Here is a 72,089-nt window from a genome sequence, read left to right as displayed (position 1 = left end):
GTGATTTATGCAGACTATTGAAAATTGGGCTTAGAATTCATACAATATACTACTATGAGCTAAATTTTAAGATCCGCGCACATGTGCGCGTGTTTGCTGGCTCGCGCACATGGATGCAGTGATTTTAATACATACATTCATATATGCGTGTCTACAAGTCTGTTTTTTTAAATTGGTTATTTGTGTGTACATGTGCACATGATGTCATACTGATGCGCCCATGTGCGCGCAAATGCCAACTCACTCACGTAAGTGGGGGGAATTTTGCTAGACACGTGCATCAACGCAATTACCTCTTTTCCCAGTTTGTTCCCAGTTTGCCCCAGTAAAGGAGAGGACTGACTACCCTATTTTTTTTATTTCACAACATACACACCATCCATAGCAGAAGTAAAGTTACGCAGTAGGGGACCCCGGTGCACATTTGTGCGCGTAAAGTCTTGCGCGCAGATTTCATGGTACAGATTCGGCCTGCTCTTGCCCACCCTGACCTCACCTATGTGCGTGTACTCGCGTGGTTTTAAAATCTGTACAGCGCATGCCGAGCCGAGCCACACATGTATCTCCTGGTTTTGGCACATGTAGGGCTTTTAAAATCAACCAGTATGCATAAACGTTATACAGACTGACATTCACAGCACTTCCATATCATATAGGATGAATGGTAGCTCTGGACAAGTAATTGTAACTTGTTTTCCTGGGTTATGGGACAAAAAACATGAAAACATAACACACTTCAATACCAAAGTGGGCAAGTCCGTAAAACAAGCCTTCCTAAACCTTCCCTGGTGATCCCACGTCTATTTGAGTTTTGAGGATATCCACAAGGAATATGTATGAAATACATCTGAACATTTTGGAGATCCAGTATATGCAAATTTATCCCATGCATACTCATTCTGGATATCTTAAAAATCCAAGTGGCTGTGAGGTCACCAAGACAAATATTGGAAACTCTGCCATAAAAAGTGTTCTGCTAAATAGGCAGTGATGAGTAGTATTATTCAGTTGGAACTGCAATGCCAATGACTATCAGAGAGATCTTTAATTAAGGCAGAAAAAGTGTAATAGAACCTTGAAATTTAGATACCCTCCCAGATCTGATCCGAAGGGAGGACATTAAACTAACATTTAAAAAGAAGGTAGCTTTAAAACTGGATCATGGGAAGGCCGACAGTCGCTCAGAAACATATTATTCAGAGTGAGGTATCTTCAAAGAATACTGGCATAACAGGGAAGTTAGAATATTCTGCTAAAAGAACTTGTGATAGAGGCAGATGTGGCCCAAATGCATTTTAATAAAGACCAATAAATGATTCCAAAACTACTTATTTCAACTGCTTTGCAGGCTGTGAATGCAGTTTAAAACATACTTTGAATTATCTGTATGCAAATACCAGAAGTCTAAAAAATAAGCGGTCAATTTTAAAAGTGTTGCTCATGCAAAAATGTCCATGTACGTGACTATATGGGCTGCATGTGAGCAACATGGATTTTAAAAGTCTTAATTTATGTGTGTGTATATACGTGTACGAGCAAAAAATGAGGGTGCAGAAAAGGGGCAGGTCATGGGCATTCCAAGGCAGGGACAACAGTTTCACGTGTATCTCTGTATTTTAAAACCGGAGGCCACTGCACGTGGGGGCTTGTTAACCACATATATTTACTGCTGCTTCCGAAGAGGAGCAAATCTACAGAAATTGCATTTTAGGGCTTACATGACAGGGTGAAGGGTCTGGGTCAACTGGGGGCTGTGCAGATCGAAGAACCAGAGGGATCTGGTTGACCTCAAGATTGACTGACTGGGCAAACTAGTGGACTAATTGGAAAAACTGGGAATGTCCCTTGCTCAAGCATGTTTTAAAATCCATGTACATATGCGCGTTAAAGCCGGCAAAGTCCTATGGAAGATACATGAAGTAGGTTTGCTTAAGTATCCTCTTAAAATTAGGAGCATACTTAAGCACAGTAGGTGTATCTTAAATCATATGTGTGCAAGTGCACACATGATTTAAAATTTCAGTGTATAGCTGCTCTAGCGCCAGTTTGCACGTGTACGGGTATACGGGCGCTTGTTTTAAAATTAGCCTGTTTGATTGGAAAGTTAGAATGTATGGCACTGAATGAAGATGCAAACTTAATAGGCATCTCAGAGACCTGGTGGAAAGAGGATAGTAAATGGGACACTGAGATGCTAGGATAGAAAGTATATTGAAATGCTAGGCCAGATGAAATTAATGGACAGATGGCAATATATTTTAAGGATGGCATAAAGTCATACAGTATAAACGTTCTGCAGGAAGAAAATGCATTGTGGAATATCTATGGATAGAAATTTCCTATGACATGGAGAAAAGTATATCAGTGGGGGTATACGATCATCTGCCTAACCAGGATGAAGAGACAGACAATGAAATGCTAACAGAAATTAGGAAAGCTAACAAATTAGGCAACACAATAACAATGGAAGACTTCAATTATCCCAATATCGATTGGGTAAATGTCTCATCTGGACATGCTAGGAAGTAAAGTCTCTAGTCATAAAAGACTGCTTCATGGAGTAGCTGATCTGGGACCTAGTGAGAGGGAGGTCTACTCTAGATCTAATCCTCATTGTGGTGCAGGATCTGTCGCGAGAGGTAAAAATAGTGGGATCACTTTTCAATAGTGATCATAACATAATCAAATTTAATATTATCACTGAAGGGAGGACATTAAGGAAAGCTACTGCAGTAGCATTTAACTTTAAAAAGGAACACTATGAAAAAATGAGGAAATTTGGTTTAAAATACTAAAAGGATTGTTTGCAAAGGTTAAAAGTTTGCATGTGGCATGGACACGATTTAAGAGTATTGTAGAGTTTTGACTGACCCTTAAGGTTGGTCCATGGAAAAGAAGTTGTGTGAGAAAAAGGTACAGACGAGAAGGAATGTGCCTTATGTTCCTAAGTAAATTGAGATTTTAATGATTCTGATTATTTGGAATCCCATGAATTTCTAATGTATTCAGTTATCCAGTTGTAAGGAAGGCTTCACTCCTTACTAGATTTGTTTTTGCCCTTTTTCCATCTGCAGGGAGAGTTTTGCATTTTTAAAATCCTCCCTATTTGGTGGCCATTCCTCCCTGTTTTGGGATTGGCTGAGCTCCCCTTTATAGGCTTGGTTGAGCATGAGGAAGTTGTGGTTGGAGGTAGTTTTTTTGTTGGAAGTGGATCTCAGTAGGATCCTGGTCTGCACCAGTGGGATATCCCCGGAGAGCTCTGAGGATCAGATTTTGACTTTTGAGAAAGCTGGTTTGCTTTTGATCTGCTCCCAGTTCAGGAGGGAACCTCGATGCCTGAGGGAACAGGATTGGGTGCTGTTAAGAACATAAGAACATGCCATACTGGGTCAGACCAAGGGTCGATCAAGCCCAGCATCCTGTTTCCAACAGTGGCCAATCCAGGCCATAAGAACCTGGCAAGTACCCAAAATCTAAGTCTATTCCATGTTACCGTTGCTAGTAATAGCTGTGGCTATTTTCTAAGTCAACTTAATTAATAACAGGTAATGGACATCTCCTGCTGCTAGTCAAGGTGGGCTCTACAGTTACCCGAGGTACTACTTTGTCCTACGTCCAGAAAAAGTGGGGACTGTAGTAATCTATAAGGAGAAGACGATTTTGGTTTTCATCATTTTTTGAAGGCGAGAGTTTGTTTTTCCTCCACCAGCTCCCTGCCTTACTTTTGAAGAGAAGAGGTTTTTCTTTCCCATCACTGGAGAGTGATTTGGACAGTGATTCAGAGGCTGAGCCTGTAGGGAGAGACTACCATTGTGGTTTTTTGTTGGATGCTTTTTCCTTTTTGTCTGGAATCCATTTTTTTTTTAATTTTTTATTTTGGAGAATTTCACAAAATATACATGAAATATATTTCTAAATGGAATACGGTACACATACCTTCACATCAATATTTATTTTATTTAACAGTTTTATATACCGACCTTCATAGTAAATAACCATATCGGATCGGTTTACAATTAACAAGAATAAAAACTGGGGTAACTATTCAAGTAAACGAAAGATAAACAGTAGGTAGGAATGAGTCAAAGTTACAATCAACAGGGAAGAGAACTTGGAAGCTTGCAACAAGCTGGAAAGAAGATAAGGCAGGAAATAAATATGAAGTGATGCCATAGGGCGTACGGGTTAAAGCTTAATGGTGCTTTAACCTGGGAGAGTCAGAGTCCATTCGTGAGTATATCAATCCTTATATATAGAATATCAATCCTTATATATAGAATACATTCAAGAAGCAATATACATATTTGTCTAAGGCATGCACCTAAATATAGGATTCATGGGGGCAATAGAATAGAGAGCGAAAAGAAACAAGATTAATTCAAATAAGAATAAGATAGGAGAGCTTCCTTATTCTAATGAGTCGTTCTATCTCCGGGATCCTGAGAGTGTCCCATCAAAAAAACCTTCAATTGCTCAGGCTCAAAAAAACCATAATTACTATTTTGAATCCTAACACAGCATTTACTAGGATATTTTAATACAAATCAGGCCCCTAAACTCAGAACCCTTTCTCTCATTTCAAGAAATTCTTTTCTCTGTTGTTGGGTTATTTTTACCACATCAGAGTATATCCAAATTTGAGCTCCATAAAAAGGGATTGATCTGTTCCTTAGAAACAATTTTAATATGTAATTACGGTCCAAAATAAATGCAAATGTTATCAACACTGTCTTTCTCTCTTTTATTTCTGATTCTGTTGATAGTTCCAATAATTCCGAAATATTCATAGATAGAATGTTTCTCTCCCCTTCTGCCTCGGTTCCCGGACGGGGTAGATAGTAAGCCTTGGTACATACAGGTAATGCTGCTTCAGGAATTTTTAGAATCTCTTTCATATATATTTTAAAAAGTTCAATCGGTGAAATCATTCTAACCACAGGAAAGTTTATTATCCTCAAATTCAGTATTCTTAAGTTATTTTTGACCCTTTCCAACCTTTTTTCAATTACCAAATCAGTTCTTACTAAATTTTGTTGTAAAGACTCCATTTTGGAAATTCTTTCCTCATGGTTTTGCATTTTTTAATTGAAAGTTCCAATAAGATAATTATTTGTCATTGTTTGATTCTTAACCTCAGTTGTAGTCTGAGCTAATGATTTCAAAGTTTCTTCAATAGCCTTTAAAGCATGCCACACAGTCCCCAATGTTATTTCCTCGGGTTGCCCGAGACTGATACTCACAACTGAAGATTGTGACTGGGACTCTCTGTTCTCCCTTATAGTTGCCGCCTGCAGCGTGTTACCTGCAGCTGTTCTTGCAGTCAGGGCTTGATTTCCTTTCTCTAGAGCGCCCGAAACCAGTTCATCTCGGAATCCTCCATTTCGCCTCATGGATTCACCATCCACTTGCATCCCAGGACTCACTCGGCTTCCCTCCAGCAGCTCCTGATGTAATCCGCTCTGGGTTCCACAGACAGCCTGGGTAGATTCACTCTGAGCTGGATGCATCGGCCTCGACAGCTCGCCAGGACTCAGAGTAACATCGAGGGTCAGGGGGGTTAGCGTTTGCTCCACGGCATCCCCCCAGCGACCAGTCCTTCTGGCGTTCCGGTTGCTCCTGCGAAGAAGCCCTCGATTCGTCGCTGGAAAGGGTCAGCCACGGGTGAGCTAGTCATTGCTCCCCAGATTTTCCCCTTTCTTTTAGTATGGGGCATCTTGTTATAGGTATTTTTAAAAAAGGAAAATGCAACGTCTCGAGCTTGCTTCTAACGCTGCCTATCTGGTGGCCATCTTGCCCCCCCCCCCCCTCCATTTTTTTTTTAAGATATAGTAAACTATTTTTTGTTGAGTCCTAGAGGCTACCAAAAGGTCTGATTTTGAGGATAGCCAAAATATGCAAATGAACCTGCGTATGCATATTCATTGCAGATATCCTGAAAACGAAACCACTGGGTGGCCTCTAAGACTGAACTGAGAACCTTTGGTCTCTCAATTTAAGCACAAATAATGTAGCATTACAGTAGGATGATGGATAAGAGCTCAAGATGGGTAGAAAAACACATAACGTTAGCAATGACATGATGCAAAATAAACCCCAATATATTTCAGCAGATGTTACAACATTTAGGGGGGGTAATTTTCAATGCTATGGGTGGTTTGCTGATTCAGAGGTATTTTCATAACCATGGACCAGCAAGCTAATTTTCAAAAGGAAACTGCCCACAGCATTTCCCTTACAAATTTAGGTTCAGGAAAGAGGATGGGTAGAAAAATGTGCTATTTCATCATTAAATCCTAATGAATACCTTCCCTTTCCCCACCAACAGCCCCACCCCGTCACCGCTCTTTCATCCCATGGCTGAAAGCTTGCGTGCTTTGTAACCACCGAGGGGGGAAGGCAAAATTCAAGAGGTTTCCCTTGAGTAACTGCTTAGTTAACTGGGAAGTTCTTTTGAAAACAGGTCTCTAATTTTTGGTATCCTATAATATACAGTGTGCGCATGCCATAAAGCTGTCCAAGAATGTCAACAGACCAGCTCCTAAGAGTATGTCGGCCTATCCTCCACCCCAAGGAGATCAGCTAAGATAACTGAGGAAAATACATGTAAAACAATGCACACTGGCTACTGCCCTTAGCGGTTCATCATCTTTGAGCTAGGTTGAAATGATATCCCCAGGGGTTAAAAACGACACCCCAGGGAGGATGGAGGAGTCAAACTGGGCAACCATCCCGGGCCCTGTGCTTAGGTGGGTCCCACAGCTGTAGAAAGAGGTGGGCGAGGTGGCGTGAATGGCCACACAGAAAAGGTGGAATTACCAGCCACGCATCTTCCGGCACAAGGAAGGGGGCAGCGGCAGCAGCCACACCTTGGTTCATGCAGAGAAAGAGCTGGAGGGAGGAGTTATCAGCTGCAGAGACTGCGCTTGCTAGCGTGTGGAGGAGGGAGTGGTATGACTGTCCCAGAATCAGAAAGCACTGAGTAGTCATGGGGAGGGGGAGAAAGAGCCCTCGCCGGGGTCTGTGGCTGGTGAAGAGGGAGAAAGATGGCAGAGGTCGTGGAGAAAAAGTGTTGGAGACAGATGAGTAGAGGGTCCCCACCTCTGTTCTTCAGTTTCTCAGGGAGGTGCTGCTCTGGCTGATTTGCCCTGGGCCCCACACCCCTCTAGGATATACTGTAGAAAGCCAAAAAGAGGGGTATAATAAGTGACAGCTGTCTCTTATTAACTTCAAGTCTGGATCAAACTTTACCTGTGCTGCAAATCTCCTGCAATGAAAGTACTCACATGCCAGGAAAGACTGTTAACCAATATGATTTACTGATTTGACCTTGTCCATATCGAACACATAGATCTGTGGTATATGGGATCTATGCATTTCATGAATTAAGCAGTCCATGTACTAAAGTGCATCCAAGTTGCTACTGATTTTAATTCACACATTAGCAGTACAGTTAATGCACACTGTAGTAAAAGAAGCAAAGCCTTTAGAACATCATACATTAAATGGAAAAGATGAATTACACCTTTGGGAGGAGAAGTTAATTCTTTGTGTTAACAGCGGTGTTAACACAGGTGTGCCAGTTCATGCAAACTGCGCTACCCTGCAGTGCTTATTTATTCATTCATTTTTAAATATTTATATGCTGCATTATCCGCGGTCCTAAGTGGCTCTCAATCGAACAATCATAAAACGTGCAAATAAAACATATAATCTCTAAAGCAAACTTAAAACCATCTGACACAATACAATGAACGGAGACTGCACTGCTGTATAAATCACAGGGGATGGAAACTCATGATATCTGCTAATATTAAAGGTCACCTAAGGGGCAAGCTGAGGGCCCTCTTAAACAGCACATTTCAGTGAGCTGATTAGCATACTTTTGCATAGAGCTCATTTCCATATTTTTCCTCTCACGCTGCATTAACAGTACCACATTCCAACACAGACCAATCCTAAAGGGTATTAACTATCGCAAGCATTAAAATGCATTATTGTGCGTCTGACACATATTAACTCTTGTATCAGTGCTAACCTGCTAACACACTTTAGTACACAAATGCCTAAGTTTGACTTGGACCTGCCATTCCTGTATCTTCAATGGATCTACAGAAAAACAAAACAACTACAACCACTTTTAGTGGAAACACTATGGATTACTGACAGTGCCATAAAATATAAGAAACATCTGCAAAATGCCATAGTAAACCACCGTATTGTGAGCTACCAGCACTGCAGTAATTCAGACTTCCAGCAGAGAGTGCCTGTCCTCATATTGCGCTCCATAATGACATCTAATTACGTTTTTCTATTTTGCTTTTTATTTTCCATCAAATTGTGCTAGTGAATGGTGACAGGTTGGCGCTACACTACTTCTGTTGCATGGGCATCAGACGTAGTGTAGCACTAGCTCCCTGTATTGCCTTAGCAAGGCAACATCATTCTGTTCTGGAGGATTAAAGGCGCCGCCCCCCCCCCCCCAGCAAAAGAAAAATTCAGTTTCCAATGCCAGTTCAGCTCTACTCCAGATTCCAAATAGGTGCGCTAGCTGATAGCAATTGCAGGATTTCTTTTAGTGTGTGGATATTTATCATTGCAAGCTCAGCTCAGGCCCCAGACGTATTTCAAATAAGTCAACGACTGGAACATAGATGATAATGATTGATTTTTCCTTTAATACTGACTTCAGCCACTTTTAAATCACTGGAACCTTTTCCATAAACTTATGAATACCAACACACTATGAATGCTAGGCTTTTACTTATCACTCCCAGCTACCTCAGGGTACAGATATTTGTTTATCAGAATTCAGAGAGAAATAGATAGGGGCTTGATTTAAAAAATAAATCCAACTCCCCTCTTATTTTGTTATTTTAGATTTTATCTAGTCTGTCTGGTTAGATATGTTATATTTATTACCTCTTCTGCTTGATAATGCATAATGACTGTGTCACTTTGATAATGGATCTCACTGCGCATGTTTATTTTGTGAGCTGCCGCGGGCCTCGGTAGCGGCAGCATATAAATGCAAATAAATCAGTTCAATCCTCGGATCACGCATCTTTCCTTTCCTAGCTTGCAATCTCCAGGGAATGGACGTCTTCTGTTTATTTCCACGGCCTTCCTGTCTTGCTGCAGCTCTCAGCCTCCTCGGCCCAGTCTAGGAAGGGAAGGCCGAGCGGCTGTCTGTGCGCAGGCAGGGAGTGGGGGACAGCAAAAGCTGTCAGGAAGGAAAAATGAGGAGAGGACAAAAAGGGACAGTGAGAAAAGTTCAAGAAGCATTTTGAAAAAAATAATCAAGATGGGTGAAGAGGGGAGCTCTGGAAATCAGCCTTACACCATGTACACCAATAGTACAATGAGACAATGCCTGAGTTCTAGTCCAGATTCAGGCTGACTGACTATAGAAATGCTAAGCAGTAGTAGTAGAAGTTGTAGGAATGACTATTAGTGATTTGTTTTCTTATTTTTGGATTCTGTCATTGAACTTTGGCTCAATGTGATGGAGCTATGCCAATCACACACATAATCCCTTTGGGATTTTTGCTATCTAGGGGCAGTAAGAGAGGTTTTGATATTTTTTATTCCTCCCATTGCTAAAACCCCACCTTTTAGGGGAAATGGGCTTTCTGGAGAAGACCTTTGGAGCGTTCCCTGTACTTTGGTGGGTGAGTGGGAAGCAGATAGAGTAAGAGTGAGGTGTTCAAAACCATGCCTGCGTTTCGTGAGAGAGTAGATTGAAAAGCTAGAGATTTCCCTAGGATCTCAAAGCAAGGTGGTTGGAGAATTGGAGATTCCCCAAGTTTCTCACAGAAGGCAATTCAAGCATTTGGCCAAGAGGTTTTGTTGAAGAGATTTCAGAGAAGACTTTTTGGGTTTTGATTGACCATTGCCTGAGGGAAGGGCATAGTCCTGGCATCCCAAAGGACTGGATCGGGGATCCTTTTGCCCATATGACCAGTTAACAGATGCGGTAAAGAGAAGGATGTAGCCTTTTGAGCCAGTAACTCATGAGACTTGTATTTTGGAGAGTTTGGATTACGGTTGACTTTTTGGAACCTAGTTTAGTATTTTTGCTTGGGGATATTATTCTTCTTTCAGTCTAGTTCATGCCAGAACTGGAACTACACTTTAGTTAGCCCACTCTTTCTGGTGAGGATATTTTCAATCAGGATGAAGGTGGAAGAGCAAGAAGGAAAGTGAACAAAGAAGGATGGAGCGAGAAAACATTTGCTTTTTATTGATCATTGGAATTATGTTGATTCTTATTTTCATGCTTTTGACCTGGATCCTCTTAAGTTACAGTAAACAACTATTTTATTTGAACACCAACTACAGATTCCAATGTTTTGAATGTACCCCAATGTGGACTTTCTAGGGGATGGATGGACCCTTTTGTGATTCCTGATTTCTCCTTGTTGTACTAATTTTGGCTTCCCTACTCTTATTTTTCACTATCTGGCACATTCTGGAAATATTTGATCTAGAGTGTGAAGTGGTAATTGAGATTGTGATCGACAGTGCCAAGGACCCCGGAAGAGAAATATTCCAGTCCATCCAGACTTGAATCCAGACCAGTAGCACCCCTAGTCAAGGATGAAACACCAAAACAGGGGACCGCCTACATCAATATCACTAAATTAATTTACCCCGTACTTTTGTACTTTTCACTAGTATTTAGCATTTGTTTTTAGGAAAAATAGTTCCAGAGGTATTATTACTTGAAATGCATTGGAATCTTGAACCTGAAGACTTGCAAGTAGTGGCTCAATACATAGGCAAGAGGAGAGCTTGCCCACCCTGCCCACCCATTTGAGACAAACCATTAAGCTAGTTCCCTGAAACCATTTTTTGTAACAATTTGTTTTTCCCTCAATATATTATAGCAGTCCTCCTATCTTTTTCCCATCCATGCAATTCCTTGGGGCAACACTGCCACAGATGTCTCCAGTTAGGGGAGCGCCAGCCCTATTGGAAAAGGAATATTATTGCTGCTGGTTTGTGGAAGTGGAGGTCCTGAGATTCAGGTGCCTGTATTCTTTTCCCCATTTTCTCCTTGCCTCCCTCCCTCCTCATGTTCCAAAGTGAAGCTCCAGTAGGACAACTTACAGTCAATGGGATAAGCCCGCCTCTCCATTATATAAGTCTATGTCATGCTCATCAATGGACTGATCCTCATGCCTGAGGAAATAGAACTGCCCTTCTCACCCCAATCCTACAATACTGTGGAACAGGACTTTTTAGCAGGAGTTTCCTGCCGGTACTGAGTACCACAATGCTGTGGAACAGGACTTTTTATCAGGAGTTTCCTGCCGGTACTGAGTACCAGTAGTACCTTTTTCTTCCACTTGCATGATTTGCCCTGTGGTCCCTAAAAAAAGACATGCATCCTGCATGTGGGTACCAGCACCTTTTTATCCAGAAGGATAGCACTATTGTGTACTAATGCAATATCATGCCCATTCAGATGTAATTTACGAATCTGTGGCCCGATCCTGAGGGACTAGTCCTATGCTCATCAGTGGCCCCCATTGTTGAGCGGTAAGTTTGGAGAGTGGAGCTGCCCTGCTCACCCCATTCCTACACTTGGATTGTGCCATATTGTGGTCTAGTGTAATTCTTGGACTGTGGAATATTGTGGTCTAGTGTAATACTGGGCTGCAAAGCACAAGGACTCTTTCTGTTATTCCCTGGTCCATGGTCTTATTCCAAGGGATCTGATCCTGTAGATGGGTCAGTGCAGTGGGTCATCCCAAAGGAGCATATCAAAGGGGTGCACCCCTTTTGGAACCTCTTTAGGAATCCTGAGGGGGTCTGGAGCCCAAGACACTGATGGAGTGGTTTCAGGATTATCGGGATAGTTGGTTTTCTCTGGGGATTTTGCTCCTGAGTTTTGATGATTTTTGTAGCTTTAATTGTATTGTAATTTATCATTATGGGCTGGAGTAAGTTGGGTATGCAAGGCAAACTAGCCCTGACTATGATACCAACTATTCAGAGCCAAGGTTATTAGGGTTCTAGGCTGAATAATTACAGGAAAGCAGGCTAAAGGTCTTATTTGTGATGGGCTCAGCAGGGTTAGGGAGGTATGTATGTATGGCCTATGGATGACTTGGTTATCTGTCATTTTCTTAGGTCCAATTCCTGTAGACTCTGAATCTGTGATTTCAGTGGTGTGGGGGCAGATATATCATAGAGGTTATAAGAATTTGGGCAGAAGGTGAGTCATAGGTGTCTCTGATTATTTCCCCAAGAGAGAGATGGAATTCCTTCTACTCCTATAAGTAGTGAGCAAGGAATAAGCCTGTAATTAAATATGACCTTATCACTGATAAAAATATAAGGTTTTTTTGGGAGCTATGAAATCTTGGCTACATGAACAGGGTGGCACAGTTTTTAATCAATTGTGTTCAACTTTTATTTTTCTCTGAGTACAATTCTAAGGTCATGAAACAGAAAGGGGATATGATTTTAAGTATGAAACACTTGTTTCAGATAAATTGGGTCCCTCATCTATTTATTTATTATGTGGATTCATTTCCCGTCTTTTTGAATACAAAATTCACCCAAAGCAGTTTACAGTGTATTAAAATAGCTGTAAATAAACAGAGGTAAGTTGCACATTCAAAATAGGACAGGTGCAAACAATTTAGAATAGCAGCAAAAAAAAATCAAATTACAACTTGGCAAATAAAAATGTATTGCCATAAGAGTAACTTTAGACAGATCAACAAACATTAACTATGTTCTGCCAAAAACCTCACAAATTTAATTTGGAGAATACGGTAAATAACACAACAGCAAAGACATTCGTTTCTAGCAGCACGATAAGGCAGTCAAGGTGTTGCCAGGCAGTTTCCATAGTCAGTTCAGTATCTTTGAGTTCTGGGTTAGGCGCTGAAAGCTTGACAGAAGAGCTAGGTTTGTTTCTTCTTCCTGAAAAGGGAGTAATCAAGCATTTGTCAGAGCTCTTCTAGGAGCGAGTTCCAGAGATGCTGTTCCCATGAGGGATCTGTAGCAGATGTCTGTTCTTTTGGTTTCTTTTGACAATGGAATTGACAATAAGGATAGAGTTAAGATCTTTGTGGTCCGGAGGTCATGTATAAGAACAGCCTTTCACTCTAGCAGATAGGCCCATCTCCGTTTATGTCAAAGTTTTGAATTTTGTTCTGTATGTGGTGTGATGTTTTGAATTTTGTTTTGTATGTGGTGTATGTCATAAGTTCAGTCAAAAAAAAGCAAACAGAATGTTGGGAATTATTAGAAAAGGAATGTTGAATAAAACGGAAAATATCATAATGCCTCTATATCGCTCCATGGTGAGACCACACCTTGAATACTGTGTACAATTCTGGTTGCCACATCTCAAAAAAGATATAATTGCGATGGAGAAGGTACAGAGAAGGGCTACCAAAATGATAATGGGAATGGAACAGCTCCCCTATGAGGAAAGACTAAAGAGGTTAGGACTTTTCAGCTTGGAGAAGAGACGGCTGAGGGGGGATATGATAGAGGTGTTTAAAATCATGAGAGGTCTAGAACGGGTAGATGTGAATCAGTTATTTACTCTTTCGGATAATAGAAAGACTAGGGGGCACTCCATGAACTTAGCATGTGGCACATTTAAAACTAATCGGAGGAAGTTCTTTTTTATTCAATGCACAATTAAACTCTGGAATTTGTTGCCAGAGGATGTGGTTACTGCAGTTAGTATAGCTGTGTTTAAAAAAGGATTGGATAAGTTCTTGGAGGAGAAGTCCATTACCTGCTATTAAGTTCACTTAGAGAATAGCCACTGCCATTAGCAACGGTAACATGGAATAGACTTAGTTTTTGGGTACTTGCCAGGTTCTTATGGCCTGGATTGGCCACTGTTGGAGACAGGATGCTGGGCTTGATGGACCCTTGGTCTGACCCAGTATGGCATGTTCTTATGTGATCTTTTGAATTTTGTTCTGTATGTGGTGTGATGTGGTCATACAGTTTACATCCTTCTGTTAGTCGTGCAGTGGAGTTGTATTAATTGGTGGAGGCTCTTATCTGTTAAGTACTTGTTTAGTGTGTTGCAGTAGTCCACCCATGTGGTTACTGTGGCATGAACCACTCTGAGTGAGTCTGTCTTCTAGATAAGCAGGCACAGTCATCATAGATAATTGGAAGTGGCAGCGCTTTACAGTTGCATGGACTTATTTATTTATTTTAAAGTATTTGTTTCCCGAACCCTCCAATGTGTGAAGCAGTGTACATGAAAAGTAAGTAAATTGATCTAGGTGCAGAAGCATGGTAAATTCTAAGTCCAGTAGGATGCCAAAGCTTTTGACCTACTGTATGTTTTTAATGGGTACTCTTTCATTTCTAATGGGATTTTCAGGTCAGGAACTTGTCTATGCATGCTTTATATCCAGTGAATCTCTGTTTTCATGGTGCACACAAGGAATTTGTTGTTTCTTGTTTATTCTTGGATGGCTATAAAAGCACTTGCTTAGCTTGTTTATTGCTGTTGATGGGTCTGAATCCATTGATAGCACAAGCTGGACATCATCTACATATATGAAGGCTTTTATGTCAAAGTTCAGATCAGCTGTACCAGTGGTTTGAAATATATATTTAAGAATGATGGTGACAGTACGGTGTCTTGGGAGACCCTAGAGTTTAAGATCCAGGGTGCAGATGTGATATCATTAAAATGTACAGATTGTTTCCTGTCTGGCAGGAAGGAATTGAACCAGGTAAGGATCTTTCCACTTAGGCTACCCTCTGAGATTCAAAATAACATGATATTACAATCTATGGTGTCAAAGGCTGCAGAGAAATTCAATAGTACCAGTAGTTCTGCCTGGATTCTATTGCAATACCTCAGGAGATCATCCAGCAGAGCGACGAGGACAGACTCTGTTCCATGGTCTTTTCTGTATCTGGATTGATCTGGGTCTAGCCTTTTGTTTCTGCTAGCCAATTATTCAGTTGAGCTTTTTAGATTGTTCTAAATAAATATTAATTTTCCTATTAAAGAACAGTAGTTTTCAGGGTTGTCTGGATCCAGGTTTGCCTTTTTTTATTACTGGCTATGCTACGACTTTTTTTTAGATCAGTAGAATACAGGCCATCTGTGAGGGAGGAATTAATAGTTTTCAATGCCCACGTACAAGGTCCTCATTTGCAAGTTTTATCAACTTGAAGAGGCATGGATCAAGTGTGCATGTTGCTGGGAGCAAGGTGACCAGAATCTTTGTCAGACCTTCTTCCATGATTCAAGCAAATGATTCCCATACCTCTGGTGTATTTGACGGGGTCAAGCTTGTTGTTGACTCCCGTGGGAGTTGCCTTAATTGGGTCTACAAAGTCCTTGATTTTGTTCTCAAAGAGGTGATTTGTTTTTTTTTCTTTTAGAGTTTTGATTTAATGATAAGACTATGTTGTGGTGGTGGTGGTGGTGGTTTTATCAGTCAATTTAAATGTTTCAAATTGTTTCTTGGTTGAGCTTGGGGCTTCTTATCCATAATTGGAAATTCAAATCATGTAGTAGGTTTTCCAAGGTCTGAGCTTTCTTAGACCAAATAACTTTCAAGGATCTAGAGAGTGACAGACTGGCATACAATGGATGCAGTGAATCCAGGCCACTTGAGGACTGGAGTTCACCACCACTGACCTAGTTCCATCTTCCTCTTTAATCCATGGATTCAGGAATTTGAGAGTATTTTGGTAGGGGTTAATTCTTTTTTAAGGTTGTGCATATTGCTGATTTATCAGGCCCCTAATAGGAATCAGGATAAGATTGAGGATTTACTTTCCTTGATTGCTGAAATTTATTTGGATTTTCCAGTTATGCTAGTTATAGGGGGAAGGGGGCTAATATTCAGGTGGACTATGAGGGTCAGGATATAGTGGCATTTTTTATGGATAGTATAGCACTGTTGGGTTAATTGCATTTGGTTAATTCTTTAATGCACTGTGCTAGACATGTTTATTTAACTTTTTAATCATTGTGCCATCAACAAGGTTTCTGTATTTTCTTTGCCTTGGATTGACCATTAATTGAATAAGTTTGATTTGTCATTTACAGTGGCTACCTTTGCAAATAATATGAATGGTTTTTACTATAATTTTATTAAGTTTCCAACCACAGCTAAGTTTACAGATTTGCTCAGTTTAGTTTCAAATGAATATCGTGGAAAGGGGGTGTTGATGCTGGCCTCCCACTGGGAAGAGCATATTTCTTCTACATTTGATGGGGTTGCTCCTAACAAAAGCAGATTATGAAAGGAGGATAAAAATATAGCCCCTTAGCTGACCAGCGAACTGATGAGAGGGAAAAAGCCTTGAATATTGCTGGCATAAGAACAGATTAGAGTCTGCCAAATTGGCCTTTGCAATAAAGTACTCTATTAAGGAAACAAAAAAGATGTTTATTTTTGGTAAAACTGAGCAATCCTTAAATAAAGAGCTGTATTTATTGTGAATTGCTTAGATGCCCCTTCTCAGAACCACATTTGGCCTGATCTTTCAACTAAGTTGTGTAAGGAGTTCATAGGTCATTTTATGTAGAATTTTTGGTAATGAAGGATGAGATGGTCCCTAGCGGGGTGTTGGTGAGATACTGTGATGGTACTGTGATGGTAGATTGGAAACAAACAGAAGGTGTTCATATCAGTGTAGACCAGGGTATGAAATGGGAAAATTTTATTCCACTAATGTCTCTTCTATGAAAGGTATCTTAGGTTCCTTAAGATCCACCTGATCGAAATTGGATATCTGTTCTGCTGAGTTGATGAAGAGTGCAGAAGGGGATTTCTTGGAAAGATTAATGATTTTAATTACCTCCTTGCTAGATGCTGGAATTTTCCTTGAGACTCTCCTTAAGAAGCAGTATCTGGAACCATTGAAGAGTAAAAATACATGCACATATATTAGACACATGGTAATAGACACAAAAAGGGGTTGAATTAGCCTTGACAATTGCTGCTACTGCTCACAAGTTTCAAACTTGTGTTAATTCAAGCTCTTTTTGTACCTGAATGTAATCCATTTTGAAGTGCTGAAAAAAGTGTGAAAAGTGGAATATAAATCTAAATAATAAATACATAATCTTCAACTAGCAAAGTGTTGAAGAAAGTTATAGTCCTATAGTTGGTCAACTTTCTGTCTGCAGAGGGGATTTATATAAATATCAATCAGGATTTTGTGAATTTTTTAGTACTGAAACACTGTTGATTTCACTTTGATCTGTATATGGATCTAGACGGAGGCAGAGGTGCAATTGTGGCTTTACTTGATCTCTCCGGTACATAAGAACATAAGAAGTTTCCATACTGGGTTAGACCAAGGGTCTATGAAGCCCAGCATCCTGTTTCCAACAGTGGCCAATCCAGGCTACAAGTACCCAAACATTAAACAGATCCCATGCTACTAATGCCAGTAATAAACAGTGGCTGTTCCTTAAGTCAACTTGACTAATAGCAGTTTATAGATTTATCCTCTCTAGGAACTTGTCCACAGCTATTTTTAAACTCAGCTAAGCTAACTGCCTTAATCACATCCTCTGGCAACCAATTCCAGAGCTTCATTTTGCATTGAGTGAAAAAATAAATGTCTCTGATTTGTTTTAAATGTGCTACTTGTTAACTTCATGGAGTGCCCCCTAGTCCTTTTGTTACCTGAAAGAGTAAGAAACCATTCAAATTTACCCATTCTAGACCTCTCATGATTTTATAGACCTCTATCATATCCCGCCTCAGCCATCTCTTCTCCAAGTTGTACAGCCCTAACCTCTTTAGCCTTTCCTCATAGAGTAGCTGTTCTATTCCCTATATCATTTTTATCACCCTTTTCTGTACCTTCACTAGTGCAACTATATCTTTTTTGAGATGCAGTCATCAGAAATGCACACAGTATTCAAAGTGCAGTCTCATCATGAAGTGATGCGGATGCATTATGACATTCTCCATTTTATTCACCATTCCCTTCCTAATAATTCCTAATATTCTATTTGATTTTTTGACTGCTGCAGCATACTGAGCCGACAATTTCAATGTATTTTCCACTATCACATCTAGATCTTTTTCCTGGGTGGTAACTCCTAATATGGAACCCAGCATCGTGTAACTACAGCATGGGTTATTTTTCCTTACATGTATCACCTTGCACTTGTCCACATTAAACCTCATCTGCCATTTGGACACCCAATCTTCCAGTCTTGCAAGATCCTCTTGCAATTTATCACTTTCCGCATGTGATTTAACTGTTCTAAATAATTTGTGTCATCTGCAAATTTGATCACCTCACTCATCACACCCCTTTCCAGATCATTTATAAATATATTAAAAAGCACCAGTCAAATTACAGATCCCTGAGGCACTCTACTATTTACCATTTTCCACTGAGAAAACTATCCATTTAATCCTATTTCCTGCTTTTAACCAGTTTTCAGTCCACAAAAGGACATTGCCTCCTATCCCATTACTTTTTAGTTTTCTTAGAAGCCTCTCATAAGGAACTTTGACTCTGTGTCAAATGTCTTCTAAAAATCCAAATACACGACATATACCAGTTTACCTTTCTCAAAATGTTTGTTAATCCAGTCAAAAAAATGTAGCAGACTTCTGAGGCAAGATATCCCTTGGGTAAATCCATGCTGGCTGTGTCCCATTAAACCCTGACTATCTAAATGTTCTGTGATTTTGTTCCTTAGAACAGTTTCCACAATTTTTCCCAGCACTGAAGTTAGGCTCACCAGCCTATATTTTCCCAGATGACATCTGGAGAGATTTTAAATATCAGGGTTACTTTGGCCATCCTCCAGTCTTTAGGTACAATGGACAGTTTAAATGATAGGTTACAAATTATTACTTATAGGTCTGACATTTCATTTATTGTAGAACCCTGGGATGTATGCCATCTGGTCCAGGTGATTTGCTACTCTTCAGTTTGTCAGTCTGGCACTACTACATCTTCCATTTTCACCATTGTTTGATTCAGTTCATCTGAATCATAACCTTTGAAAACCATTTCTGGAATGGGTATCTCCACAATATGCTTATTATGATATAAGTGAAATCACAGTTGTTCCAATGTTTTACTTAGGGTAATCTTGCTATGATTTTATTGTATTTTTATTGCATGTTATTATTGTAAACCGCCTTGGTCAGCTTGCTGTTAGTGTGGTATAAAAGTGTAAGATATAAATTAATTTTTTCCTTCAATGTTTAATTATTTATTTATTTAGTTTTTTCATGATGGTCTTATCTTCCCTAAGTGCCCCTTTAAACCCTCAGTCATCTAACAGTCCAACAGACTCCCTCACAGGCTTCCTGCTTTGGATATATTTTTAAAAGTTTTTATTAGGACTTTTTGCCTCTACAGTCAAATTCTTTTCAAATTCTCTTCTTAGCCTGTCTTATCAATGTTTACATTTAACTTGAAAATGTTTATGCTTTTTCCTATTTTCTTCAGATTGATCCTTCATCTAATTTTTGAAGGAGGTTCTTTTGGTTAATATAGCCTCTTTTGCATTGTCTTTTAACCATGCCGGCAATTATTTAGCCTTCCTTCCGTCTAGTGGTTAGAGCAGTGGGCTATGACCCAGGAGACCAGGGTTCAACCCCCACTGTTGCTCCTTGTGACCTTGGGCAAGTCACTTTACCCTCCATTGCCTCAGGTACAAACTTAGGGCCTCATTTTCCAATATCGCAGTGGTAACGCATGAGGGGGCGTGTCCCATGCAAATAAGGCATTTTTCATGCAGCGGGGAAACATCGTGCACCGCGATAAAACAACCAATGAATCTTCGCAGTACACAAAAGTGTCCAAACACCTGGGGGGGGGGGGGGGGGGGGAGGGAGGGAGAGAGAGAGAGAGAGAGAGAGAGAGAGAGAGAGAGAGAGAGAGCAAGCGAGAGAGCACCTTGCTATAGTGCCTATGCCCTAGACAGGTATTTGTATCCCTATGGGAGGGCCACCTAGTAACTCGAGGTGGGGATTAGTTATGGGGGTTGGGGGCCACTTTCACATTCAACATGAGACGTACGGAAAGAACAGTGGTCTCTAGTGAAGATTTGCTGGCCGTTGGAGTGAGGAAACTCACTCCAAGAAGAGATTTGGGCAACATTCTCTCCACCTAGCTTGTTGTTGCCCAGGTAGAGTGTCCATCAAGCTAGGTGGAGAGAACATTGCCCAAATCTCTTCTTGGAGTGAGTTTCCTCACTCCGACGGCCAGCAAATCTTCACTAGAGACCACTGTTCTTTCCGTACGTCTCATGTTGAATGTGAAAGTGGCCCCCAACCCCCTACGCTCATACCTAATCCCCACCTCGAGTTACTAGGTGGCCCTCCCATAGGGATACAAATACCTGTCTAGGGCATAAGCACTATAGCAAGGTGCTCTCTCTCTCGCTCTCTCTCCCACAATAACCCTTTACTGACCTGTAGCGCAAATGAAAGTGTTGTAGCTATTAGCCACGATAGGAGCCGTTTCGCGGCACACGATAACTGTTTCCTGTTTTACATATGCTCCGCCCCCTGAATATAAAATTGCGAATTTATTTCCCGCAATAACACCTTGGAAAATGACCCCCTTAGATTATAAGCCCTCTGGGGATAGGGAAATACCTATACACCTGAATGTAATCCACATTAAAACACTGAAAGAGTGCAAAAAGCAGAATATAAATCTAAAAAAAAAAAAACCATCTGGACTGCACTTCTGAGATGGTATTTTTAAACAATATCCATGTCTGTTGTAGATTCTTAACCATTGCAGCTACACCTTTCAGATTTTTTCTATGTTCCTTCTTTTATCAAAGTTTCCCTTTTGAAATTTTAGTGCTAGAGCTGTAGATTTACATATTGTATCCCTCACAGTCATTAGTTCAAATTTGCTCATGTTATGATCACTGTTGCCAAGTGGCCCCACAACCATTACCTCTCATCAAATCCTGCATTCCACTAAGAATTAGATCTAAAATAGCTCCCTCTCTTGTCAGTTCTTGAACCAATTGCTCCTTGAATCAGTCATTTATTCCATCCAGGAACTTTACGTCTCTAGCATGCCCTGATGTTACATTTACCCAGTCAATATTGTGGTAATTGAAGTCTCCATTATTCATGCATTGCTAAATTGGTTAGCTTCCCTGATTTTTCTTAGCATTTCATAGTCCATCTTATCATTTTAGCCAAATGGTCAGTAGTATTCTCCTATCGCTATACTCTTACTCAACACAAATGGGATTTGTAACCATAAAGATTCTACTGTGCAATTAGTTTCTTTTATGATCTTTATCCTGTTGGATGCTATGCTATCCCAGACATAGAGTGCCATGCCACCCCCCACCCCCACTCCACCAAGCTCATCCTCCTGATCATTGCAATATAATTCCTAACCTGGTATAGCACTGTCCCGTTGTTTATCCTCCTTCCACCCGCTCTGAAATGCCAATTATATGGATCTCGTCATTCAATGCTATAAACTCTAACTTTCTCATCTTAGACTTCTGGCATTGGCATACAGACATTTCAATGTGTGTTTTTTGTTTGTATTAACAACCTGCATTTAAGTTGACAGGGATAATTTGGAATCCTATAGCACAGATGATGTTTTACTTGTAGACACATGCACTACTTTTGCTTTTATTGGAACCTCTCTGTTAGAATGCTCTAGCTCTCCTATTTAATTAGTAGCCTTTAAAGTTACCTCCCTCTGAACCATACACGACTGATCAACTGTCAGCTTTCCCCTTTCCCGTTTGTTCTAGTTTAAAAGCTGCTCTATTTCCTTTTTAAAGGTTAGTACCAGCAAACTGGTTCCACCCTGGTTAAGGTGGAGCCCATCCTTTAGGAAAAGTCTCCCCCTTCCCCAAAAGGTTGCCCAATTCCTTAAAAAACGTAATCCCTCTTCCCTGCATCATCATCTCATCCATGCATTGAGACTCCAGAGTTCTGCCTACCTCTGGAGACTTGTGTGTGGAATAGGGAGCATTTCAGAGAATGCAAGCCTAGAGGTTCTGGATTTCAGCTTTCTACCTAAAAGCCTAAATTTGACTGTCAGAACCTGCCTCCCACATTTTTCTATGTCGTTGGTGCCCATATGTACCATGACAGTTGACTCCTTCCCAGCACTGTGTAGAATCCTATCTAGGTGACACATGAGGTTCACCACCTTTGCACAGGCAGGCAAGTTACTAGGCAATCCTCATGTGCACCAACCACCCAGCCATCTACATTTCTAATAATTGAATCACCAGCTATGATGGCCAACCTAACCCTTCCCTCTTAGGCAGTATCACTGGGAGATTCATCATTAGCGTGAGAGAACTATGCATCACTTGAAGAATAGGTAATTGTTACAGAATCCCTTCCCTGCTACACCAGGGTGATTCTGTCCCACCAGGAGTTACCTTTGAAATCCAAGGTTGCACCAGGGTTGCCAGACTGGAGTTGGGACTTGGCTACTATGTCCATGAAGTGACATAGTAGCCAAGTAGTAGTGACATAATAGTGACATGAAGCTGAGGCAGAGTCTTTGTCTGCCTCAGCTCCTCCAGTTTTGACATTGTAGCCTCCAGAAATTGGACGCATTCTCTGAGAGCCAATAGCTCTTTGCACTGGTGGATAAAAAATCTTACATATGACACTCTTTTATCTGAAGAGTGAGACAGCTCTAGAAGACATAATGTGTACACATGCAGCTGTGGTGCTCATGATCCATATCAGAAAAAGAAACATTGCCAGTGAGAAGATCTAACAACCAGACAAAAATGATGCATGACAAAAGAGACTCATAATGCCAAAGCCACTGGCACCTGGTAAGACTGAAACAGAAGGGAGATAACAGCTGTGGGAACAGAAAAGATACTAATGTAGAGCAATAGTGGGCTAAGATGAAAAGAAACAGATCCAACTGTCATGATGCTGAGATAAGAGGAAACTGGTGAACAAAGAGAGAACATTTCTATATAAGCAGTTAAAATGCAAGCAGAAAACTGAAGAAGCTCTGACAATGACTGGCAGGACATTTGTCTCTCCTTCCCAATTCTCTGTCTTATTTTGAATACCAATAAATGCTTCTAACCTCACTCACTACTGTTTGTTTATCTGTAAACAAAGGGATAAGTACTGTAAGAAGCCTTCATTCTGGTGACCCCGACATGATTCCCAGGTGTAGCCTGGAAGGCAGCAATTGTTTTCCTCTGCAGGACAAAGAGATAAAGAGTAACCTCAGGAGAGGAATACGTGAACAGAGTAGAGATGTGCATTCATTTATCACGAATTAGGCAATTTCAAAACGTATTTTCCCTGAACTTCGGGGAAAATTCATTTTTTGGGTTAGTGTAGGGGGGAAGGGCACATTTATTTAAAAAAAAAACACATGATAGGAGCAATGGACGGCTGGCGCCATCTTGTGCTCCTACCATGTCACAGGGGCCGACCAATGACACTGGTAGCCCCTGTGACATCATAAGGGCAAAGGGCCATCGGCGCCATTTTGATTGATAGCAGGCCTGACAGCCCAATGGCCCAGAGGGAGAGATCTCTCGCGGGACCCTGCTGGACCACCAGGGCTTTTAGTAAGTCTTGGGGAGGGATCAGGATGGTGGGGAGGTTGTAAGAAAATAAAATTGAAGGGTTGGGGTGGTTTTTTTCCCCGATTCATTTTTTTTTTCGATTTGTTTTCCGACTCGTTTTCCCGATCCGTGCCGACAAAAAACGATCCATCGAAAAACAAAATTTTCAACGAAGCACCCAAACCGAAATATGTCCCGATACGAAAAAATGAAGTTCATCTCTAGAACAGAGTAGCTTCAGCAGAGACTTCCAAGAAGAATTTATGACAGTAAGTGAAGCCGTACAATGACAAATTCCATAAGGAGGTTGTAAGTATATAATCTATTTCTATTGTACAGTTTAGTTTAATTTTTTTCTGTTGTAGGGACGCCCACTGAGTTTAACAAAAATTGTTTTTGCAATATAACTTGCCTTTTCCAGCGAAGGTTGGCAAGTGTCAGTAACTGTTTGAAATCGGGTTTATATTTATATCTGATTGCAGCTATGCTGTAACTAAGTTACTGCAGCTGTCTATCCAAATTCCAGAGTGGGGATGCACTCCAGGAATTACAGCCTGGTCTGAATTTACACTTGCCATGGACATGCATAATTGTGTAGAGATTCAGATTTGGATCATGGGGAGACACGGGGATTCCTCTAGTGAAATTATTGATGATTCTGATGCTATAGCTAATACTGAAATTTCAAGTTGAAAGAACACAGGGAGCTGAAGATGAATTTGTAGATAAGGATAACACAGTTAGTGAGAAGGAGGGAAGTGGGGAATATATGTAAAGATGAAAGTGTTTCTCATATGCAAATACAAATGAAGGAGAAAACTCAATTAAATGAGTTGATTTTTCAGTTTAAAAGTTATAATTAAAGATGTGAAGAAATGAGTTGATTTTTGAAGAAAATGAATTTAATTTAGTAAGATGGTTTAGTTTTCATTTGCACTGAATTGTGTTCTGTAATTTGTCAAAGCGACAGCATAGAATGCATACATCTCAATAGCTAGCATTGAATTTCTACAGAAACAGCTAATAACGTATGCTTTCTGTAAACACTAGGTAAATAAATACTTGTAGGTGAGATAGATAAGGAATGGCTTTGATCAGGAAATAGAGAGAGAGAGAGAGAGCAGCTGTCGTGTCTATTTTCCCTAAATATAATGTATGTTTACTTTACACTTTGCTTTTTATTTCTGTTTTAAGCAGAATTGCCTATTAGTTAGTATGTATGGTAATGAAATGCCTTTACTGTTGATATCTCACTACAACAGAAAAAAGTACATCCTTCTGGTCCTGAATCAACAGACCGGAGTGTCTGCCTGCCTGTTTGTCATCAGTAATGAATTCACAAGACCTGACGCAAGCAGAGAAACAAAATATTATCTATGCTGCATATTCTTGTTTCATCTCTATTTCATGGGCTACCTTTATGAACATTCTATACAAAAGACTGTTTGATGTAATTGTTTTAATTTTGGATTGCTTTAGCACTGGAATTATTCACAAATACCACATGAGTTATAGTAACAAATATACACGTAGTAAGCGCACCACCCTAGCAGAAGGAATTACATGGGATTATTTAACTCTGATAGAAAGGGATAGCCTTATTACAGCAACAGTATTTATATTTGGTGCTGGCTTTAGTACAGCCAGATTGGCAATGAGTATTTTGCGCTTACAAGCTATTGTTGAAATCTTTAAAAATATTACTACTGAAATACCCAAATTAGAGAAATTGCTGAAACCCTACGGGACCATTGCTTAACATTAGATTTGTTATTATTGGCACAAGGAGGCTTGTGTCATACTTTAAAAACAAAATTTGGCTGCCAATGTTATATTGAAGTTACTGATAGAACCCCATTAGTGTTTGCTGGCTAGGTGAAAATATATTTGCTATTTAATATTTTAAAATCCAAATCTGTGATTCATTGGGGTGCCCAGAAAACTAGTTTCAACTAGATAATTGGGGGAGAGTTGAGCTAGAGCTACCTGGCTGGGTGCAGTATTCCTAAACACATGTTCTCCTGGATGGAAAACTGACCAGAGGCATTTTACAAGAGGTCTGCATCAGATAAAATTAAGAATACAGAATCTAACAGTTTAGTAATCTCAACTGCTTTGTTCCCTCCCTCCCTGCCCACCACCCACCCACCCCTTCATTTACTTTTCTTATATAGTCTTCCACTCCTAGTTAATTAGCTTCAATTACTCCTTCTACCATTACATAGTAATTCTTTACAGCTCAGATAATAAAAACTTAAATTGTCTTCCTATTATTCTTTACTAGCTACAATGAGTACTTTTAGTCTTCACTTCAAATACCTAATAAAAATCCTTGCTAGAGCCTAAATTTGACCTTACCTTATTTAGTTGATTTAAGGAATTAGTGATAAATTAATAAAATGTATTTCATTCAGTGCAACAATTGTGGAGCTTATGTCCCAAGACCTATCATTTGGAGAATCAAAGGTTGTCCCTTTTGCCTCAGCTGTCTGCAATTAAAATAAAGCTCATTCATCTAAGGGAGGAATTGTCTATGTTTCAAATAAACTCCTCTTCCTTGAACCATTCAGTATCTCACACCCATCTCCCACAGAGATTGCAGAAACCCAAGAAAAAATGGTTCACAGTGGATTCCAGTAGAACAAGACATATATGACAAACAGATACCCACCTTCCCCAACTTTACAGCATCCTGTGCATCAACCCCCACTCCCAAAGAGATGTCAGACATCCAGGATTCAAAAACCCAGGAATAATTGGATTACAGTGGACTCCGGTAGAATAAGGCCTGTGATGAAAAGACACCTACTATCCCCACTGCTACCCCTACATAATTCTTTTTCTGCATTCGAGAATGAAAAAACCTCACCAATAGAGATGGAAGTGATTTCTAAAAGTGAAGTCACCCATAGCACCCAGGAGCCCTGCAACAGAATCAAATATCATAAAAGAAAGCTGCTTCTGCTGGGAAACACGATCATTAGAGGAACCAAATTGGGAGCACTTTTTGATGATGATGAGTGGATGCCCTCCTCTCAGTCTAAAGTTCTCCAACTAAGTTACTCTTTTTCCCTACTATAATGTTGTAATGTTATAACATTTTAATGTTACAATAATAAGACCTCTTAGTCATATTATTCTCAAGTTATAATGTAAACCAATGGGATATACCACAATGAATGTCGGTATATAAAAAGAAAAATATAAATACGTAAATAAATAAATAAATGTATTCTAGGATCCTTATCTAGTAGAAATGCAAACCAGATAGTCCAAGTCATTGAAGAAGAAAGTAGGAATTTTGATATCAGTGTTATCAATCATCCATCTAGGGACCAATGACCTCAAGTGAAATGGCATCAATGAAGTACAAGAAGATTTCCAAAATTGCCTTTTCAGAAGTATTACCTGTTCATGGAAAGGGAAATGAGTAGCTATGCCATATAAATAATTTCAATTCCTGGCTCAAAACCTGGTATACTGAAAATGGTTTTGGATACATTGGAGGCTGGGGTGGTGCATGGAGCAGTAAAAGGCCTTAGGGTAAGGATGGTTTATATTTGTCTATAGCAGGTAGGAGGATGCTAAGTGAGAAATTCAGAGCATATATTATCAGGCATTTAAACTAATAAATAGGGGTGGCAGGAGATGACTAATGAAATGGGCATGTCACCCCCAAGCAATACAGGACGTGAGAGGAGAAAGTAACAGAATCAATCAGCTCAGAAAAAGCAGAAAAGGTGCATACAAAGTACAACAAATCAAGGGAAAAAAGTTGGAAAGCTATGACTACAAATGTTCATAGTTTGGGCAGTAAAATCCCAGACCTGCAGACCCTAATGGTGGAGGCGGACTTGGACATTTTTGCTGACATGGAGACTTGGTTCCCAGATTCTCATGATTGAGATACGGCCATTCCGGGCTATAACTTGTTAAGGAAGGACAAAGAGGACAGAAAAGGGGAAGGAGTAGCTCTTTATGTCAAGAACAATATCTAAGCAACTGAACTGTAAGGAAAGTGGGGTAGAGAAGAAGCATTATGGGCCGTCCTTAAAAAAAATGTTGGTTCATGCATTTTTACTGGTGTGGTTTACAGGCCTCTGACTCAAATGGAAGAACTAGATAGAGATCTGGATGAAGACATCCAAAAGATAGTAAAGAAAGGAGAAGTGCTGATTGTTGGAGACTTTAATATGCCAGACGTAGACGGAAGAATCCCTTCTGTGGAATCTACCAGAAGTAGGGAGATAGTGGAGCATTGCAAGGGGCTCTCTTTAAACAAATAGTAATGGAACCCACGAGGGAGGGTGTTAAACTCAACCTAGTGCTCACTAATGGGGAGATTGTCTCTAATGTCTAGGTGGGTGCCCACCTCAGCACCAGTGATCATCAAATGGTATGGTTTGACATCGCAAATTAGACACAGAGAAATCTCATGAAGGCTCGAATTTTGCATTTCAAAAATATGAACTTTGTCAAAATGGGGATGTGCCTGGAGGTAGAACTAGAAGACTAGGAGAAAATGGGGGTGATGGAACAACAGTGGGCCAAACTAAAAGGAGCAATTACAAAAGCAACAAATCTAAATGTTAGAAAAGTAAACAACAGTAAGAGAAATAAGAAACCAATTTGGTTCTGAAAGGAGGTGGCTGTCATAATAAAAGCAAAAAATTGCATTCAGGAATTATAAAGGATCCTAAAAAGGAGAACACAGGTAAGAATATCTAATAAAACTTAGGGAGATGAAAAAAGTAATCAAGAAAGCAAATATTTTGGCAGAAAAAAGGATTGCAAAGAGGTAAAGCGAGGTGACAAAATATTCTTCAGATACATCAGAGAAAAGAGAAAGGTCCAAGGAGGTATAGTGAAATTGAAAGGTGATCAGGATCAATGTGTGGAGAGAGATGAAGAAATGGCGGAAATATTAAACAAATATTTCAGTTTGGTGTTCACTAAAGAAGACCCTGGAGAAGGACCATCGCCAGTTAACAAGACTGTGAAAGGGGGTGGAGTAGAAGAAATTCTGTTTACAGAAGAGAATGTATGGGAAGAGCTAGGAAAGCTGAAAGTGGACAAAGCCATGGGGCCTGATGTGGCTCATCGCAGGATACCAAGGGAGCTCAGAGATGTGCTGGCGGGTTCGCTGTGGACGTTTTCAATAGATCCTTGGAATCAGGAATGGTGCCGAGCGATTGGAGAAGAGCGGTGGTGGTCCCGCTTCACAAGAGTGGGAGCAGAGAGGAGGCTGGAAACTACAGGGCTGGTTAGCCTCACCTCAGTGGTGGGAAAATTAATGGAAACTCTGCTGAAGGAAAGGATAGTGAACTACCTATAATCCAGTGGGTAGCTCGATCCGAGACAGCATGGATTCACCAGGGGAAGGTCCTGATAGATGAATCTGATTGATTTTTTTGATTGGGTGACTAGAAAATTGGATCAGGGAAGAGTGCTCTATGTGATTTACTTGGATTTTAGTAAAGCTTTTGATATGATCCCCAATAGAAGACTCGTGAATAAAATGAGAAGTTTGGGAGTGAGCGCCAAGGTGGTGGCATGGATTACAAACTGGTTGATGGATAGAAGACAGTGTGTGATGGTAAATAGAGCCTGATCTGAAGAGAAAACAGTGTTAAGTGGAGTGCCACAGGGATCAGCGTTGAGACCAGTTCTGTTCAATATCTTTGTGAGTGACATTGCAGAAAGGATAGAAGGTAAAGTTTGTCTATTTGCAGATGATACTAAGATCTGCAACAGAATGGACATGCTAGAAGGAGTAGAGAGAATGAGACGAGATTTAAGGAAGCTTGAACAATGGGTGAAGATATGGCAGCTGGGATTCAATGCCAAGAAATACAGAGTCATGCATCTGGGGTGTGGCAATCCAAAAGAGCTGTATGTGATGGGGGGTAAAGAGCTATTGTGCATGGAACAAGAGAGAGACTATTGGGTGATAATGTCTATTGATCTGAAGATGGTGAAGCAATGAGACAAGGCAATAAGAAAAGCCAGAAGAATGCTCGGCTGCATTGAGAGAGGAATAACCAGTAAGAAAAAGGAGGTGATAATCTCCTTGACAGGTCCTTGGTGAGGCCTCACCTGGAGTACTGTATTCAGTTCTGGAGACAGTATCTCAAAAGGGACAGAGACAGGATGGAAGGGCAACCAAAATGGTGGTGGGTCTCCATCAAATGACTTATGAGGAGAGGTTGAAAGTCTGAAATATGTATACCCTGGAGGAGAGGAGGTGCAGGGGAGAGATGATACAAACCTTCAGATACCTGAAAGGTTTTAATGCTGCACAAACATCGACAAACCTTTTCCATTGGAAAGAAATCAGTAGAACTAGGAGGTCACAAAATGAAACTACAGGGAGGACAATTCAGAGCCAATGTCAGGAAATATTTCTTCAGAGAAAGGGTGATGGATGCCTGGAATGCCCTTCCAGAGGAGGTGGTGAAGACAAAAACAGTAAAATATTTTAAAGGGGCATGGGATAAACACTGTGGATCCCTTAAGGTTAAAGGATGGGATTGAAGAAAAGAGTACATGGGGGTAACTTGCTGGTGTGGTGGTTACTACTCTTAACCAATAAGCCTTTATGCTGTTGATGCAAATCCATCATTGTTCACTGCTTCAATGGCAGAGGGAAAAGAGGAAAAGGGGAATTAGATTCAGACAGCAACCAACCAACATGGACATTGAACCAACAAGGACTTTGAATTACACAATCTGGGAAAACAAATAAGCATGAGAGTAACTTGCTGATACAGCAGTTACTACCCTTAACCAATAAGCCTTAATGCTGTTGATACAACTCCAACATTGCTCTCTGCTTCGATGACAAGAGGTAATGGGGAATTGGACTCAAACAGCAACCAACAAGGGCCCTGACTTTGACAGTTTGTGAAACTGATAATTATAAAGGTGGCTTGTATGGCCAGCAGTTACTACCATAAGGTTACTGGGCAGGCTAGATGGACCATTTGGTCCTTTTCAGCCATCATTTCTTTGTTTCTATGTTAATCTTACTAAGTAGTTACATGAAAATTTACTCTCTGACTGGTTAGCTGAACCCGATTGGCGTAAACCCTTCTCATCACTTTGGGAAAAAATTCAAGGTTGGGGTACAACTTTTCTAATATATCTTGCCATTGGGCTCGGTGGCTGTATTGTTTTAATTTTGATCATAGTATGTATTAAACGTGCTTTAAACCAGCCTTTTGCCAGTAATTTTGCCAGGTGTTGTGCCCACTAATTTGAGTACTCCAATTTTACATGCTTCAGAGATGAAGTGATTGCCTGTAATGGCTTTTAATCTACCACTATATTCTTTTTCTCTCAGCTAACAAGGCAGTTTGAGTACTCCTTCCCTTGAGATTTTTGGAAGACAAGTACCTAAAACTGGGATTCTAGTTTAAATTGGGGTGGTGATAATATTCTGTATGTTTCCTACTGTTCGTCGAATACCCATAAGGTTCTCTCTCTCAGCATCTCAATGATACGATCTCTCTTATGCCACCCACCTCTTCTGCACCTTGCATATTTATGACCCTTGCTGTCCACATCTGGGCAAAGATCAAGAGGGAAATGTATATCTGCAGAGCAAGTGGCAGATCTAGCAGACATAATGTGTATGCACAGAACTGCAGCTGTGGTGCTCATGGTCCATATCAGAAAAAAAAAAAAACATGGGAGATCTAACAACCAGACAAAAGGGACGCATGACAAAAGAAACTCATGATGCTGAAACCACTGGTGCATGGTAAGAATGAAACACAGATAGAAGGGAGATAACAGTCTGTGGGAACAGGAAAAATACTAGTGTTTGAGTAATAGTGGGCTAAGATGAAAAGAAACATCCAATTGTCATGATGCTGGGATAGGAGGAAACTGGTAAACAAAAAAAATAAATGTTATATATAAGCAGTTAATGTGCAAGCAGAAAACCGAAGGAGCTCTGACAGTGACTGTCAGGACATTTGTCTCTCTTTCCCGATACGCTGTCTTATTTTTATATCAAAAATGGTTCTAACCTGACTGAATACCGTTTCTTTATCTGTAAACAACACAGGGATTCACTGGATGCAAAAGACTGGAAGGTTCCCCCTCTTGCTGCTGGACTGCTGCTTTCTGCACAATTTTTTTGAGTTCTTAGTTATGTTTAGATTCTGATGTTATTTATTTATGGCCCCCATTTATTGGAAAGCCCAATTCAATATGCACAAGCCAGGCCCTGCAGTCCCCTCCAAAGGGACTCTTGTGTGTGCCAAGGGTTTGTGAGACCAGGAGGGAAATGGACAGGTCCAGGCTTTCCTCTGTTGCTGCTCCTAGGCTCAAATATTAGGTTAACTGTGGATTATTTATGTGGCAAAGGTCCTAAATCTCATCCTATGCCACTAATAATGTTCCCATTGTTACCTAAGTTCAAATTTTGTCACGTCACTTCTACCTTTGGTTGGGTTGTGATTTTTGCTGTTACGGGTAGAGTATGGCATGGTTCTAAAGCTGCATCTTTAAGTCAAGGTATGAAAGTGGACATCTAGATGACATGTGCTTGTGCTCAGAGTGGGAATGGGCTCTCTCTGCAATAAGACTTGAGAGATTGCATCTGGTATTCAGCAGGGATTCCTGGTGGGTCTGCTGGCTTACCCAGCCAAGCAAGTCCATGCCACTATGGAAATCAAAGTGTCATCTCTAGACTTTTAGGTAGTATCCTGTGGTACTTAGGCCCTCATATGGACTACAAATACCTTGTGGGAATTTCTAAGGACTTTGCTGAGATGTACTATTAAAGACTTTGTGAAGAACATAAGAACATAAGAAATTGCCATGCTGGGTCAGACCAAGGGTCCATCAAGCCCAGCATCCTGTTTCCAACAGAGGCCAAACCAGGCCACAAGAACCTGGCAATTACCCAAACACTAAGAAGATCCCATGCTACTGATGAAATTAATAGTAGTGGCTATTCCCTAAATAAACTTGATTAATACCAGTTAATGGACTTCTCCACCAAGAACATATCCAATAGAGATGTGTATCAGAACCGGAATCGGTTCTGATTCCGGTTCCGATTCACATCGTTAATTTTTTTTTGTGCAGCCCGATCGCGGTTTTGTTTATCGGCTGCGCACGAGCCGATAAACAAAAAAACCCACCTGACCCTTTAAAACTGTTCCCTTAGCTTCCCCCACCCTCCCGAACCCCCCCAAAACTTTTTACAAGTACCTGGTGGTCCAGTGGAAGTCCTGGGAGCGATCTCCTGCTCTCGGGGCCATCGTCTGCCACTAATAAAATGGCACCGATGGCCCTTTGCCCTTTCCATGTGACAGGGTATCCGTGCCATTGGCCAGGCCCTGTCACATGGTAGGAGTAATGGATGGCCGGCACCATCTTTAAAAATGGCGCGGGCCATCCAGTGCTCCTACTATGTGACAGGGGCCGGCCAATGGCACGGATACCCTGTCACATGGTAAGGGCAAAGGGCCATCGGCGCCATTTTGATTAGTGGCAGCCGACGGCCCGAGAGCGGGAGATGGCCCCCGGGACCCCCACTGGACTACCAGGTACTTGTAAAACGTTTTGGGGGGGTTCGGGAGGGTGGGGGAAGCTAAGGGAACAGTTTTAAAGGGTCGGGGTGGGTTTAGGGATTGTTTTGGTGTGCCGTTTTTCCCACCCTCCCCCAAAATGATGAGAACCCCAGGAACAAAATCATAGGGTTCTCTTATCGGGAGCCCCTGATTTCTGATGATTTTGAAAATATCGTCCGATATTTTCAATCGTCCGAAGCCCGATTCACATCCCTATTATCCAAACCTTTTTTGAACCCAGCTACACTAACTGCACTAACCACATCCTCTGGCAACAAATTCCAGAGCTTTATTGTGCATTGAGTGAAAAAACATTTTCTCCAATTAGTCTTAAATGTGCTACTTGCTAACTTCATGGAATGCCCCCTAGTCCTTCTATTATTCAAAAGTATAAATAACTGATTCACATCTACTCGTTCAAGACATCTCATGATCTTAAAGACCTCTACTGATAATACTTGCTTAAAGAGTGACTAAAAATGACTTAAGATACTTAAGATGTTTGAAAACCTGATTAAGAGTGCTATACTAAAGGAAGAGGAAATGTTAAATTGTATTTATTTTTGCTGTACTGCTTATCTATGCTGGGATTTCTGTGATTCATTATTTTGCTGATTTTTATTATTGTGCATTGTCTATAGGTAACCCCAGATGAATTAATTATCAATTAGTTATCATTTTGCGACATATTTTAGTAAGACATTAATTACTTAGATCCCAGGGCTGTGGGTTTGAAGTATGAATCTACCACTGAAGAGATTGAAAGTTTTGCTATTAGGGTGCAGTCAAATGGGAAAAGAAAAGATAAGATTTTTCTACTTTCCCTGTCCAGCATGAGAGAATACAGCCCTTGCCTCTGGGCTGGGTCCAGACCATCATCTATCTGACCACTTTGTGAATTTTGAACCCACACAGGCTGGTGTCAAGATCATAAAAAAAAAAACCCCAGCATCAGAAACTGTTTTATGTGCCATGGGAATGGGTTTCACTTAAAATTCCATAAAGCAACTCAAAGCTTGGTTATGTAAGGTATTTGGCTGAGGGCTCCTTGTGGATAGTTATGGTGGGATTTACAAAGTGTGGGAGTTTATTGAATTCACTGGAAGATATAAGTATTACATTGTTTTTTTTAAATATCTGTTGTTTATGTTTTTAGTTTTGGTTTTATTTTGTCATTGCATGCATTTTTTTATATGAACTACATTTTGACCAATGTTGTTATTTGCTTTAATTGTAAATCGCAATGAGCATTTTGGATAATTGTGATTCATACACTGAACAAATAAATAAGTCTCTCTGTTTGTTTATTTGAAAAGTCCTCCCTTCCCCCATCACCTTGGGACAGTAAATGTCACTTCTATGACACTGCATGTGTCAGCCAGAACAAGGAGCAAGAGTCAGTCCTTAATCTCAGCCTGCAAAAGTCCTACCCACTGAGGCACTGTACTAATGCAATAAGAATTTCTGCCATTATTGTCATTCTCCTGAGCTTCATTGTACACAGCCAACAAAGGGTCAGCCTTCGAGCCTGTAAATCATTTAGCCCATTTTGAGAATAGCTGAAATTCAAAATCACACTTCTCTTCCCCCTTCTACCCATCCCCCCTGCCCCCCCCCCCCCCCAAATAATGGGATTATTTATTTTAAAATTCTTATATTCTGCCCTATAGTGATACATACCAGTCTAGGTGGATTACAAAGTATCCAAACATTAAACAAGAACGAGCAAAGAATAGCAAATTGCCTAAGTAAATAACATTGCACTCCTGTTCCTTAATTTTTCAAATGAACTTGATGCTTACAATAGGGAATGGAAAACAATGGCCACCAGAGCTCCTGGTTAACCTGCACAGAACAGGCAGTGCCAGCTTCTGTCCCTTGCCCTGTCAGTATGCCTGGAGGGATCACCTGAGCTGCCCAGGGTAATTCTGTGTGCGCTCCCTGCTTTGCAGAGTTTCCATTCGTGATGCTGGATAGTGGAAACTAGATTAGCAGTGGTGATTTAAGGGACAGGTGCTCTAGAAAGCCCACATCACTGATTACTCAGATGGGGGGGGGGGGGGTCTTCTTGGGAATCCCTGTCGGCAAGATGAGGTAAAACACTTCCTGCTGCTCAAGGGAATAACAGAAATCCATGGTCATTTTTAATACACTGTAGTGTCCATGAGTCAGAACTGTCTAAGTGAGATGGGCAGAAAACATGGGAGAGCAGACGCAGAGAGCTACATTTTGACTTTCAACCACTCCCGCTGTATTATAATTTGTTTTTTTACACTGATGTCTATAAAATATCACATCATCGCTATCAGGTCTTTCCAGAGCTCATCATTTTCTGAAACTTAAAGGGAAGAAAATTATTTTGGTGCCACACATGATTTCCACCCCTGAGCAATACAGTTTCTTTTGGCTTACTGAATGAAATATTCAGTTAGGAAAGTAATCAGTGCCCAGGGTATAAGCAGATGTATTAAACAGGTGGAAAGACATAAAATGCCAGATAGCTTCTTACAGAATCAGGAGCATCCCACAATTAGCCCTTCCACAGTTAACATGCACAGGATAAAGCAGGAAACTTTCCACTTTGACTGACAGATCCCCTATCAAGATACTACTTAGGAACATGCACTGACATATGTAGACTGGAGCTTCTTGGTTATTATAGCTAATAAAACCAAATGCCTTCCCGCTCACCAATAAATCTGTTATAGCAAACAACTTGAAACCAAAATATAAAACAATTCATTTCTTTCTGTTCAAAAATGCATTCCTCCCCCTCCCCCATCCCTGCACCCTCTCCCCTCCAAAAAAAAAAAAAAAGAAATGAAATTAAAGACCCAGAGACTTTGCAGGTTACTGTTGCCTGTGAGATACATTGCCAGAGACCCGGCTCTGGGCTCTGCCTTCCCCCCTCCCGAAGCTCTCCGAGACCCGGACCACAAAGTTAAAGGCCAAAATTGTGCCCAGTTTTCTTTGGGTGTGATAAAGATTTAATCTCTGCAAACACTTGATGGCAAAAATAACAACACTATTCCCTCCCCTCCCAGCCTTCAGACCCCCCCCCCCCCCCTTCCAATAAACAAACAAAACACCCCCCAATGCAATTAAAAATAATAATAATAATAAAGTAATAGTTCATACTTTATTTTGTTTTAAAGAAAAGAAAGGGGGCTAGGTCTGAAGGGAGGGAAGCTAAGCCGCGGCTGCAACCTGTGCACCTGCAGAGCCCCAGCAGCCAGGGCACCGGCGGCTCTCCTGAGGGCTGCTGCATCCCTCAGCCACTCATCGGCAAGAGGCTACTTACATGCAGGGGCTCTGTGGCTCTTCTCGCGTTCCCCCCACTTTCCGTCTTCAGCCGTCTGCTGCTGGGAAAAAAAAAAAAATCACACGTAGGCGAATAAGTCTGTGTCTGCACGTTTAAGGGCCACTGCTTTTTAAAACTCGTTTTATTTCATGGCCGAGAATCACAAAAAAAAAAAAAAAAAAAAATCTCATCCCTAACAAAGCAGCAGGGTGGAGCTACCCTACTCTTACATTTAGCTTGCAGGCAGATCCTTAAAGATGCAGCATTTCATTTCAAATGAATTTTACGTCCAAAGTGCAGGATCAAAAAAATAAAACAAACTACTGTAGTCCACCACCCGGCTCTGCCTCTTCGGCGGCGATGCGGTGATTTGAGTGAAACTGTGTAGGAGAGAGAGAGAGAGAGCGAGAGAGAGCGTGAGGCTGATTTGAGCACTCATTCAAACTTAAAATAAGAGAGCAGCTTCCGGATACTCTCGGATACCCATGCATTACACAAATTCCATGACATTAGACCTTTTTAACAAAAATAGCAGAGCAGTGCCACCCTTCATTTTTTTATCCTGTCACTTTTTAATTTTGGAGACTCCTCTCCCCGGTTGCTCATTTTATGCTCTCATAAATTTAACGAACCTCCCTGAGCAATAAAACTGAGAGCAGTGTTCGCCCGTGTTGCTCCTCCCTGACATCTTGCACATGTCTGTCCAGCATACCACTGAAAACCTTTCTTTTATTTTACATGTCCAGTACAGTTAAAACAGGATACAGTGCTCCCAAAGTGCCTTTCCTACAGCTTAAGCTGAGACTATCATAGTTTATTGGCATTATTAGGTAATGCTTGAGGACATCAGCTACATAGGATCACATCCCAAACTTCAGAGTTTATTTTCTCTCTGCAGTAACCGCATATGTAAAAAAAAAAAAAAAAGTTATTTTAACCAAAAAAAAAACCAACCCAGCTATAGTTAGGAAGTCACTCAGCAATCAGGCAAGCCAAACGTTTTGTCCACAGTAATAATTATCACCAAGGAGACACTTTAAATAAATTGTAGAATAAATCACTGACGATTTTGTGTACTTACTATACATAGAGATATCCTCATTATTATCAGGGTTTAATTTGTAGACAAAATAGAAGTAAAGCATGTCACCAAGAGCTGGGGGAGAAGGTCCGGTGCTGGGTGTGACCTGTGTGAGAGGGAGAGGCCAGGCCCTGATGTAAACTCTCTCTCACGCACAAATACTCAAACCAATTAATCACAGGCTTCCTCTTCCTTATCTCTGTGATCCTCCTTCACCAGCTCCCACCAGTGTTCAACCACTCACCAGTGCCAGATAAGCACATTGTGGGCACAGGACAAGTAAGGGTTAAACACCATTAGGAGTTGCAGATGGAGGGTCACTGAGGTGAGGAGGAAGACAGAGAAAATGGGGGCCTCTGCGCCCTTCCTCCTCTGCCCTGGATATCCTGGTTCTCCATCCCAAGCTCCTCCCTCATGATTCCCCCAATAGTCCTCCTCCCCCCCCCCCCCCCCAATCCTCATCTCCAGTCTAGGCTGGTCCTCAAGATCCCCCTCACCCCAAAATTCCCCTCCCTAGAAAATTGTCCTCCCAAGCATCTCTCCTCCTCACTCTCCTTGGCCGGTAAGGCATAGGCCTCCTCGTTGAGCTATTCTCTGCCATTGGGGGAAGGGAGGCATGTAGACTAGCATTCGCTATATCTACTGTCCTCACACGGGGTGGGGGTGGACCTGAAATTCAAAGGCATATCCTGTTCTTTGTCCTCTCGGGGGAGGAAGGAAGCAAGCCGCACTGTATCATCTCCTCACTCACTCTCTCTCCTCTCTCCCTCCCCCAACCATACGCCCTTCTATCCCTTTCCCTCCCCTCATTCACTCTTTCCCTGCTCCCCCTTATGGATAAGAACCCTCAAGCTCATCTCAGGACAGTGAGATCAGAAGCACTATATACTTAAATGTGGGTGATTAAAAGTGATCATAATTAGAGCTATTAACAGTCTCAGCCCTAGAGGGCTGCGCAGATTCAAGACAAAAGCACAGAGTTCTTCTACTGGCACCAAACAGCTTCTACCTTCTTTAAATCCAAGATGTCAATCCAGTAAGATGTTTGCCGAGATAGCCATGCGACACTCCTGGGTCAGGGCCTAGATCATAGACAAGCACAATTGTTGGACTATCAGGATTCTCAGATTTGAATGGGAAGCATGCCACGGATTCCATGCCCTGGTGATCTTCCACAGACAGAATTCACTTATCCTGCCACACTCACAGATAAGGCACCACTTCCTGAGCCCCGAAACAAAAGAGTCATTCTCTCTCCTGAGGCAAGCGTTTACAGCTCTCTCCTGTCTCAGAGATCTTACGTGCCACTCCTCACTCCTCTCCCACCCAGAGGAGGCACTCTGGAGATCAGCTTCTGCTGCTTTTCACTCTCACCAACCGAGAGGCAATGCAACATCCCTCTAGAGGTCCTCACACCTTCTTCCTGGCATATATCATAAATGCACACATCAACAGTGGTACATGGAAAAGACAACGTTATCTCTGATTTAGTATATGGATTTATAACTTTTAGTAGGAGACAGGCACGTTGCCAATATTCAAATGTAATTTTACACTAGGATTTCAACAAAGTCGACCAAAACTCAGCGATGTTGAACTGTTCTGCCACAGGTGCAGGGGCATCGTTAGCACTGGGCACATGAGGCCCATGCCTCAAGTCTCTTCCTCAGTACCCCAAGCCTCCACTTCTTCGGTGTTGGTGGAGCAGAAGTGGCCCTGCGGGCCGCTGAGGTTTCCCCTGCAGCCGGCAGCCTAAGAGATCCTGCAGAACACCCGTGTTTCCCCTGCAACCAGCTGAAGAAGAGAGGGAAGGCCAGCCTGTGAGTGTGTGACAGATCCTGTTTGTGTGAAAGAGTGCCTGTGAATGTGTGAGAGAGCCTGTGTATGTGAGAGTGTCTGTAAGTGAAAGAGCCTGTGTGTGTGTGAGGGAGTGACAGAATAAGAGACTGCCTGTGTGTGTGTGTGTGAGAGAGAGAGAGAGATTGAGAGAGTGTAAAACAGTCTGTGCGTAAGAGAGTGAGTGAAAAAGAGAGTGCCTGTGAGTGTGTGAGAAAATGAACATGTGTGTGTATGTGAGAGGGAGGATAAAGTATGAGTACCTTTCTCCAATCCATGACAATCTCAGATTGACTGGAAATCTATAGTTCCCAGGTATGGAGAGCTGGGGATTTTCTATATTTGTTTTAATTATTGGATGTTATTTGATGTTTTTACTGTTTTGAAATATTTTATTAGTGTTTGGTAAATTTTTTAACATGTTTTGAAATATTTATTCTTTTTATAGGTATGGTTGACATTTTATATTTCTTGATTGTATCTGATGTTTAATGAGGAATGATGATGTTTCTATTTTTTTCCCATTGTTGCACTACATACAGAGTCTGCCTTGTTGCAGTTTCCAGTTTGGTTTTTGTCTGCATGTTTCTATGTATATTTTATGGTCTCCTTTATTCTGTATTTGGTGAATGTCCATCTGTGTTCTGCATTTGTAACCAAGGTGAGGTATTTTGCCAGCATGTAGTTTCTGTGTAAGGATGTATAGTAGTCTGGCTTGTTCTGCTTTCCCAATAGGAGGTGTATTGGTGTTTTAGGGCCTGGTGTAATATTTTCATGGGTAGGGATATTACCATTTGAGTCTGGCAGTTAGCGTGATATGGCATGATTGCCATAGGTTCTGAATATATTTTTTGCAGGGTTTTGAATTATTGCACAATGTTACTGAGGTGAGCTAATGTGTTACTGTTACAGTGTGGTGTCACCAGAAGTTAGACACACAAAAACAAAAATAGGTTATACTGGTCCAATTTTTACACTTATATTATAACCACATGTGCAATGAAACACATATATTGTTTGTAGGACCCACACTCAATGAGTTTGTCTGACAATCAAACTCGTAATAAAGGTTATCTGTCCGTTTAATTTATTAAATTGTAGACTAATTTTTGATTATATTTAGTTATTTTTTGAAATTTTTTTTGTTTTGTTTCCTATCTCAAAATTTGCATAAAGCTGGCAAACTGAAGCTAACGCACCGTAATATTTATCCCAACGCGGGTATATCATTGCAAAAAACTCAATGGAGCAAAAAATATCTGTGATACTCTAGAGACAGTCCCATGTTCTCCACAAACGAGATTTACCATTGTAAAACATATTAAAGATTGTCAAACAAATATGTGGATCAATACTCATCTGTACTGTTGGAAAAAACAGTACAGATGAGTATTGTGAAGAACATGGGACTGTCTCTAGAGTATCACAGATATTTTTTGCTCCATTGAGTTTTTTGCAATGATATACCCGCGTTGGAATAAATATTACGGTGCATCAGCTTCAGTTTGCCAGCTTTATGCAAATTTTGAGATAGAAAACAAAACAAAAAATTTTCAAAAAATAACTAAATATAATCAAAAATTAGTCTACAATTTAATAAATTAAACGGACAGATAACCTTTATTATGAGTTTGATTGTCAGACAAACTCACTGAGTGTGGGTCCTACAAACAATATATGTGATTCATTGCACATGTGGTTATAATATAAGTGTAAAAATTGGACCAGTATAAGCTATTTTTGTTTTTGTGTGTCTCACTTGTGAGGGTTTCTGGAATACATTGGAATTGGGCGTTTGTTGTGATTGTCACCAGAAGTTAAACATTTTTCTATGGTGAGTGGTAAGAGGAAGTGTCCTTCATTTCCTCTGCACCTTTTTATTGAGGAGCTTCTCTTCATTCAGGATATTGTAGAACTTGAGGTCAGGTTGAGGCAGCTGCTCAGGTGGCATAATATTGGAAGCAGAAGAAAATACCCCCCCAAATACCCACTTGTCAGCTACCTCATCAGCAGGAAGATCTGTGCCGCATTGCCAACTGAAAATGTGAAAGAGGGGTTTCCACCCCCTGCCAGCGAGAAGAGGCCCCCATGTGGTGGTACTGTCTGGTGATGCATTGACAGGATTCCCATCACCCTCCAGGGAGAAGACACCCCACACTGCGGCACCGTCTGATGATGCGCTATCAGGGTTCCCATCCCTGACAGCGAGAAGAGGCCCCCATGCTGTGGCACTGGATGGCAGGGCCCACTGATGACCTGCTGAAAGGCTTCCTGTACCTGACCGGCAGGAAGAAGTAAAGGATGACAACAATGACTTGGGGTAGGCGGAGGGCAAGTCAATGACAGATTGTTATTGAGAAGGAAGGGAAGGGGTATGAGTGAGGGACAGAAAGAGAAAGGAGATGATAATGAGGAGAGACAGAGGGAAGGACTGAGAGGGAAGGCAAGAGGGTGAGTGGTGGGGAGGGTAAGGGAAGGAGCGAGTGGATGGGAGGGGGAGTGATTGAGAGGAAAGGGAAGGGGTGACAATGAGGGGAGGGAAGGGAAGAGGGTGAGTGGGAGTGAGGGACTGAGAGGGAAAGGGATTGAGTGGGAGGATGGATGACTGAGAGGGGAGGGAAGGGGCATGAGTGACCGAGAAGGAAAGGAAGGGAGTGAGAGGGGAGGGAAGGGAGGTGAGTGGAGGTGAATGACTGAAAGGGAAGGGGGTATGAGAGAGGAGGGAAAGGGAATGAGTTAGAGGAAATGGAGGTTAGTAAGAAGGGAAGGGAGTGAAATACTGAAAGGTGAGTGAGAGGGAAGGAAACAGGGAAAGGGGAGTCAGATAGTGGAAGAGGGGAGTGAGAAGAGGGAAGAAGGATGCATGAGTGTGAACGTATGTATGTGTATGTATGTGTGAGGGGGGGGGGGGGTGAGTGGGTGGGTGTGTGTATGAGAAAGCAAGAAGAACATTTGTGTGTTCGCTCCTCCCCTGCCCCATCCCCACCTCCCCTCCAGGACAATATCAGGGTGACTGGAAATCAAAAGTACCCAGGTATGGTGAGGAGGACATTTTTTATCATTATTAGTTTCAATGATTGGATTGTTATTTGATTTGTCTGCTGTTTTAAAATATTTTATTGTTGCTTTGAATCCTTATTTATTTATTTATTTTAAAAAATGTCTTCCCCGCATCCTCCAAAGTTTAGGGCAGGTTACGAAAGAACGAATCTAACCCCCCACCTCTGCGGGGTGTATTCGTGGTGACCCCTCCCGCCGCGGTGGCACAGCAATGGAGTTTCAGGTGAAATCAGAGGAGTCACCAATTTTAATTGCCCCGAGGGGGAAAGGATAGAAAAGGTCTCCGGGTATTAGGAACAGGGGTCTGGATCCCACCCAACGAGTCTCCCAGGGGAAGAGAGAGAAGGCAGAACCCGAGCAGAAAAGAAACTTGAATGTACACATTTTTGCCAATTCTGAGCATTGACTCAGATTTATTATCACAAGTTTAAACAGTGAGAAACAAGTAAAGAAAATATTATAAATGTGCTGTAGGTTTTCCACAGTTAACACAACTTGGTTTTCTTTCAGTTCCTGGTCAACAAATTTTTTAAATGAAGAGCACCTTAAAACAATCAGATAGGTATGGTCTGAGTATTAACTGCTATACTTTCTATATCAAGGATTTAGTCATTAATGCTGCTATGAAGAAACTGAATCTTTGTGTCCCAATTCTGTCTTGCAGGTGCAGCAGGACAAAATCAACACTCTAATTGCAGGTAAGCAGATAAGTGTTTTGTGTTGTTTCTTTTCTGCTTTGTTTGACTCTGTATGTTTATTTAACTTATTTTCTTTCTCTATCTCTTTCCAGCGAACTCTCCAGTCCCTGTAAATTTTGAAGCTTTTGCACTGCTTGTCTCTAGCACAATTACCTAGGACAGCAGCTGCAGTGATTGGGTACTCTCTCTCTCTTTATGATGTGAAAAAAAAAAAGGTTTCAGTCTAGCTAGACTTTATGGCAGGTATACATTTAGCTGATTTTATTTAGGATGGATCTTCGTACCCTCTGCTGCTGATAGGGGGCGTGACTTGCTGCAAACGCTGCTCATGGGCACGGCTCGAGTGCCAGAGGGTCCCGGATGTCACTCCACGGCTGTGATCCTCGTGTTGTCTTGGGTACGTGGTCTCCGGAGCAGTCAGAAACCTATCTATACTCGTTAAATAACAAAATAGCGTGTTCCTCCACAATACTAACCGCGCTTATCTTCCGGAGTGTACGAGGAGTTTTCCTAGTATTCATGGCAACTAACAGGAACTGGGCTAGCTGATTGTGGAAAACAAAAGATAATTAAATATCCTTATTCTAGCTAGCACAGAGGAGTTAAATTCAGATGCTCGCTCGTGTATGGTGAGGATTATTTTCACACTTTCACTCTCCTCTCACACTATTAACACAGTGCACTGAGTAAAGGTTCAGGTGCTCATCAATAGGTAGTCACAACCAGTGGCTGTATGTTTACATACACAATCTCAGAAGATGCCACCAAATATTTCCATATTGGGGATGTTATAAGTATTAAAGCACTATTATCTGTACTTCAGTGTACTCTGCCTATATTCTCAACCTGGTGCACAGTGATGACCCCCCCCCCCCCCCCCAGTGTCAGACTGTTTCCACTCAAAATAAATAACAAAATGGTTTCTCTTTTCTCTTAACTTTCTCAGTGGGTTCTGTTATCAATTTTGCTATAAGCAAGCCTCCAATGTCATATATCCAGTCTGCCTCTCACTGCAGCACCCCACTACAGTAAACTAGACCTTCTCCTGAGTCAGACTCTGATTCTCCTAGATCAAGTCAATTGGAGAGAACACACTTTTTAGAGGATATGTGAGTTCTCCTATATTATGAGAGCTGTAGCCTCTCCGAGTTAGAGAAAGCCAAGATCACTTATTAGTATATATTTCTTCAAAGCAAGCCATGACAGTGGCATATACAGCCATATGTAGGTATAGTGATTGGAAAATCACTCACATTATCCACATTACATTTGCCAAATTTCCAGTCAACTCTTACAGTGCTATCAATGGCTGATGAAAATTAACCACAATACAGCCAGGTTAATTTAATATTAACGGTTAAACTGCCTACCCTGAACCTTACCTTGTTGTTAAAACAAATATCACACTAGCACAGTCACACATACTTCAAGCAACCGTACTGGAGATGTGTGCCTTCCTCTCTGTGCTCCACTGTTGTGTATTTCTGGGATTTCAGAGCAGTCTCTGAAGAGAACTGGCCAGGTGCCTTCTGCTCTCTCACTTAATCAAACCAGGACTAATTGAAATCTCAACTGACACCCAAGAAGATCAGTGCTCCTGTGCTGACTTCAGCAAAAAATAGTTCTAAGAGGCATTTAAGACCAGTTTCAATATACTTTTGACCTATGGACAACATTCTATCTTTGTATGAAGTTGTAGAAAAGAAAATTTGAGGCTGAGATGGAATCTGAATTTCTTTATCAGTGAGAAACTTATATGTATCAGTCCACTAGCCCCTTCACATAATTTTCCCTCCAACACTGGCTCACAAAATAGTGTTACCATCTCATTTGCATAGACAGACACCTTCCTCAGGATTCCAGTGACAAAATGGTGTTTGATTTTTTTTTTTCTCTTTCACTGAGAAAATGTGTTTGGGAATCCAAATTTTCTCTTCCAAATAATTTGAAAAGGATTTTGAAGTGATTCACAGCATTTTCAAGTGTTTCAGTCCCTCTTTGCCGTAAAACCTACTTCCTATAACACCATAATATATTTTAAAAATCCCATTCAAACTTTCATTAAAACAAAATATGTAGAGAGTCCTCTTTCTCCATATCTGCTCATCCCCAGAGCATAGCCTCTGAAACCTTAGAAAACCCCTGCAAAAGCACAGGATGTATTTAGTTAGGCATCTCTGCCCTGGTGAATATGGATCTTCAGATCCACCTTAGGCACTCTGGGGTAGCTGTGGGTACCTGTTCTACCTGGGGTATTTTTGACTGCCAGGAGAAGCCTCTCCAAGTTGGCCCCAATGCTTAGTTTGTCACAATCTGGGACCCCACTCCCCCCAGAATCAATTTTGGCAAAATTCAATTGAGGTTTTCATTGCAAAGTGGAAGCCCAGGCAGGCTTTCCCCCACCTAGAACCTGCCTTTTTTAAATCTTTTTCGTTGCTCAGATCCATATTTATAAACTTTTAAAAGTTCTTCTGACCTCTGTAAAATCAGGAAGTACCTCCCTTCCAGATTGATGACTCACATGTCAATTCTCCTGCAACTTTATTGCATCTTACAGCTGCCTGCACACCCTCTGCTTCTGATACAGTACCACGCTCTATGAAAGAACTGGGGAGAAAAACATGCCACATCCCAGCAATGCTTTCTTAGAGCCCAGGTCTCAGGTCAGTAAAAACAAAAAATCTTTACCTCCTTATTTCTGTATTTTAACCTCTAGTTACACATACATAATAAAAAAACAACTCAATCATACTGAACTGACAAACTCAAATACTGCTCAAATAAAGCTGACTGTCTAAAATTGTGGGGATGAGCTGTAGGGTCTAGATCCTGAAAAACCTGTCTAAATAAAAACAAGTTTTTAATGCTATTTTGAAATCTTTAATATTGGAGATGGCTCTAATTGCAAGGGGCCTGGAATTCCAGGGCTATAGGGCCAGCTATTAAAATCGCCCTCTTGCGAGTCATAGATAGTCTGGCTTGCTTAGGTGGTCTCAGGTCACGTGACAGATCGTACAGGTGCAGGACTGATCTTATCCATGGACTTCTTACATTGTGAAGAAGGTTGTATACAATGGATGCTGTCTTATGTTATTAAAAATTGAACTATGTTATTCTTCTTAATTTTTAGATGTGTTCTTTCATCATCTGTTTTGAAATATTCTTCTTACTGCTATGGTTCATGATTTTTATTTCTTGATTTTGTTTTATGGGGAAGGGTATTGTTTTATTGCATTCTGTATGTGTCTAGTTCGTAAGGTTTCCATTTCAAATTTGTCAGCACTTTTTTATTTATATATTATGGTCTTTTTATTCTTATTTGGTGAGGGTCTGTCTGACCAAGGGGAGGTATTTTGCTAGTGTTTAGTTTCTGTGTAGGTATCTATAGCAGCCTGGTTTGTTCTATTTTTCTAATAGGAGATGGTGTTTTAGGGCCTGGTGTAATATTTGCATAGGTAGGATTGTTACTGTTTGAGTGCTGGCAGTTAGTGCGGTTTTGGGACTGTGGGTTTACGGTATTGTAATTTCAGTTAATTCATGGCTTTCTGAGATCCAAGCCCACACCCAACATACTTTACAATAGGCCTAATGCCATATGGGTTCCAAGTGTCTTTTGTGCATGGTTTTCTGGTTGGCCACAGCAAAGCATGAAAATATAGGGCCGGATTTTAAAAGGCCCGGCAACGTGCGTAAAGCCCCGGGACGCGTGTAAGTCCCAGGGCTTGCAAAAGGGGGCGGGGCGTGGGCGGTCCGGGGCCATTTGCTGCTGTGTCAGAGATCGCGTGCGGCATCAGCCGGCACGCGCAACTTACTTCAGCCCCAGGACTGAAGTAAGTTTTGAAATAAAAGAACAAAGAAAGAAAATGTTGGGGAGAAAGGGTGGGGGAGGTAGGGGAAGGGAAGGGAAGGGAAGGTGGGGTGGGGTGGGGGGCTAGGGAAGTTCCCTCCGAGACCACTCCAATTTCGGAGCAGCCTGGAAGGGAACGGGGGAAGGCAGCGCGGCTCGGAGTGGGCTTGGCACGCGCAAGGTGCACAATTGTGCACCCCCTTGAGCGTGCCGATCCCCAATTTTATAACATGCACGCTCCTGCGCGCGCATCTTATAAAATCAGGTGTACATGTGTGCACGCCGGGTAATGCGCACACATATATGCAGCTCACGCTGCTTTTAAAACCTACCCCATAATATACATGTTGTTGCAAGTGATATTTTTATCTCATTGTATTTTGAATGCCCTTTTTCATGTAAAATCTCACTTTTTGGGATGGAAAGTGATTAATAAGAAATTTTAAAATAAATGCATAATTTTAAATTGTGAATAGTGGACCTCACAGTCACGCTACTAGTAAGCCCTTGGTAAGGCCTATATTTAACTAGAGCAATGCAGGTCAGTAAGGGGAGGATACCATTCAAATTTAGCCCCTCCCTTTGAGGGGTCTGGAATGGCCGCTCCCTGAGAGGTTTTTTAAGCAGCTCTGTAGAGGGAGTCTGGGAGCAATCCTTTATGGTTTTTGGAGAGTTAGTAGGCAATTGTTATGAATCGGCTCCTGTGGAGGGAGGAGTTAGCAATCTATTATGAATCTTTTGCTGAAGAATCCTGATGGGGAAGAAGTAGCCATCTGTTACCAGCGGAGTGCTTGGAGAGGGCACTCAGCTGTAGAGGAATGTGGATAGGTGGTTCCTTGGGCCGATGGAAGATGACAGCGCCCCCAGGAGGATATCCTGAGAGGGACCACCGACTAGGCTTGGGTATGGAGACAGACACAGATAATTCTTTTATTAGACAGATTAGTAGAACCACCAGAAGTGGCAGTAGTGAGCTGATATGCCCGGCAAGGTTGAAGTCCCTCAGGTACTGGAACAGCAATCCCAGGATTGCTGAGCTGTAGAGAAACTATAGATAGTGAGTAACAGGGTATGCTGTGTTCATAGCCAGAACTGGATGACAAAACTCACATAAGGTCTTAAGGAAGCTCAGTAGCTGGAAAGGGTTAGGCCCTCGAGGAGCGAGTACCTGGTTCCAGGGAAAGCTCTGAGAGAGCGATGGTAACTCACAAATGTCTGTATCTGCGATAGCTTCCAGGCAGTAGAGAATCTTCAGAGTGTTCAGGAACATGGGCCCTCGAGGAGCGAGTATCAATTCCTATCTGCAATCTGAAATAAAGAAAAGAGAGCGAGGCCCCCGAGGAGCGGGTACCCTTGGTAAGTCCGAGGAGGCAGAGTAGCTTGGGAGAAAAGCTGAAGCAATCCCCATGCTAACTTGATTCGTTCGCAAATACTGAGACCTTATATATTGGAAGCAGATGACGTCATCTCAAGGGGATGCCCCCGAGGTTCGCACCCTTGCTGGTACATCAATCGGAGTGTGCGCCCTACATCATCAGGCAACATGGTGGATCCGCAGCGTCAAGCTGGTCCGGGGACGCTGGAGGGAGACGGCAAGAAGACGCCGCGGCAGCTAGCCGTCCATCAGACCCGGAGGGAGTCGCCACAGAGGTAGAGGGCAGAGTGAGGGCGTCGAGCAGCAACGGACCCAACAGCAATTAAGGAGCTTATAACAGAAACCATAAACCACAATCAGAGATGCAGAAATCTAAGCCAAAAATTTGATGTCCAGTATTGCTTATAATGGGTAGTAACCGTTTCAGGTTAAGACTTAACCAAAAGACAAATACCGCATGCTGGGAATCAGGCTAACCCAGCCTGTGGTATCTGACCATGGTCGGGAGGGTTTCCTTCCAGTCTACTCTCTAGCTGGTTGGGTTTATCCACCTGGGTTTGTTTTCGGGATTTGAGATTTTAATTGGTAGGAGGCCTGGTGAAACCCTGTGCAGCATCTGGCGTCAGGGACTGGGGAGCCCTGTTTTGGGGGCTGCACAAGTTAGGGAAGACCTGCCCCTCTACACTTCAGCAAGGACGGAGGAGGTGGTGACCCGTGCCAGGACCCTCCGGTGGTAAATTGATTTAAAAAGAAAGAGACTTTGTTTTGAGGCTCAGGAGGAAGTGTATGGATGCCCCTTCCTACCTGACTGGAACACCAGAAGTGCGGTTCCAGAAGGATCCCTCCATCTGGGGTCCAGGTGACTAGGAAAAGAACAAGGTCACTGATGTAACCGTGAGTAATAATTTTCTTGACATCTCTGAGTACACCCTCCTGGATGTCTTCGTTCCCGGAGAGAGAGAGGGACTTGTAAACTCTCTCTGCCATGACCGTTTTGCCATTTTTATCCCTGCCACACATCAAAAGTGGGTATCTTCCCCACCCAGGGCCTTCACCCCTCCACTCCCTGAAAAGCGAGGATATCCTAGGTCCCTGTGAGGGAAACCACTGCACAGATTGAGAGAGAGAACTGTGAATTGGATGGCTTAACTGTGAGGCTGAGAACTGAATCATTTCTTCCATATCCAACGGCTTATCTGCTAGTAAACTTTATTTTGGACACTATCACAGAGTCTAGAGTGGTTTGACCTGGCGTAGACAGCCCACCGTGGATCTCTACTAACCCCACCCAATAAAGAACTCCCGCCTTGGGGAGGAGGAGAGACTGGGTCCAGCTAGCCAGATTTCCTGCCCAGAAGAAACAACAACTTCCTTTCATGGCCCCCACTGGAGCATAGCCCGTTCCTGGAGGTGGGGGTTACATTGTATGGGGAGGGCTAGGCCAGGGAAGGGCACCTAACACCTTTGTACCTAAGAGAGAACATGAGTCCCACCATTCAGGCCTCCCAAATTCCCAGGGAGCGGATGCTGGGGAAGGGTTGGGAGGAGGATGATAGGGTTCCCGGGAGTGTGATAGGGTTGCCCACCCCCCTACAAATATTATCACTGACACTCGGTGTGCCTCTTCTCTTCATACTCTGACCCCCTTCCTCAGCATACGAAATCCCCGAAACGGCCAGGCTCTAAAGGGGACCCTTCCCCTCACCCCTTCCTGCAATTGTATTTATATTCTTATTTACAGCCATTTTTCTAACCCGCCCAATTACCAGAGCGCTCTTCTGGGCAGTTTACATCATCACATGCATAATAAACAATGAAATCGTCTTCTTAAAAATAACATAAAACAAAAAAAAAAAAAAACCCTCCATATACGGTAACTTATCCAAAAGCCTCATGAAACGGGTGAGCCTTTATGGCGCCTGCTTTCGGAAGGCACTATAATCCTGTAACTTGCCTAATTTGTTCCGGGAGACCCATTCCGCAAATGTGGTGCCAATACAGGAAAAAAAAAGGCCCTGTTTCTCGTCTCCCGGGCACTCGCCATTGCAACACCTGGAAGTGACAACAAAGAAGCATTCTGGGAGCGCGAGGGCCTATTAGGCACATCCCAAGACTCCACCGTCTTCAGATGGCCCTGGCCCCCCCCCCCCCCCCCCTGAAGAGCCGTAAAAGTCAGCGATAATGTTTCAAATTGATAATTCTCTGACTGGAAGCCAGTGCAAAGATTCCCACATCTCGGAGAGATATGATCCCGCTTATTGGACCCCCAGTCAGCAGACGAGCAGCAGCATTTTAATACTAATGGCAGTGCCCTAAGATGACAACGTGGTAAACCCACATGAAGGGCATTGAAACAATCCAAAGTCGAAAAAAAAACCCAAAATGCTTCTATTACCACCCTAAAGTCACGCTTATCTGTAATAATGCTATTTCATGTCCCTAATCTATAGAGATAGATACCATTTGGAGGAAAGATGCAATTCTAAATAAGAAACAGTTTCCCCATACAGTTATAGTTTTGGTCCTGCTGCTTGATTCTGCAGTTCACTGATAGAAAAACACTGACAGGATCTCAGAGGATAACATGAGTAGCTCCGACATGCTCAAAAGAAGTTTAAAGGCAATACATTTTCTTGCAGATTAGTTTTTCCTGCTAACAAAAATGTTTCGTAATGAGCATATAAGACAACAATAAATAGCTCTAAAGGGCAGCAAACAAAAATAACTATTTCATGCAAAGTTGGTTTCCTTCTGCATTTTCAGGGTTTGTTCTTGGCTGGCTGGCTGGTTTTTTTTTGTTTTTTTTATGAAGCTCCCTGCTGCACCACCTAGGGAGTATCTTGCAAAGAGCAGACACACAGACGGAGCCCAGAAAAGTAGTTAGATTGTAAGGAAGGAAAAGGATGCTGAAAAGGAAGGGACCAGTTACTGGCATGCATGAGGGGAGCAATTTTCAAAACAGCCAACCCAGGTGCAAAGTTCATGAGTATTTTCCTCTTGCAGACTTTTGTTCCAGATTTTCAAAGAGAAGGTCCACAATGCACTTTCCCTTTGAACACTGCCCACTCGTGAACTTGGGCTGTGGAGTTTGCACCCGTTTTTATCTGGCTGGGAAATTGAAGAAGCAATATATACCAGACACACTATTTCCTGTACGCCCACCAGGAACGCCTCCCCTGAACCCAGCTCAGGGTACACGCGCTGTGCAACCCCGCACAGTCTTTTAGCCATTTTAAGTGTTGGCAACTGTCAGACAGCCATTTATCAGAGAAAATTGGTTATTTACCTAGACAATTGGCTTTTGAAAATTGTTCTTCAGATTCTGAAAGAGGAAATTTACTTTTTGAAATAACGTTCTGAGGTCAGATCTCGCATTGAAATTGTTTCTTTGTTTTTCTATTATACAGCTTAGGTAGCATCGAAAAAGTTTTATTTCTTCTGAGCTATTTCTGAGCCTAAACCAAGCTAGTCGCATATTTACAGTTACTTTGATGATGTCATTAAACACAACACACTATTTCAGTAAAAAAAAAAACAGAGGCAACCATCCCTAAGTACTAAGCAATCTTTTCAGAGTTGCAGGCTTTTTCCTTTCTGGTCAGAAGTCATAGGAACTATGACCCCATTCCAACTTTTTTTGGGATCAGTTACCATATCAAAACTATATGGGTCTCAAAAGATGTCTTTTCTGGTGCCTCCTTCAGCTCAGTGCAGCATGACATCATCACTTGCAATGCTCCATGGGAGTTTAAGGCTCCTAGAAATGGCGAAGGCCAGTCCCCTGCCCATATTTCCTTCCTCTTTATGAAGGCAGTTCAGAGGATCCTTATGTAGTTGCAAAGTGTGCGAGTAATTTTAGCTAACGTAATTTCCTTTTCCCAGCACTCCCAGAAACAGGGTATAGAGGTTGCAGATACTGTAGAGGATGAGAAAAAAACAGGCTTCTTCCATGGGGGACAACCAAATTGTAAAACCCAAGGGGGATAACACTGAAGGCAAAACTAAGCAGTCTAGAAGTACAAAAGGGAGAAAAACAGTTCAGACCTACATAAATATAGAAAAACAGTTCTTCTCATAAGGTAATTCTCACAAAATCTCAAGCAGCTTCTAGAGGAAAAAAAATCATCAAAACAGATCCCTTACTCTGTCTGAGTGAAATAGGTGAGATCTGGATGCCGGAAAGTTCTTACAAGCCTCCTTCCTCTTCAGGAACCTGGTCTGACCCACAGAGCTCCTTCTCTCCAACTTGAAAAGAAAAGATTAAATTCCTCTTTGGTGGGAACTTCCTCCTGGATGAGCTTCTTATTTCCCTGACTTAGGAGTATTAATCCTCCTGGAACCGACCGGAAAGGACTCCCCTCTCCTGATGGCAGCTGCCCTTTACTTCCTTGGAAACCTGAAGAGAACGGCCCCCTGGCCAACTCACCAGCGTTCCCTGGTAGACGTCCCCTCTCCAGCCCTTCCCAGTGACTCACAGAGTTGCCCATATCATCTCTAACACTCACCCAGTCCCATGCTATCACTCAAAATAACAAAACCTCTCACAGACCCTCCCACTGATTGAAGTTTCCTTTCTTTAACCTATGGAAGTCCTAGTCAGCCTTTCAGAGAGAAACCGCCCAAGTAGTTTCTCTTTGCACACTAAAATCGCCAGCTTACTTTGCTCCTGCTATTTGTTCTGATTTTGTGGGTATAAAATAGCGCACATTCTTTTGAAAATGCCAAGTCTGGGTGGTTTTCCTGCCCTATCCTAACCACCACTCACATACACACACACACCAGAAAAACATGTTTTTTGCACAACTAAAGGCACTGTGGAAACCCACAAGTACTTTTAGTTGGCCAAGGGAGAGAAATTCTCAGAAAGGCCAATTTACCCAGGACTGCGTGATTTACTATTTCCTTTGGTTAATGGCTTTGAAAACTGTTCTCAAAATGATACATACTTTCATCAGAAGTCTTCATTTGCTTTATGAAATAGAAATTTCTGTGAGAAGCATTGTTATGTGTTAGTAACTCAGTGTGGCAGTGACTGGATTCTGTATTTCTCTGCTCAATATATTAGTCAGGGACACACGTGTTTTGTGAAATTACTGTTCTATTGTCAGACTATTACAGGTCCAATAAGATATCTTGTGGAGTGATGGAACACTAGCATTTTTTGGTACCAGAGTATTGAGTCATTTAAGGTTAGGAAGAGCAGATGCTGATGAGAGGGACCAATCTAATTGGTCAAGAGGTCTGAGAAAGGCTACTATGTGGGAGCACCATCTGCACTGCAGCCTCTGACAGCTATGGAGACTATAGGCAAAGGGCCCCACCATGGACAATCGTGAGCTCACTCCTGCTATGCACCATTCTTCAAAGACACGATATTTCTGATCAGAAGTAAAGGTAAAATAAATATACTTACCTGCCCTGGCACAAGCATAGAAAGAACCTGTGCAATACTGCAAACCCTTCTTGATCTCCAGCCTGACATTTGTAATGCCTTTTTACATTGCTCTTTGTGCCTGTCACAAAGTGCTTTTGGGACAATGTTCATTTGCCACTTCTGGGATATCTGCAGGCATTTTCAACTTTTCTGTAGGAGCGTTATAAGGGGAACAGAATGAGATTCAGCTTTTTGCATAGCACAATATGAGAAAAAGAGAAAGAGAGAGAGAGACTAGCTATAAGGCCCTCATACTAGGTAGGTATTTATACCTCTATATGAGGCCCACCTACTTACTCGAGGTGAGGTTTAGGTATTAGTGTAGGGGTTAGGGGCCACTTTGACATTCAGTGTGTGACGTACAAACAGAACAGTGCACTCTTGTGAAGATTTGATGACCTTCGGAGTGAGGAAACTCACCCAAAGATGAGATTTGTGCAATGTTCTCTCAGCCTAACTTGATGGACTCTCTAACCTGGGTAACATCAAGCTAGGTTGAGAGAACATTGCACAAATCTCATCTTTGGGTGAGTTTCCTCAGTCCGAAGGTCATCAAATCTTCACAAGAGTGCACTGTTCTGTTCGTATGTTGCACTCTGCATGTAAAATTGGCCCCTAACCCCTACACTAATACCTAAACCTCATCTCAAGTAGCTAGGTGGGCCTCATATAGAGGTATAAATACCTACCTAGTATAAGGGCCTTACTACTAGTCAGTCTCTCTATCTCTTCCTCCCCCCCCCCCCCCCACCCAAAGTGCTTGTAGGATGAAAATACAACAATTCTGGCACTTATTGCAAAGTGCAAACAAGTTAACACAGTTTGCACTAATATCTATGCAAAGCATTAAGATAGCACACTTTGCAATAAACAGCCTAAAACACACCCCTTTTCCTATCGCATGCAATATTTAGTGCATTTTGATAAATCCAGGCCTAAGAGCTTGACCAATGGGAAAACTGAGAGGCCAACGATGTAAAATCTACTTGGTTGAAATGTAACAGAACTCACAATGTGTTATACTGTGCTGCTGTTAAGTTTGCAATAAAAAGTTTATACACAAATAGGGGAGGGGGGAGTAAGGATGGGTAGAAGCAAGATGAGTGAATACGAATAAGAAATAATTGTATGCCAAGCCTTTGTTTGATCTGTTTTATTCAATAAAGAATGTTTACACATAAAATCTACTCAGGGTTTTGGAAGACTGCTGGAAAAAGAGAGAGAGATGTTGGACAGCAGAAGTGCTGCTTGTGAACCTGCCCTTAGGGCTACTGTCCCCTGCAGATATACAATGAATTTAGGGATGTGCAGGGAAATAGTTTTCATTTTGCTTCGTTTCTGGATATTTTTTATTTGTTATTTTTGTTTCCTGGGCGCTTTTTTTGTTTTAGAAAACAGTACACGCTATTTGCAAATAGCATGCACTATTCACAAATAATGTGCACTATTTTCCAAAACAAGTGAACCCACACATTTTCAGGATTTTTTCAGGGGAAGATCGTGCATTCATTTCAAAGTAAAACAAATCAAAGCAAAAGTGCTCTGCTTGGAAGTCCAGCCTGAAAGGGTATCAGGATTACAAAAGGTATTGTACAAGTTAATCATAGGAAGGGTCATTTCTGCAGGTAAAACAGTCCTTTACCCATGGAAATGGGCTTTTACAAAATTGCCCACCCAATACGCAGGTGAAAGTAGACAGGCAGGGCTTGTATGTGCATGCTTTTATCTGCAATGGGCAGAGGGGTTCCCAGGGGCTGGGTTGGACTGGGGTTAGCAATTATGTACATATTTGTGTATTTTCCAAAGCTTGCATTAGATTGTAAGCTCTCCAGAGAAAAAAACTGTCTCATATACCTGCACAAATTAACAGGAGTAAATGTGTGCAGGTAGTTTTTTTCTGGGATTATTTTTGATGGAGAAAGAGATGCGTACTGCCTTTTAAAAATGAGTGCAAAGTGTGCGGATAATTGACTTTGCAGGAATGAGGGAAGTTCCAACAGTGCCCCTCTGAGTGGAAGATAAACAGATTTTGCTCAGCAAGCTTTTCCACTGCAAAATCCAAAATGTGAAATTCTGCTCTTCTGTACTGGACATAAACATTCCAATCTGAGGATCACTCTGTACATTCTATTGTTATTTTTAAGGGTTGCATCATGCCTGGAGCACATGCCTGGATGGGGTGGGCTAAACTATATTAAAAATAAAATAATAAAAAATAAATACCTTTGGGCGTCCATTGCCGTTTGTGCTGTTCTCTAACATTAGAAATTCTGCTTTTGTAGGCCTGTGGCTTGCAAGTGTGACTCGGCGGAGCTTGGAAGGGGAAAGAGAGCTTGGGAGTAACCTCAAAGGCACCTTTCAGACTTTGGGAGTGGTCTAGACCTAAACGCATTTATGAAGATAATGCAGAGATTTCCTATGGAGCTGGCGCTTCCTTCTTCAACACCCCCACTCCCCCCTTTGCTGGCAGGCGCAGGTTGCCGGAGTGCTGTCAGCCTTGGAGGAGATCCAAACCGATGGTGTCACTGTGGGCTACAAAGACAACATGAGGCGGAAATTCCCTGCCCTAAAACTGAAACAAGCCTTGAGCCTGCACGACTGGGTGGGTAGCAAAATGCCTAAAGTGAGATCTCCTTGCAGACTCCAGCTGCCTGCGAGGAACACCCGCCTAGCTTCCTCATGTGCGACCCCCCATCCAAGCCCATCTTCATCTGCTTCCTGCAGCAGATTCCTGCCCATCTTTTCTGCCACTGCCATCCCAGCTCCAGGGCACAGGGCAGTAACTGTTTCTGAGCACCCGACTCCCACTTCCTATCAGAGCTACTTGCCGGCCAGGATAAAAGATGCAGAAAACCTCTTGTTTCCTGCCTTTACGTTTCTCAGTCTGACCCAACAGATCCAAGCACACAATGCTGCCCCAGGAGGTGGGGAAGGAAAGAAGGAAGACCGTGCTATTTACTGACCGTTTTAGTTTTGTATTTTAGGGAACATGAAAACTGGCTCAGGACCTGTCCCTTTAGAATTATGTCTTTAGATCTCTTTCTCTCAGCTCACTTCTCACCCCCCTGCCTCTATTGTGCTGCTGTGCCCACGGATACAGCGGCAGGAGCTGTCCGTGGGCTGTTAGCACCATCCACCCTACTGCAGCCTTCTCCCTGCTGTCCACTGTTGCAGCAGAACAAGAGGGCAGCAGAAGGTCACACAGAGGGCAGGGAGGCTCTTCTCGGCATCTGGACACACCTCTCTCGGCACCTGCCATGTTCAGATTCAGAACAGCTTTGCAAATACGGAGGCTGGGACGCCGCCCACCGCCTGTAGTGCCGGCTAAACACAACATGAAGGGCCTGGTTCACAAAGCCTTTATTTATTTTTCCAGAGACACATAATGGGAGAAAAAAAAACAAACAAAAAAAACCAACCAAACCTTAGCGAATCAGGACCTAAGGGAACGCCTCCCCCTCCCCCTGCACACACTTTTTCATTGAATCACCCGCAATCAGAAATATTATTGTGCAGTACTAGCACAGAGGTAGGCAACTCGGGTTCCCCAGTGCCACAAGTCAGTTGAGTTTTCAGGATATCCACACCGACTCGTGGCACTCGGGGACCAGGGTTGTCGATCCTTATTACTGCAATTAAGCACTTTCATTGCAGGTGCTGATATCATGTCCTTTCCCCCCTCCATCAGCATTGCAGTAGCTTCGGCCCAGATCCTCCTGAGTCGCACAGGAATGAGAGAACCATGGAAGCGAGGCTGGAACCGGACAGTCCCACCCTGCTGGAGTGCAGAGAGCAGCAAAGAAGACAATTTTGTAAGGCATATTTTGTGCACAAAATTAGTCCACATTCACTCACCCTTCCTTTCTTTCCCCCTCTTATTAACAGTAATGACTTTGAGGTAGATTTTAAAAGCCCAGCGCGCGCACCAATTAGGGGATACGCGAACAAGCGGAGCTTGCCGAGCAGATTTTAAAAGTCCACCCAGAGATGCGCGTATCTCCTGCAGCAGCACGCACATCTGCAAAGATTTCAGAAAGGAGCGCGGCGTGGTTTGGGCAGGACGTGGGCATTTCGGGGGCATGAAGCAGAGATGTGCGCGTAAATGCTCGCATGCCCTGGTGCGCCCCGAGGTTCCCTGCCGCATAACTTTACTTCTGCTGTGGATCATGAGTAAGTTAAAAAAAAATAAAGAAAACTAGGCATTTCTGCGGGGTTTTAAGGGTCGGGGTTAACCGGGTGGAGTGGAGGCTATTAAACCGGGGTTGGAGGCCCTATCTTTTAACTGGGTGAACTGGGGACGAACTGGTAACACTGGGAATGGCACATGCGCGCGCCCACTTCAAATTTGGCGCACAGGTGCACAGGGCCAGAGTATTTTACAACGTGCGCGCGAATGTGATAAAATGGCCGTGTCCCTGGGGTGCTAGCTGACGTACGTGTGCGCGCGCGTAAGCCCACACGCCGGTTTGAAAGTTCCCATCCTTACGGGCAGAGAAAATGAAAGCATTTACCGTTCTAAAAATGAATGCATGCAGGAGCTGCCATTGATGGAATACAAACTGAGAAAGATTCATGGTTAGCTCCGAGAGTTGTCCTATGAATCAGTATTTTATTGTCTGAAAAAAGAAAACAATTTTCCAGGAAATCACTGGCAGGGACAGCCTCCGATGGCAGCCTGAACAGTTCGCTCAAGGTGAAGTATCATCTTACTTTTTATGAATTAAAGCCAGCTACTTGTGTTAAGTCCCCCAGGTGGAGTCCTCAGTGCACGGGCAGATCAGGCTTTAATTAAAAAGTCAATCTGACTAAATCTCAGAAAGCGGAGTCTGGATTTTACAGTACTGAATGCTGTATTGTATGTGGAGTATGTTATCCATTATCTCTTCCATCTAATCCCAGGAAAGATCCTTGCTAACTCTTCTTCTGGGACTTCAAGGAAAGCTATTTTTAGCTCCCATGCTTGCACAGCTTGACAAGCATCCCGGGCTAGCAGATTTTGGATTGGTTAAGTCCATGAGCTGTTTTAAGCTAAGCATGCCATTTGTATATATATATATATATATTTAAATTTAAAAGTGTACAACTTTTAAAAGGCTCTTTCAGAGCACAACATGCACTGATAGAAGTTATCATTAATGACAGGCTGCTGATCCAAAGTCTTACTAATACTGGCGGTTATTGCTGTGCAGAAAGTTGAATTTTTCATGAGTGGGTAACGGTTATTCCTGAAACACTTTGAGACTCTACGACACCATCCTTCCACAGGAGCGGTTATCATGCGAAACAGAGCCACAAGCAGCATCACACACTACGGGCCTGACTACTCCATATAAGAGAAGCTGCTAGGAACGAATTCAAACAAGGACCGCCTACGTGAGTAATGTCTTTGACACTTAACCGAAATCCTCAAAAAGTGTAGTATAATCCCACAGACAAGTCAGACAAAAAAAAATCAAACAGGATGTCACTAAAATGATTTGGTGAAAAATATAGAGATGAAGTGTCACACAATTGTGCTAGACTTGCAATATCAAGAGAAGGTAGCACCTCGACAGGACTTGGGAGTGCTGTAGGTTTCTACCAGTTTCTTTGAATCCTGCCAGCTACTGTGAGCCACTCTGTCCTCTACTGACGTGACCAGCCTGATGCCACTGCCTGAGAGCCTAAGACCTTGGTCTGTTGCTCCGGTTCCCTGACAGAGTGCCCGCTCTGCCACTGGAGTCCCATCCTCTTCTGACATTATCTGGGGCTGCAAGCTGCATTTAAACCAGCCAAAGACAATGGAGGTGCTCGCGCCATGTGCCTTTCTGGCATGCAAAAAGGAGCTTGCCCCTTTCTGCACCCCTTCATGTGCACCCAGAGTAGATGATTTTTCATGTTATGAATCCAGTCATTTCCCCTTCTAGCAGCCTTTCCAGTGAGGTATCATCATTCATTCATTCATTTATTTATTTATAGCTTTTATATACCGAAGTTCAGGTAACAGGGTTACTTATCAGTTCAGTTTACATTCCAACAATGACAACAATTGTCTTACATTGAACAGGGAAGCGAACAACTTGGATGAACATAACTTGGAAGAACCAGAGAAATAAAGAGTAGTAGTAGCTGGACTTGTGGGGTATCATATACCATTATTTGGTTATGGAATTTCTGGCTAGTTGTTTGTTTAGTCTTTATTGTGAATTCTCCTCAAGCTATTCCTATAATAACTGGTATGGATACTGTGATACCAGGATACAAATTATATCACAATGATAGGATGGTTCAAATTGGAGGAGGTGTGGCGCTATGAGGGCATAGACGCAGACAGGATAAAAGTTCTGTAAGAACAAAAATATATATTTTTCCATACCCTTTATCATTTTGGTTGCCCTTCTCTATCCCTTCTCTATGATGACCAGAACTGCACACAATACTCAAGATGAGGTTGCATCATGGAGTGATACTTATTTTCCATTCTTTTCCTAATAATCCCTAGCATTCTATTTGCTTTCTTGGCTGCTGCTGCTGCACACTGAGCAGAAGATTTCATCTTGTTATCAACGATCACATCTAGATTCTTTTCCTGAAAGGTGACTCTTAATGTGGAACCTTGCATTGTGTAGCTATAATTTGGGTTACTCTTCTCTAAGTGCATCACTTTACACTTGTCTACATTAAATTTCATTTGCCAATTTCATGCCAGGTCTCCCAGTTTTGCAAGATCTTCTTGCAATTTCTCACAATCTTCTCGTGATTTAGCAACTTTGAATAATTTTGTGTCATTGGCAGACTTAATCCCATTTCCATTTCGTTTATAAAAATGTTAAAAAGCCCTCAAAGGTGGTCTATTGAACAGACTTTCCTTTTACCCTTCACCCCTGAAAGCTTTCCGGGGATGTCTCTTATACTCTTACACTCTTCCTACCCCATCTTGTGCTCTTTACACTGAGCTTTTTTGGAATTCGATCAGTGTCACTTGTTTAATGCCCCTCAATGGAAATTCTCCCGATTTGCCCCTCTCTGGCATAATCCCTCAATTATGGTGGGTGGACATCTGCTTAATTGGCCAGTTTGGCAACGTAAGGGCATATGGTTCCTTTCCTCTGTATCGCATAAAGAGAAGTTCTCCTTGCCTGTTTCTCAGTTCTGTGCCTGGTTGCAGCTTTGCAGTGCATTACATGATATCTCTCTGTCTTCTTTGCATATAGATGATCCCTCTTTTTTATTTACTATCTATCGTGACTATGGAGGCCAAGGTCATTTGGCATCAAGGTTTTATAAGCTCTTGAAATCTTCCTCCCTACAGTCCTTGCGGGGACTGCAGACTTTGTGGTTATCTGAATTCCCTGATCTGTCGGGCCGCGTGAAATGGGATTGTTTTTGGAAATTCTCTGTTGCATATCACTATCTTCCAGTTTGACTCAAACCTCCTTTTTTGTGTCACATAGGGCAGTGTGGACCCCTTGGAAACTTTTTCACGCTGGGTTAATCTTCTCATGCTTGCTGGTCATGCTCTATGCCTAAGGCCTCCCTGTCGCACATGCTTTTTTTTTTTGCCCTATTGTATCTTCTTTTTGGCAACATATTTGGACATCAATTTCTGCAATTTTAGATCTTTCCTACCCTATTACCTACTGCATTGTTATATTGCATGAGGCAACTCCATTCCTTCGCCTCTCCCTCCCACGACGTAAATTGCTTGACTTTTTAATAACAGTAGCCATGCATCTAATCCTGGCCAACTGGAAGCATAGTGATCTGCTGTCTGCCCAATTTTGGTGGAACTCTGTATGCTTATACAGTAAATACGAAAAGGCAATGGCTGTAAATGTAATAGAATATCTCAATGGGTGCAAGTGTGGAAGCCCCTCGACACATACATTGAGTCGTTGTAATTCTAATACATGTGGTTAAGGGGGTAGTTTGTTCTATTACTTTCCTCTTTTTTTTTTACTTTAGCGATGTTGCACGCTCCATCCGTGCCCGGCCCACACATGGGCCTGCTCACCCCGCTAGCTCCTCTGCAGGTCACGGGTCGGCCACCCCAGTGGCAGCCGTGAGCTCCTCCAGGCCTCAGCATCCGCGGTGGTGGTCGCCGGGCCTTCCACTGTGCCCCAGAACTCACGCCGGAGTTCGGCATCTCCAGTGGCGTTGGCCATGCCCCATACGCGCGTGTGTGCGGACCGCCTGGACTCTTGTAGGGCCAGGGGTGGTTCCTAGCTCCGCGGCGTGCCCTGATTGAACGTACAATATAAGGAAGTCCCTGCCTGCACTTCCTTGCCTTGGCAATCGGGTTAGCACTGTAAGTGTACTAGTTTGCCACCGTGTTCACAGTCTTGTTCCAATCTTGTTCCAGTCTTGTTCCAGCCTTGTTCCAGCGTCCTACTGTTCCAGCATCCTACTGTTCCATCCTTGTCTAGCATCCTTCTGTTCCAGCATCTGTCTGTCCAGTCTCCCCAGGTAGTACCCTCGGACTGTCTCTCTGTACTGACTGTAATGGATCTGATGTCAGCTGGGCAGAGACATCAGATAGGAGTTAATAATCTGTTAAGGATCTCCTAGGGAGTTAGCAATATCTTATGCTACGACTCCTGAGAAGGGAGGAGTTAGCATTCTTGTTATGTGCGAACTCCTCAGGAGGGAGGAGCTAGTACTCTGTTATGGTTAAACTCCTATGAAGGGGAGGAGTTAGCAAACTTGTTAGGAAAGCTTCGTGTAGAGCTAGGAGTAGCAATCTGTTGTGTACTAGCTCCAGAAGGAGGTGGAGTTAGCAATCTGTAGTAGATCTGTTGCTGAAGACTCCTGGTAGGAAAGGAGTAGCCATCTGTTACCAGTAGAATGCTTGGAGAGGACACTCAGCTGTAGAGGAATGTAGATAGGTGAATCCTTGGGCCGATGGCAGATGACTGCGCCCCCAGGAGGATATCCTGAGAGGGACCACCGGCCAGGCTTGAGTACGGAGACAGACACAGAATTCTTTTATTAGACAGGTAGTAGAACCACCAGAGGTGGCAGTAGTGAGCTGCTATGCCCGGTAGGGCTGAAGTCCCTCAGGTACTGGAACCACAATTCCAGGTTAGCTGAGCTGTAGAGAATCTGTAGATAGTGAGTAGACAGGTATATTGTGTTCATAGCCAGAACTGGATGACAGATCTCACATAAGGTCTTTAGAAAGCTCAGCAGCTGGAAAGGGTTAGGCCCTCGAGGAGCAAGTACCTGGTTCCAGGGAAAGCTCTGAGAGAGCGATGGTAACTCACAATTGTCTGTATCTGTGATAGCTTCCAGGCAGTAGAGAATCTTCAGAGTGTTCAGGAACATGGACCCTCGAGGAGCGAGTACCAGTTCCTATCTGCAATCTGAAATAAAGAAAAGAGAGCGAGGCCCCCGAGGAGCAGGTACCCCTGGTAAGCCTGAGGAGGCAGAGTAGCTTAGGTAGCGAAACCCTTTGCTAACTCAATCTGTTAGCAATTTCGGAGACCTTTTATATTGGAAGCGGATGACATCAGTTCAGGGGGACGTCCCTGAGGTTCGCACCCTTGCTGGTACATCATTCGGAGCGCGCGCCCTACATCATCAGGAAAATGGCGGATCCACAGTATCGTGCCACTCCGGGGACGCTGGAGGAAGATGGCAAGAAGACGCTGCGGCAGCAAACTGTCCATCAGGCCCAGAGGGAGTTGCCACAGTGGTAAGGAGGGCGGACTGAGGGAGTCGAGCAGCGAATGATGCAACACTGACCTCGACCTGCTCCTTAACTATTCTGTTCGCTGCCTGCATCCTGACCTCTGCCTGCCTTGTGACCTCGTCTGATCTCTGGAACCTGACTCCTGATTCGTTGACTATTCCTTGGACTGATCCTCGGATTCTGACCTCGGCTGCCATTGACCACGTCTCCTGATTCTGGCTTTGTCCCTTGCCTTGTCATCGCCTACGCTGTACTGGCCTTCCTTGCTCCTTCAGACCTACAGCCTAAAGTCCGACCGTGCTCCCTTGCTGCTCGTGGGCACGCCTCTCTACTACCTCTCCAGGAGACCCTGAGAGGCCCACCTAAGTCCAAGTGGCCCGGGTTCCTACGGGCTCCATCCGGGGGGACTGCGGGCTTCCAGTGGTGAAGCTTATCCTAGCCTCTGTCTCCTCCTGTGCTCCACCCCCTGGGGACAGGTGCTTCTTGGTCCCTACCAGGGAGCCGTTCTACACTGCTCCAGGACAAGGGTCCACCTCCAAGTGCAACAAGCGACATCTAACAGTATCTTTAACAACTCCCCATAAAGGTTACTATGCAATAACTTTTTTTCACCTCTTCTCTCTCTTTTTTTATGTATCTTTTGCTTTCTTGACCCCTCTTTAGAAGTTATAAATCCCTGTACCTTGATATTGTGTATATATTCTTGGTTGATCCTTTTTCAATAAAAAGATTTGAACTAAAAAAAAATGTTAAAAAGCAGTGGTCCCACTATTCATCTTTCTTACGTGAGAAAATGTACCATTTAGACTACTCTCTGTTTTCTATCTTTTAACCAGTTCCCACTCCTCAATAGGACACTTCCCCCTACTCCATGACTTTTTAATTTCCTAAGACGTTTCTCATGAGGAACCTTGTCAGAAGCTTTCTGGAAATCCACATAGACTGTATCAACTGGCTCACCTTTTATCCACGTTTATTTACACCCTCCATAAAATTGTAGCAGATTGGTGTGGCAAGACTTCCCTTGGCTAAAACCATATTGGTTTGTCCTCTTAAACTATGTTTATCTATATGTTCAGTAATATTGTTCTTTTTTATAGTTTCTATCATTTTGCCTGGCACAGATGTCAGACTCACTGGTCTGTAGTTTATTGGATCACCACTGGATGCCTTTTGAAAAACTGGCATTATATTGGCACCCCTCCTGTCTTCATGTTACGATTTTGTGAATCCTTGATGGTTAACAGTCTTACCTTTAGGCCAAGAGGAAGGATAAAGGGTGGTAGGTAAGATGGTGTCCACCCGGCCAGCTAAAGCACACCAGGAATGATCCAAACCCGGTCCTGGGTTGAGACAGGTAGCAAGGCAAGAGTAATCCAAGTTCGGTCCGGGTCGAGGCAGGTAGCAAGGCAAGAGCATTTCTGAGAATGTTACTCTGGAGGTTCTGGGCTTCAACTTGGCTTCAAGAACCTTTCTCCTCCATCTTCTTATGTCATTGGTGCCCACATGTACCAAGACAGCTGGCTCCTCCTCAGCACTATCTAAAATCCTGTCTGTGTTGTGTGAGGTCCACCATCAGGCAGGCAAGTTATGAAGTGATCCTCAATTTCTCCAGCCACCGTCTATCTATATTCCTAATAATCGAATCACCAACTATATCAGCCATACTAACCCTTGCCTCCTGGACATGTGTCCCTTGAGACATATCCTCGGTGTGAGAGGATACTACTTCACCTTGAAGACAAGTGCTAGCTACAGGATTGCTTCCTGCCCCTTCAAGGTTATGCTCTCCTTCCAGGTAACCAGCTTGAAGAAGAGACCACTGAGGGAAGGTATGATAGAGGTCGATAAAATAATGAGTGGAGTGGAATGGGTAAACACAAATTGGTTGTTTACACTTTGAAAAAGTACCAAGTTCTATGGGACATGCAATGAAGTTACTAAGTGATACATTTAAGACAAAAAGGAGAAAATATTATTTTACTCTAGCCATAAATAAATTCTGGAATTCATTGACAGAGGATGTGGTAAAAGCTGTTAATGTAGCTGGATTTAAAAAAGGTTTGGACAGGTTCCTGGAAGAAAAGTCCATAAACCATTATTTAGGTGGACTTGAGGAAATCCACTGTTATCCATCTAAATGGCTTTTGAATATCGACCTCTCTATGTGTAATTCGGTGGTTTCCCAACAGACCTGGTTTTCAGGATATCAATAATGTGTGCATGAAAAAAGATTTGTATACATTTGGTGAGAGAACCAGGCCAATTTGCACATGTTGGTTACCATGAAAACCTGACCTGTTTTAGAGGCCACAGGGAATGGAATTGGGAAACATTTTCATAATTCAGTAACAAAGAAGTTTGTGAAAACTTGTAAACATAGAACAGTACTGTAGACCCTCATTGTACACCCATTAAAAACATACCTTTTGGTGAAGGTTTCCTAAGTGAATCTTAAAAGGACTCCACTGGATCTGGCCCAGAAGTAACTGCCTGTATGCAGAAGACCCAGATTCAATTCCCTGACTTGGTTCCTGCTCATTGGGCCAAGGGTGCTTGAGGAAAATGTGAAGGCAGCATTCACAAACCCCCATGAGGAGGCATGTGACCAGTTCTTGCACAGTATGACACCCAGCAACTGGCTGAAAAGTGCATGAGTATCAGAGTCCACATAGATCCATGGTCTGTGTTGTGTCCCTCGATGGATGGACTAGACAGGTGAAGGGATAAAGGCATAATAATGAAGATGTGAATGAAGGCTCAGGTACTGTGGCCCTAGGTGGGGGTAGGTTCTGATTGAGTCCAATGGAGAAGGAAGATATTACCCAGATCAAACACATCTAACTTTATGTGGGGACCCCCTAAATAACCCTAGAATCCTGCCCTAGGAATTAGACAGCTAGAGGGAGAAACCATCCTTCCTAGAAGTGGGGGCTAGGAGTAAGTTAGGTGTGGACTTTTGGGTTGCAGTGAGGAGCTCTTTTGTTTTTGTCCTGTCTCAGTGAGGCCTATTCACCTCACGTGGCACTAATTGGATAGAGGAGATTCCTTACAGGGCACTGTTCCTGCCTGTAAGGACCTGCCTCCCTCTTTAGAAGGAGAGACTTTGTTGAGATGTTGATCCATTTTGAGATTTGGTTGACTGGAGGTGAGAACCTGGAACCACCCTGGTGATTGCTGCTCCCCGGATCCAGAGGCCAGGGAACTGAAGACCTGTGAGCACCCATCTAAGGAGAATAAAAAAGGCTGCAAGGACGGTATTCATGCCAGAGAAGATTTTTGGACTTTTTTCTCTTTTGTTGTGAGGAGGTTTTGATCAACCCCTCCTCACTCTGGGACTGATGCTGCCCAGTTCTGACCTCTTACATCAGGCCTTTCCTTTGGAGAGGTCACATCATCTCCATCCTAAGGGACCAAGTGCAGGCCGGATCTAACATGTCACCTAATTTAAATAGAGAATCATGCGCATTGGCGAAGGGCCGGTGCGTGCGACGGGAGAGCGGGCGTTTGTCCACTCTCCCGCGGACTTTACTGTATCGGCCCGACAGTTGTACATGACTGGACATTGATTCAATTTTTTTTGCAAAAATCGGTACATTTTATTTGAACAGCCAGTACCGTGTCCCACTTGTTGTCCCTGCAGAACAGCATCATAGAACATCAACTATGTGACGGAGACACCCTCACAGTTAACTCAGGTAGGATTTTTCTATGCTGAAGGGGATCCCCTCACCAGTTTGATTTCCATAATCATGTGGGCCTCTTATGCACTCAGTACAAGAGTGGTAAGCTTAAAGCCCAGGGGACTTGAGCTCAGGACCACCTACACAGGACAACCTGCAGCTGTAACTCACACACAGGCCGATACAGTACAGCCTGTTCTTGGACGCGCGTTTTCCCTTACCCCTTATTCAGTAAGGGGAGGAAAACGCGCGTCCAATCCGCGGCACCTAATAGCACCCTCAACACGCAAATGCATGTTGATGGCCCTATTAGGTATGCGCGTGGGATACAGAAAGTAAAATGTGCAGCCAAGCCGCGAATTTTACTTTCAGAAATTAGCGCCGACCCAAAGGTCAGCGCTAATTTCTTCCGGCGCCAGGAAAGTGCACAGAAAAGCAGTAAAAACTGCTTTTCTGTGTACCCTCCGACTTAATATCATGGCAATATTAAGTCGGAGGTCCCGAAAAGTAAAAAAAAAAAAAAATTTTGAATTCGGCCCACGGCTGTCGGGCCGAAAACCAGATGTTCAATTTTGCCGGCGTCCGGTTTCCGAGCCCGTGGCTGTCAGCGAGCTCAAGAACCGACGCCGGCAAAATTGAGCGTCGGCTGTCAAACCCACTGACAGCCGCCACTCCTGTCAAAAAGGAGGCGCTAGGGACGTGCTAGTGTCCCTAGCGCCTCTTTTTACCCGGATCTAACGCGTCACCTAATTTAAATAGAGAATCGCGCGCATCGGCGAAGGACCGGTGCGTGCGCCGGGAGAGCAGGCGTTCGTCCACTCTCCCGCGGACTTTACTGTATCGGCCCGACAGTTGTACATGACTGGACATTGATTCAATTTTTTTTGCAAAAATCGGTACATTTTATTTGAACAGCCAGTACCGTGTCCCACTTGTTGTCCCTGCAGAACAGCATCATAGAACATCAACTATGTGACGGAGACACCCTCACAGTTAGGAAGGATTCACACCACCGCCTGGTCCATAAAGCTCTGCCTTCACCCCCACAGAAAGAACCCATAGCCTGGGGACAAGCAGGATGGGACAATTTTCTCCTCGCAATTCTTCGTCATCCTTGCTTCCTGTTTTTCTCTTCCTCTCTTCTCTCCTCTTTTACTACCCTATTTCCTCATCCTTGCTCCATTAATCACCGCTTCCACTATTCCCTCTGCAGTCTTCTCTGTCTCATCTGCCCCTTCTTCCACAGTTTTCTCTTTTCTCTTCCCCCATCCTCCACCTCTTCTCTCTCTTTCCCAGATCCCATCATTTCCTGAGTGGTCTTCACGTTCAGCTTCCTCCCCTCCCCTCTCTGCACAGTTTCCCCCATTCCTGTCTCCTGTCTGCTCAACCCGCTCTGACATATCCCCCTTGCTTAACCCCTAGTCTCTCTCCTCCTTCCCCCTATGCATCCCAGTTTCTTCCCTGCCCCCATCCCACCCCCCTCCACCTGGAGTACTCGCTCACCCTCAGCTAGCCTTAGGAATGGAAACCTGTTCCTCCCCTCCTGACTGTGTCTACGCCGTGTGAGCCTATTGAAAACTTTACAGGTCAGCACGTGTGGGCTGGCCTTGGTGCAATTAGTGCTGGCAAGAATTGATTGTTCTGTTGGTGTCTTATTGCATTTTATATGTCCCCTGGTACGCTTCCTTTTTATCCGACTAAAATTTAGCCAGATGAGTGACTCAAAATTCAAAAAACTGCCATCTAGCTAGATACCTTTTGAGTTATCCGGCTAAATGTCTTTGGGGCCGATGCAATAAAAGATGAGCCAAGAAAATGCGTTCGTTAGGAACGCACGCGTTTTTAACGCTCACGCAATTTGTCGTCGGTAACCCGGATGCAATATTTAAATGAATCAAAAATGAAAAGTGCGCAAAAAAGCGGAACGCCCAATATCGCGTCAGCTCCTTTGAATATTGCCCTTCGGTATAGATGCAGCTAGGAGAGGTGGAAGAGGCTTCCACCATGCCACTTCTCCTTCTGGCTGCCCCTACACTGCAGGACACATAAGTCAACTCCATCCCTACTCCTTTTCTCTTCGGCCGGCCCTGCATCCTAGGACCCAGAAATTGGCTCTGCGCCTGTATCTTCTCCCTAAGGCTGGCCACATGTGGGAGCTGGCTCACGTCTCTGCCTGTCTTCAGGCTGGTGGTATGACTCGTGGGGCCTGATGTGGATGAACCAGTGGCACCAGTCTAATGACAGCCCTGAGAGTAAGACTGACATCCTCAGTTACAAAAAGAACAAATCATGAGCTCTGCATTTTCTTCCATCTCGGCAGTAAGCAAATGTTTATAATAATAATTTTAAGTAGCAAACTGAAAAGCTATGAGCAGGCACTCAGAGAGGAGTCACATGTACAGTTTGAAGATCCCTTTTTTGGACAATGACATTTAATATCAGAGGGACAATACACAGCAACAGACAGAATTATGATTTACTATCACATTGTTCTGTCTTGGGAGTATCAAGCTTAGCAAGCACAAAGGACCATGCCAGCCCTGGACCCTGTTTTTAAAAGTGATTCTCCCATAATTTGCCTGTGGTCAAAATGTATGGAATGCAGAATACTAAATTACTTCCAGCAGTACTATCCCCAAACCTTTAAAACTTATAGAGAGAGAGTGAGAGTGAATTTAATTTTTAGTGAAATTTTGTGATAGTGGAGGTGTCACGTCAACATCCCTAAAAACCAAAGTCATAAAAGGTATAACATGGGAAGCTACAGTATACACACTTCCCTATGCTGCCCTACCAGTGATGTGCATCCATCTTGGAAGCAGATAATATGGCTTCAGCCTTTGTGACAAAGCAATTGCCTGCAACACCTTAGCAGAATAATCAGATATCTACATTGAAGAATGCAGCTGCCTGGATTTTTTTTTCTTTTTGACAATCTCAAATGTTGACACATATTCTCATTTAAGCAAAAACAAAGAAGCACTGCTGGAGTTTCCAGGATCGAAAGCACCGGGTGACTCAGATGCACCAAATGGAAACACTGAAGGAAGAGACATTGAAAAGTTACTTTTGCTTAATTTAGAGATTTCTATTGCCCGGGTACACCACTTTGTGGCTGTTACAGAGACAGAAGTGTGGCTTGGCTGAGAATGAAAGGTCCATCATAACTTACCAACTCCAAGAATGTATGCGAATCCTCAAAGTGCACAGGCGTAGAGCCGGTGTAGACTGCCAGTGTCTGCCCTGTGGACATGTGAGTTCCTCTGCCATGAAGAACAAAGAATCCACAATTAAACTTCTTGACACTGGAGCCATTGCCTGGAAAATCAAACTAAGGTTTCTCAGGCAATCTTTTACTTTAAGATCATTTAGATTAGAAGAGAATAATAATAATCCACAATCAGCAAAATCAGGTAGCCAGTTTATCGGGTATGTCATTGTTCATTAGACAAAGAAGGATCCAATTGGCAGGTGAAGGAAGCCTTTAAGCAGCGAGCAGGAGATTGAAAGGAGAATGGGAAACAAACACAGTTCTGTCTGTTCATATTTTAATAAAAGAAGGAAATGTAAACCCTACATTTGCATGGGCGGATTTTCTAACACTTTTCAACATTACCCTATCGGAAACCTAATCAGGATCTGGTCATGTTCACCAGTGTACTGTACAGCAGAGGTTCCCAGCTGTGGTGGCGCAGGAGAACATCAGGCGCGGTGTGAAAATTTGGCCTCCCACAGAGGAAAGACGGAGGAAGGTCACGGACGCCGCTGCTGGCAGCAAAACCCTGCTTTCTTGCCCCCCCCCCCCCCTCAGTATCCCCGCACCACAGCCTCCCACTGGCAGGAAGAGTCAGCAAGCGGTGCCTCTCGCCTGCTGCTGCCTCCTCCTCTGCCGCCTTCCTTCTGAAGTCAGAACCGCACAGGGGCCTTGTAGCCTTGCAAGACCCGCCGGCCCCTGTGCAGTTCTGCCTTCGGAGCGAAGCTGGCAGAGGAGGAAGCAGCAGGTAAGAAGCACCGCTCATCTCGTTCCTCCTGCTGGCTGAAGGCCATCCAGGAAGGGAGGAGGGACGTGAAGCTGGGGAGGGTGGGAAGGAGGGGGAGATGGTGGTAACATCGGGGAGGGGGGGAAGGAAGGTAAGAAGAAAGGGATGGCGGTGACACCAGGTGGGTGGGAGGGAAAGGAAGATGGTGCTAACGTCAGGAGCCTGGGAGGGAAGTGGTAATGCAGATTTGGGGGGGGGGGGGTTGATGATGCCAGGAGAGTGAGAGGAGGAGGAGGAGGGAAGGAAAGTGATACCAGGAGCTGAGGAAGATAGTGGTGATGCCAGCGGGAGGGAAGGATGATGGTAATTGTCAGAAGGGGAGGAAGAGAAGATGCTAATTACCGGGGTGGGTGGGAAGGAAAGAAATGGAAGGTGGTGATGCCAGGGGTTTGGAGGGAAGGAAGGTGGTGACGCCGTTTAGGGGATGGGAGAGGAGAGGGAAGGTGATGGTGTGGCAATGACAAAGTAAACCTAGTGCCAGATGTACTGCAACATAAAAAAAAGGTTGGTAATCACTGCGACTGAGAATCATGGTGGACCTACCCCCCTCCATGTTTGGACCCAGTCATGCACATTAGGGGAAGCTTTGATGCCTCTTGACAAGCACAGAGATGGACAGATTAAATCAGTCCCTAAATAAGTTTTCCGTTTGTGCTGGACAGCGCTAAAAATGATCCAACGAATGAGTAAAGTCAGAGCTCTCTTAAGTCATTTACTGTGCCTCAAGCATATGGGAGGCAGCAGGCCGCAGAACCTCAGCTAACCCCGTATAATCACGTCAGTAATGGGCGCATCTTCAGAAGCTCCCAGCTGGTCCCTCAGCCTCCAGCCAGTCGTGCAGGAAATGCTGAGAGGGAGGAGGAGACCCACTGAAAACTTGGCACCAGTTCCAACTCGAAGAAGGAAGCCCAGGAAGTGTGTGG

At 42.9% G+C, this 72,089-nt stretch overlaps 2 long non-coding RNA genes across 2 annotated transcripts; both read right to left on the bottom strand.

Annotated features, from left to right (window-relative positions):
- Positions 1-12,735: 12,735 nt before the first annotated feature.
- LOC115082303 lies at positions 12,736-36,786 on the bottom strand. The gene is made up of 3 exons (XR_003854128.1): positions 36,673-36,786; positions 36,443-36,500; positions 12,736-12,936 (listed from the first exon to the last, which is right to left on the bottom strand). It is a non-coding gene; the product is annotated as an uncharacterized LOC115082303 (long non-coding RNA).
- A 15,702-nt stretch (positions 36,787-52,488) lies between these two features.
- LOC115082298 lies at positions 52,489-70,384 on the bottom strand. Its single transcript, XR_003854126.1, has 3 exons — positions 70,299-70,384; positions 53,753-53,923; positions 52,489-52,584 (listed from the first exon to the last, which is right to left on the bottom strand). It is a non-coding gene; the product is annotated as an uncharacterized LOC115082298 (long non-coding RNA).
- Positions 70,385-72,089: the final 1,705 nt, after the last annotated feature.

The sequence above is a fragment of the Rhinatrema bivittatum genome, chromosome 1, assembly GCF_901001135.1.
Source record: "Rhinatrema bivittatum chromosome 1, aRhiBiv1.1, whole genome shotgun sequence".
Taxonomy (NCBI): Eukaryota; Metazoa; Chordata; class Amphibia; order Gymnophiona; family Rhinatrematidae; genus Rhinatrema; species Rhinatrema bivittatum.
Note: the sequence above shows the minus strand (reverse complement) of the source record. Positions and strands in the feature narration are given on the sequence as shown.